The 72,089-nt window shown below is 38.6% G+C and overlaps 1 protein-coding gene across 1 annotated transcript; it reads left to right on the top strand.

The window, feature by feature from the left end:
• Window positions 1–28,395: 28,395 nt before the first annotated feature.
• LOC121319883 lies at window positions 28,396–64,634 on the top strand. The gene is made up of 3 exons (XM_041257846.1): window positions 28,396–29,425; window positions 31,523–32,895; window positions 64,422–64,634. Exons 1-3 carry the CDS (start codon window positions 28,396–28,398, stop codon window positions 64,632–64,634), a joined length of 2,616 nt encoding a protein of 871 aa, XP_041113780.1.
• The last annotated feature ends 7,455 nt before the right edge of the window (window positions 64,635–72,089 follow it).

Below are 72,089 nucleotides of genomic sequence, written 5' to 3'. Positions count from 1 at the left end.
AAATATTTGTTTTTATTGTGAAAAACACAAAAGCTTAATTTTTGTCACTTCAGGTTTGCAGTTTCTCCTGTGTTTTTGGGATTAAAGGCAGCAAAATAGTTTATAGGAATTACTCAGTCATTGCAATTGTAATTAACTGTATTAACATTTACTTTCTCTGCTTTGACTATCTCGCAGGACCCTGTAATTTGGGACAAGACCCCTCCTGATTCAGCACCAGAAAACCTTTCATGATTCCCCACCACTTCATATGATAATACATTTAGCTCCTGGTCTGCAAACTGTCCTCCTTGGACGCTGTCATTGTGACAAATTCAGAACAGTACTTACACCTTTTCTTTCAAGCGCTTTATATATATATATATATATATATATATATATATATATATATATATATATATATATATATATATATATATATATATATATATATACACACATATATATATATATATATATATATACACACACACACACACACACATGTATATATATATATATATATATATATATATATATATATATATATATATATAGTGAAAGATTGTCGCAACGCTCAAGGTTTGTTGCCCCTTTAAGAACAGACCCAGGACACAGAAATTGATTTTTGTAGCACTGACGTGCACTTTTAATGAACACAAACAAAAACAAACAAAACAAACAAACACCTAGCTCCTTCTTGGAGCACTAAATATACAGTCAGGTTTCCTCTAACACCTCAGTCAGCTAAGCTGTTTACTGGTAACCCAAAACACAAAACCACACAGTTTAACTCCGTACCTCACTCTGACTGCTCGGAACCAGAACACACTTTTTGTTCCTACCTCTCAGCAGCCCTGAACAGACTGGCTGCATTCTTTAAATACCCTGCACCTGGTTCTAATTTACAATTAACACCAGGTGCAGGGGATTACTAAACAATAAAACAATTAGCCCATTAACACCCAAATGTGCATTTTCACATGTTTTCTGCAGGGAAGGATTTTAACCCCCTCCCTGCCATCTTTTAATATATATATATATATATATATATATATATATATATATATATATATATATATATATATATATACACACACACACACACACATTGGCTTGCAAAAGTATTCAGACCCCTGACCAATTCTCTCATATTACCGAATTACAAATGGTACTTTGAAATTTCGTTCTGTTTGATATTTTATTTTTAAACAATTAAACTCAGAATCAGTTATTGTAAGGTGACATTGGTTTTATGTTGGGAAATATTTTTAAGAAAAATTAAAAACTGAAATATCTTGCTTGCATGAGTATTCAACCCCTGTGCTGTGGAAGCTCCCAATTTGCACCAATGAAAGAAATTGCCCAAATGAGGACACAATTACCTTACCACTGGCCTCCACCTGTGAACCATTAAAGTTGCTGTCACATTTTCTGGATAAAAACCCCACTGTTGAAGGATCATTGGTAAGGCTGTGAATCTGAAGGAAAATGAAGACCAAAGAGCATTCTACAGATGTTAGAGATAAAGTAATACAAATGCATAGATTAGGGAAAGGGTACAAAATAATATCCAAGTGTTTGGATATCCCAGTGAGCACAGTTTGATCAATAATCAGGAAGTGGAAGCTGCATCACACCACCCAGGCACTGCCAACAAAAGGCCGTCCCTCAAAACTCAGCGCTCAAACAAGAAGGAGACTTGTGAGAGAAGCCACAGAGAGGCCAACAATCACTTTGTAGGAGCTACAGAGTTCAGTGGCTGGGAGTGGAGTAATGGTGCACCAGTCAACCATATCAAGAGCTCTGTATAACATTGGTCGATATGGAAGGGTGGCAAGAAAGAAGCCGTTACTCAAAAAGTACCATCTGAAAGCACGTCTGGAGTTTGCCAGAAAGCATGAGAGTGACCCAGCTGCGATGTGGGAAAAGATTTTGTAGTCAGATGAGACCAAGATAGAGCTTTCTGGCCAAAACTCAAAGCGCTATGTGTGGCTCAAACCTAACACTGCCCATGCCTCAAGACACACCATCCCTACAGAGAAGTATGGCAGTGGCAGCATCCTGCTGTGGGGATGCTTCTCATCAGCAGGGACTGGACATCTTGTTACAATTGAAGGAAGAATGGATGGAGCAAAATACAGGAAAATACTGCAAGAGAATTTGCTTCAGTCCGCTAAAAAACTGAAGCTTGGGAGGAAATTCACCTTTCAGCAGGACAATGATCCCAAGCACAAGGCCAAAGCAACATTGGAGTGGCTCAAGAACAAAAAGGTGAATGTCCTACAGTGGCCCAAAAAAAAGTCCTGATCTCAATCCCATTGAGAATCTGTGGCACTATTTGAAACTTGCGGTCCACAAGCATCTCCAACCAACCTGAACAACCTGGAGCAAATCTGCCAAGAAGAATGAGCCAAAATCACTCCGACACCATGTGCAAAGCTTGTACATACCTACCTCAAAAGACTTAAAGCTGTTATTGCAGCGAAAGGCGGCTCTACCAAATATGAATGTGTGGGGGTAGAATGCTTATGCAAGCAAGATATTTCAGTTTTTTATTTTTCTTAAAAATATTTCCCAACATAAAACCAACGTCACCTTACAATAATTGATTTTGAGTTTCAGTGTTTTAAAATAAAATATCGAACAAAACGACATTTCAATGTACCATTTGTACTTCAGTAATATGAGAGAATTGGTCAGGGTTCTGAATACTTTTAGAAAGCCACTGTATATAAATATATATATATATATATGTGTGTGTGTGTGTGTGTGTGTGTGTGTGTGTGTGATTCATAAGACTAAAAAGCTCAATGTAATAGTATGTTCAAGTTTGTATTTGGGTATTATGCTCAATTAATTTTCAATTTCCACTTTTGATCATACTAATTTTATTCGAGCAAGAACAGCCGCTGGCCTTTTTATGGTTTAATTGTTCTTAAATTGTATTTATGTTATTAGAAACAGCTTACTTCTTTGACTGTTTTTCTTTTTACCCATGTTACAATTTGCAAAACATCAAGCAAGTTATTCCAAATGAGTGCAGTATCATCTTACTTGTTTTGTAGTTGTTAACTATTTTTTTTACAAACAACCACTGTATCCATGTACACAGCCTAATTTCACTTTCAATGAGGTGTTTGTTTTACCTTTCTACTCGGAAGAACTTTACAAAAAGCACACAGGTTCCTGAGGGTAACCAGTTTCCATGTATGTTTTGTTTAACGACCCATTACTGATTTACAAAAAACAAACAAAAAAAAAAAGTATTAGAATGTCAAAATGGTCTTTTAAATAGCCTATTTTAACCAAAACGAATGTACTATGTATACAAAATCTTCTTTATTTGGCCTGGTACAGCTTATGAAAACAAAAAATACATAAAAGAATTAAGCACACAATTCAATGTTTTTTTTCCTTCGTAACTACATTTCAGCCAGTCTAAAAGACATGGGGCCTGATATTCGAAAGGTTTGTGCACTGCACATAGGGGTATGCACATTGCAAATGGCCGTTGTGCCAAAATTGTGCCAAGTTGCCATATTCAAAAAGTCCTTTTGTGCGTCACAATCCATTCTGTGCTGTGCAGAAATAAAATATATGCATCGCACAATATGGGGGGAGTGGCCCACAATATTTGTGATCCTGGTATCTTCGAAGGTATGTGCCAAGCAGAAAACCAGGTTTGTGATGCGCAGAATAAGGATTGAAAAGGACTGCATTAACTCCGCGCACACTACCACTCCAGCGCTGACTACAAACAGGCAACAATGGGAAACGTGGGTAGCATGCAGCGTGTCCGTCGACATGTGGATGTGAATGATGCAAGGCACATCCAGCAACAGCAACCCCGACATAGGCGAAGATATGCTGAAAGGGTGTACCAGCCTCGGCACACATATGAGGAGCTCAGCAATGAGCAAATCGTGTCCAGGTATCGTCTCGACTCATCTATGCCACATGCTGCATGATGACCTGGCTAGAACAAACCTGCAGTTATACCTTGTCTGAGCAATTGTTAGTGTCTGTATGTATGTGTATCCTGGCCACCGGGACCTTCCAGAAGGTAACAGGTGATACAGTGGAGATCAACCAGTCAGCCGTGTCCCGCCACCTCGACCGGTTCATAACCGCGTTGCTGCGACGTGCTGAGGAACATATTAAATTCCCCAGTACCAGAGCAAACAGGGAGGAGATAATGCAGGTTTTTATGAGGTCGTGCGTGGTAGGTGCAATTGACTGCACCCATATTGCTATCCGCCTACCTGTTCCAGTTGTCCTGTTCTATCAGGATTACAGTTGTATTTGGAATAGAGGGAAATTTGAATAGCTATTCCATGCCATGTAAACAGGGTATTCTGAATGAATCCGTCCATATTCTGGATACCAGTATTCTGAAAACATGATACCAAATACCCACTTAGTATTAGGATACTATCAGAATACTAGCCCTTCTAGACACCTTATTCAGAAAACAAGTTTGTTCTTTCTAGGCACACAAGTCGTTGTTTTATAATCTATAATACATAAGACAATGGCTTGTGTGACCAACAAAGCTTTTGCAAAAACTGTGCACAAATATATTAGTACTTGTATGACCCCAAACTGGTTGCCGACTATGCTCTATTGTCCTGTTATTTTTTTGGTTTTTAGCAGATCAACAGTCAATAACAGGATATATATATATATATATATATATATATATATATATATATATATATATATATATATATATATATATATATATACACACACACAATTATTATTTATTAGCCTTGTATCCTATATATAATTATTTATTTTCCTTGTAGTCACATTGAGATTAAAACCTCTTTTTCGAGTGAGACCTAGCCAAGCAGGCAGCAGCAAGTCAATCGGACTACAAGAACAAGTACACAATAAAATACAATTAAGACACAGGCAAATCACATTTAAAACAATAATCAAAATACACAAAAGTAGGTAAATCAACTACTTAAAACAATTACAACTCTCAGTCACTAAATCATGCAGTTTACTCTTAATTTGCAATAAAGATATCTGCAGCTTTAGTTTGGGCTGGAACTCATTCCAGGACCATGGGGCATAATAAGCATAGGATCCTTTACCAGCCTCAGTACGCACATGTGGGATTTTAAAATGCAAAAAAGAATGAGATCTGAAGGTATGGTTACTATGGGAAGCTAAAAGGTATTCATTTAAATAAGTATATTCATATAATTTACATTGAATAACCTTCAAAATATACCAGTGCTTCAACCTGCGTAAAGCCAAAAGAAGTCCAGCCTACCAAATTGCATAATATACAATGATGAGTATTAAATCTTGTATTTGTATTGTACCTCAATGCTGCCAATTGTGTATTTGAATGGTCTGTATGTATGTGTGCATGATATATTGTATGGTCTCGTCTGTTGTCATATTGGTACATACTGTGGCAACAACAATGATAGCAGCTTGTCAGGGTAATGCCATTACTAATGGTGACTGTCCATCATTCTGCATTCTCGCTTGGCTGTTGTGTGCTATGTTGGTAGTGAATGCGCAGATGGTTTTGCGAGGCACAAAGAGATTTGCGAATTGCTCAAAAAACTTTTATATTCCAATGTCTCACAATTGCTTTGTGCCGTTTTGGAATATCTCTCATTTTGTGTCAAAGCACTATTTTTTTGTGAGGCACAAATTTAGCGAGGGGATTGTGCGAAGATCGAAGATCGGGCCCAAGATCTAGTACAAACATACACCAGAAAACCATAGTAGACAATATATAGGGTTCCTCTTAGATTTTTGTCTTTTAAAAAAAAAAAAAGTTTATTCTTTTATTTTACATATATTAAAATAGGGATTAATCAGTAAAAAGTTGTTTTTAATTGAAACATCGTTAAAAAATCAGGCGAGAAAAATCTCAGTATACTCACTTTACATGTGAAATAACATTTGTATCAGTTCTGGTTTCTGATTAAGTTTAATGTCCCTGGCATGTATGATGAAGCAGAATCTGTGCAAGTCAAAGTCACATTTTCCCAAGTTAGCTGGTACTTTGCGAACATTTGGGCAATTGCTGTGCTGTCGGAAATAGTATCTACAAAAGGTATGAGCATGACATCAACACAAAACAAGCCAGGTTTATTAGCCTTGATATCATAAAAAGAAAAGAAAACTGACAGAACTGGGTGGTGCAAGCCGTCGGGAGACGCGTCATCACACTGGACATTTCCATCAATGTATATACGTTTACCAACTAAAGCATCACCATTTTCTATCAAATATTTATGATTAAGATTGTCTGTGTTAGGTTGTGTTTTAGCTCTCACAGGAAGTCACCAATACATACTTCTCTGCAATAAACAGTGACTGTACAGCAAAGCACAGTGCTCTGACAAATGCCCTCTCTTTTAGTAAAACAAGTATAAAAGCCGCATAAATGTATTGCTTGTCTCTCAGTTCACTTTCTTGTTTTAATGTATCACTTATTTTTCAGTATGTTCTTTTATTGAACATGTACCTCAATGCAGCAGTATTTGCAGCATTATGCATCCTCTGCCTCATCTGATCCACTTCTAATATTTTTGCTTTTTGTATACTTCGAAACATTTGTTTTCTTGAATATTCATAAACCGATTTACATTTTCTCCCCAATATTATATTTTCGTGTAAGTATTTCAATTCAGTTTTTGATCAAGCTAATAGTTACTACACCCAGCAATTGTAACAATAATCACATTTTTGATTGGCCAACATAATCAGACGATAATGTGTTTGTGAAGTGACAGAGCACCACATTTGAACGTTATTTGATCCTCTGATGTCTAAATGTCTGGTGTATCCAAGGATACAGTGTAGGGCTGCTTATTACAATGTCAGAGACAAAATAAAACCGCATTTAATCAAAATAGTGTATATTTCCTAGAAAATAGTACTAGGAAAATATTGAATAGACAAAAATCGGTGAATAAATCAACAAAAACTGACACCCAGTTAAAAAATGTCCTGTAATTTTTTGGTAAAATAAGGAATAAACTGGAAAAGTGGAACACTAACAATATATGACTTGCAATTAAAAGTTAAGTATATGCTGAGAAACATTATGTAAACATGGCTGGAGGAAACAGTCAGTTGGGCTAATGCAAACATTGTTTCCTGGATCGAAAACCATTGCAAACATCCTGTTCAGTGCATTATACATTCAGAAAGATTAATGAGCAGAAGTCGCAGTAGCAGATTAACCTCCCCTTTACCAATTGACCTAATTAATAACAAATGCCTTCTGAAGACATAGTATTTGCGTGCAGAAGAGTTAATGGGGCTCTAGCTGTAACCAATGCTATTTTCTAAGGGGAAGAAAAGTACAAATCAATTTTTTCTGATTGATATTTCTTAAACAAGTTCACCGTACTCCGGTGCAACACACTGATCGATCTGGAATGGTTTTGGCAGCTTCCATGATGTCTACTTCAGTGTCGGCTGGAGTTTCTTATTGACAAGTGATAGGATACTTTGAAGTGTGAATTGATCTGTTAGTGTGTACTACTACAAGGCAATGTTGCAACAATAAAGATATGTTCCCAAGAGATCTTGTATACAAAATCAACCTGGAGATAAGCTGCTGAATTATGCAGTTGACCTAATAGATAAATTTAGATTTGTGAGGGGTTGGTGAGTGCTTCTTGGCTATAAAAAGGGGAAGGAAATCTCTCAGGTTTTCCTGTGGAAATGTAGACCAAGAACAAAAGATTGCAATTTAAAATAGAAACTGAGGAATCGCTTGAACATAATATTGAATTCCACTCGGGGGGATACAAATTTCAGGGTCCTTTCATGGATCTCCCATACCCACTTACTCAGTAGCAGCTCCTGACTTTAAGTGGGGAGGCTATATAATATATATATGGCAAGCAACTGAATATAAAAAAAATCACTGGGGACTTACTTGATTCATGAATCCTGAATGATGTCATTTGTAGAAAAAATATTTGGAAGATGAAGAGCCAGTCTGATAAACCAAACTGTGAATACCCAACCATTTCATTTTTTTGTACCATGAGCAATTAAAAAGGCAATTCTGTTTTGGTCCTCCCATGTTGAAGAAGGCCCAGTTTAGACTTTGGATGACCTTTATTGTTATGCTTTATTCTTATTTTTTACTCAAATTGAAAGCGAGGAAAATGGAGTATGAATTTAAAAAAAAAAATACTACAACGTACTGTATATGGAAATCAAAACTTAAGGGAGTAACCACATGTGACCCAAAAACCTGCCTGTCAACAGGCATGTTAAGAATAAGTCTAATAATGAGTGGTAGAGGCTAGCTGCTAGCTTGCATCATGTAGCCAATACAAATACAGGGTGATTGCATGTGGAAAATACACAGAATCCCACTCATGTTGAGGCTACATTAACCAATAGCAATACAGTAGACCATGGAAAGCATGATGTTAGGTAAGCTTTTTTTTAGCCTTTTTGCTCCCATTAAAGGTAGATTTGGAAGGTCCGTTCACACATTTTTGGCCTAGAGATAAAGTGAAAGGAACATGTGAATGCTTGGATAGCATTTTGGCCTAACTGACCTGGTAGTCAACCTGAACCTAATTAACCTCTGTGGATACAACTTCTCCAGTAGTGGAACTTTGGTGCCTGACACACCAAAGCATGTCACTGATGAAACACACTATTGACAAACATATTAGGACATGACCTGGAACAACCCCGACTGCTGACTCCCCTGTTTCTGGGTTTCTCTCTTCATTGCCTTGACAGGTGTAAATAAATCTCTTGAATGAACTTCTAGCACAGGTTTCATGAAGGATTATAGCACTCTATTCTTTATATTCAGGACTGCCTTGAAAAAAAAAATGAAGAGACTCACAGGGTGGCCTAAGGTAGGCTGTGCAGTAATGAAATCGGAAATGAAGACACAGGGACTACATTGCTATACAATACCAAGACCTTACTGTAGTAAACATTTTGATTTGAGTATACATTATTCTAAAAACAACAATTATTATAGTAGTAATTATAATAATAATAATATAATAATAATAATAATAATAATAATAATAATTATTATTATTAACCACGACGAAATTAGATACCACCCTAATTGGAATTAATATTAATATAACATACTGTCAGTATGATCCATGTAAACATACATTTTAAATGAACCAAAACCCAGCCACTGCCATCCATGAAATTTTTTTTTTTATGAATTGTTTTTTTTTTTTTTTTTTTAAGAATGCAAGAATGCGCAATATACATTTTTTAAGTAAGATGCAATTATTATTATTATTATTATTATTATTATTATTATTATTATTATTATTATTATTATTATACTGTATTTGTATAATTATATTTGTATTATGTATTTGTTTTATTACTTACTTAAACACCATTAATGTGCATGCATGTTTTGGCAATTAATTTCCAAATAACTGTTATTAGCTCCCTTAACCTACAAGGTCAGGCACTAAGCTGCAAGATGTTTAATACATTATGTGCAAAACAAATGGATTTTAAGGCCCACACAACAGGATAAATGACCAGATTGATATTCACAGCCTCACTGTCAAACCAATACACTGCCAGGGCTCATCAGTTGCTTAAAACACATGAAAGACAAATTAATTATTCTATTATAATGAGTAAGCAGGGTTGTTTACCAAAGGCACTGGTTTAGCTGTGGTAGTCTGTGTAGTGCTGTTGAATGCAAATGATAATACTTTTTGTCCTTGTCGGCCTATTTCATCGCACCTATCACTTATTGCTGCTGCAAAGTCCCCTGGGTACATTAGCAGTCAGTCCAGGAAGTGTGTTTAAGTAATGGACATAATGTTCACATTTGCTAGACCAGCCTTCTCCCTAATCATGAATTATTCTTCCCCAAGGAACATTACAATTGGAATTGGAACATTACTTTGGAAGCAGAAGATTTAATCCCTTTCAGCTAATTGGAGGGAATGATTGCAGTATTATTTTCTTGTATAGGCTGTCTTTACTGAAGGTGCCTTTTTCTGTCCCCAGCTTTAAGCAATCTTTATTTCCCTTGAGGGGAATGGCAATGCATTTGAAATGGGGTAATCTGCAGGAAGCGTAGGTGGTGAGCTGTAGATTGTTGTTGGTTGCTTAATTAGTTTAGTTCTCACTGTATTTCACTGCATCAATGAAACACCTTGCAATTCATAAACCATACAAATACAGTACTTTTCTTTTTTTTATTATTATTATTATTTTTTTTTTTTTAAAGGCACATGGCACATAATTTTTCAGTGCCTTCTGTATTATCAGTTTTCCAAACAGTCAAGAATATATTTTTTACCCTGGTATATCACTTAAAGTCATGTGCTTGTGATTATATAACTGAAATCATATATCAGGACAGCATAACAGTCATTGGGTAAATTATGAAAAGACCATCAAAATGATGTCAACACAAAGTTCCTATTTAAACAATAATTAAAGATAGAAATATTCCAGGCTTATTATATTAAGCATAATTGCCATAATAATTGGGTCAGCAATTTCTCTCTGGATCTATTTAAGCAGTTGCATTTTGGTCTGACTAGTTGGACAAGTTTTAAATTATTCTATGAAATAAGATTAACCACATGATAAATGTTATTTGTATATTTTTAATATACAAAACATGCTCTTCAGAACATGCTCAGCAGAGCACTTGCAGTATTTTCTGTAATTAAAAACCTTTACTTGTTGCCTCAAAGCTTCAGTGAATGCATTTCTAAGCTACTGTTTTCTGATAGTCTATTTGATGAAGCTGCTTGGAAGCAGTCCAGGACAATATCTGGCCAATATCTGACTCATAACATGTTTGTATGTAATGGGTTTTGACTTATGCTTGTTTTCTTCAACGCGGACATAAATAACATATGTCTAATTGGTGCCTTTAACATAAATGAGGTGATTCCCTTTTTAAACTAACACACAATGCTGCAAACTACTATTTGAGAAAATTCTGACTTTTTGTCTACTAAAAATCCATGGCTCCAGGAGTATCTACTGACAAACTGAACAGATCTATAAAGCACCATGCATAAACTGCATAGGAATGCTTCTGGAATATTCACCTATTAATATCTTCATTTTAAATAATTCCTTAACCTTTTTTTTTTCAACAAGAAATTCTAATTAAAAAGCTGAATGAACCATAGTAAATGCATGGCAAAATGTAATAAATCATAGGTAATCACTGTAATACCCAGAGATGTATGGCAAAGCATATTAAAAAGGAAACATGGTAAACCATGATAAATGCATCATATACCCATGGGAAAATTAAGTTTATTAAGTCATGCAAAATGGTAAACTTAAAGGTATAACAACAGGACAGTCTTACTCAACAAGGAAACAGCAACCTTAAGCTTAAAGGTGTGTGTCCTCTTAGATGTTAAGTTTATATTTAGATACTCCTGAACTCGCAGGTGTGCCTGGGGCCTTTTGCCAGTGGATGAATCGATAGCCAGCGTAGTTAAGAGCTCATGTCTTCTAGGTCCTTTGATCACAGTAGAACTGAGTTAGAGATAACGTGGAGTCTTCTAGTTAATTGAGGATTTACTTACCTTTCCTGTCTCAAAAGCTTGTCAGTTACCCGTGTCTTCAGACAACATTTTTCCACTGGTAGCTGACAGCATCAATCATTTACAAATTGGATACTGCAATGACACAGGTACAAGTGTTTTAAAATTCCCGTATATTGCTGTGTTTAAATGGACAGCTATTCTGGGCTGAATGGTAAATGTGCATTTCAGCATGAATACCAACAAGCCCAGCTTTGTGTTTACTCAGTGTAAACATTTATTATATGAAAACAAATCCCAATGTAAACTGTAATTTAAGGGAGCTAGAGAGTGGAAAATAAATTATCAATGGTTTTGGTATTTAGCACAGGAAAAGGGTATTAAAAAATTGGCCTTGTACCAAACTGAGAATTAGGGTGAAGCCGCTGTACAGCTTATTGAAGAATGGGAGTATTATCATAAGATAAATGCTGGGAATATGATGTTACAAAAGCTTGATAATTGACTTATTAAGTATTCACCACTGGTAAACATTATTTCCAGGCTGTGTACTAGACTTCCATCAAGTTTCCTGAAAGGCTCACATCACAGACAATTGACTGCAGGTAGGAAATTGCTTGGTCTGGGAGCCAACATTTTACAGGAAGTCTAGAGCAGGCATTATGAACTCCACACTTACGACCTGTGTGAAATGTTTTTACAAAACCTGTGTTTTCTTTGATTGCTGTGTCAGTGGGTAATTCCAATATTGCAGGTTGTGTTAACATAACACTACATGTATTTATTTCTTATTTATGACTTTATTTTAATTTAACAAACTAAAATACTTGCCATGCCATATCAATAAATAGCTCCACTGTTTGGTTTTAACCACACCCTCCCTTAACAACACACTGGAAAGTTAGCTCACCATAAGGAGTATTTATTTAAAGTTTATATTTTCACTGACAGACTGGAGCACACCTCTACCTACATTGCTTTATTTATACAGTTACTAGTATTTATTTTCTTGATAAGCTAGGACACCTGGCCCTTATTTTCCACTCTGTATGTTTTTCCTTACACCTTGGGCAGTGTGACAGGGTACACCCCGCCCCTGTGTTTATTTGTATTATTATGATTTGAATCTGTTGTTTGGTGTTTAGAAACATGTTTGTTATTACTGATTTACAGCATGAATGGGGTTAAAATTCCCCATCCAGCTGAACGCATACATTACTTACTTTCAGCATGCTCAAAAAAGCTTCACAACTGGTTTTAAAATGAATAACTTCATAAAAAAACTGTATGTATTACATATAACTTTTAAAATTGTTTAAATTAAGTTTTCTTATCTTTCATCCTGAGCCTCTTCATACTGCCATGTGTGTGTTTTGGCTGGAACATTCAGTATGACGCGCATTATATTATAAATTTATAACCCGGCGTTTAAAAGAGACCCAACGTCTATTGATCATATTTCCTAGAAGCCCCACGGGTAATATATATATATATATATATATATAAATTATTGTGTAGCATTATAATGTAATAATGTTCAATAAAACATAAATATTGTATAAAATGCAAGAAAAAATTTAATTTTAACCAAACCCTAGATTCAACATTCCTATATTAATAGAGGAGACAAGTCTCCGTTATCAACTCCTATCTGCGATTAACAACAGTACGAGAAATAGCATATCACATGATCCGAGCGCTAGTTTTAATTGGAAGAACCCAGAGAATTTTTTCATCAGATGAGACAAGCCTCAGTTTTAAACTCCTATCTCTATACGCTACTTGCACGTTGTACGTAGTTGAGCTACACTGGTAGTAGTTGAGCTACACTGGTATAGCAGTCTCCGCTCAGTGCAAGTTCTGTGTTGTTTGTTGTTACTGCTGCTGGTATTTCAGTCATTTATTTTTTAACTTGAGAGTTCAGTTTTACAATGAACCTATTTTACACAGTGCTTTTAAGACCTACTGCTGTTAATAATAAATGCCTACACAGGATGGCAAAGTCATCGTGTAGCATCAACAAACAAGTTGGAGAAGGGGTTTAAGTTTTACACCTCCCACTACATGTGTGACTATGAAGGGGAGTTATTACATTTTAAGTTGAATTATTTAAATATCTTTTTAAAAACTTACTTTCAGCATTGCTCTATTAAACTGCTTCAGTTAGCATATACTGTTTGTGTGTCATTGTAAGTACATTAGTGTATAGTCACTATAAAAGTACTCTCCAGACAAATCCATTTTTTTTTTTTTCTGCTACGTGCTTGTAGTGTTAAATAAATAGTCGTTTAGGGATTACCGATACCATGCACTGTATCTTGATATTCGGTACTATCACGATATTTTGGATCTTATGTCCACTACATGTTAAATTGCTGCCAAATTCCTTTTTTTGCAAGTGTAAAGTGCATAAAAGACTAATACACAGTTAATACTGCTACAGCATGGTGGTGTGCTTGCTGTTTAACTATATATATATATATATATATATATATATATATATATATATATATATATATATATATATATATATATATTCTGCTGAAAACAAGTTCCAGTGTATTCAAAGATCATTGCCACCGACTATAAAATTCAAATAAAACACGTGAGAAAGCGCAAGACTTAGTGTAAAAGACAACATTTACTTTATTTCTTACATATAAAAAGAGAACTCTGGCATTTCAGCTAGCTTCAAATACTCCAATTAAAAGGAATCTCTTAATTCTTATATATAACAAAAATAAACAGAAATGCTTTCCTTGAAGCAAACTTTTTATAACCACGCCAGATGTTTTACATACAGGAGTATCTCAAAAGTGCCCTAAAAATGTGAGTAAGGAATGAATAAATGAAACACTGTTGTGGAAGTTGATTTACACGGTTACTTCAAGAAATGGCTTAATGAGGTTTTTCCTTGGATCAATAAACAACCAAATGAGCAAGATGGACCAAATGGACCTCCTCTTTTTTGTAACATCTCTTATGTTCTTAAGTCACATACAACATAACACCTCCATGAATCTATACTGTTCAAATCTTTTAGAAAGTAAAACAAGTAAACACAGAGTATAAAGCTAAACTAGATTAGCCTGATTGATTCATTTATTTATACATAACACTTTTTTTTTTAAAAAGAACACAGTAATGTATACAAATGTTGTATTCCTTGATTTTAAACACTATGCGTTCATTTTACAATTTTGTAATGTTAGATATTTTGAAAATCACCATTTCCAAATAATTTAATAAAATTAGTTCAGCGGCTAAAAAAACCCAAAAATAAATTAAAAAAAAAACCTTTTCTGGCAAAGAACTGCTAAAAACACTGCTAACATACACAATCCAATAGTGAAACATTCAAAGTTAAGCATTATATTTCATGCTACATTTCTAAAACAAAACGTGCCACTATTTTAGGTGCCTTCCTCTTACATGCTATTAGAACAGAATTCTATTTAAACGTATTCAAGCCAAATGTCTCATTCAAAACAATGCCCCAGCGCACCTTAAATAAGAACACAAGACATTTTGATAGTGAGAGGAGGCTATTCGGCCCATCATGCTTGTTTGATTGTTAAAAAGCTTGCAAAGAAAGTAAATTAGACAAAAGACAACCAATCTGGCTACTATAATTAACTGGAAGTACTTTTTATTGCTTTCATGCTGAACCTCTAGCCATCTGCATTGGCAAACTTTTGCAGTGTGACTCTGAGGCTTTATTAGTCCTGTGCTTTTCTCTGCAGGTGAAGCGTCACATTGATCCTGTTATCTGTAGAGAAACTGATATTCCAGCAATGAAGTCTGTATTCATTCTGGTCTTTCCACCGCTCATAAATGCAATTCAAAACATGGGATTTTCACAGCTATTACATTACATGCACATAAAATACAGATTAACACAAAATCAAAATAACATTTTTAACATGCAAATTATATTATATTCCTGTTTTATGTGTTATATTTGCAGTGACTTTTTATAAGTAATAAAGGCAGCGGTCAGACTGCTCTGGGCTGCTGAGTAGGAGGCAGAAGGTGTGCTCTGTTTCCGAGCAGTCAACAGAAAGGTACTGTGTGTACAAATATGTAAAACTTTGTGTTTTGTTTAAGTGTTGGGCAAACAGCTTAGCTGGGGTAGACAGGGCTGTTCCCGAATGTTTAGAGAGTGCTCTGAAAATATTGTATTATTAAACGTGCACTTAAGCACCTAAAACTCAATTTCTGTGTGGGCAGGGGCAACAAACTGCGGAGTGTATATATACAGCGCCTTGCAAAAGTATTCAGACCCCTGACCAATTCTCTCATATTACTGAATTACAAATGGTACATTGAAATGTCGTTTTGTTCGATATTTTATTTTAAAACACTTAAACTCAAAATCAATTATTGTAAGGTGACATTGGTTTTATGTTGGGAAATATTTTTAAGAAAAATAAAAAACTGAAATATCTTGCTTGCATAAGTATTCAACCCCCGTACATTAATATTTGGTAGAGCCACCTTTCGCTGCAATAACAGCTTTAAGTCTTTTGGGGTAAGTATGTACCAGCTTTGCACATGGTGTCAGAGTGATTTTGGCTCATTCTTCTTGGCAGATTTGCACCAGGTTGTTCAGGTTGGTTGGACGACGCTTGTGGACCGCAATTTTCAAATAGCGCCACAGATTCTCAATGGGATTGAGATCAGGACTTTTTTCCTGGGCCACTGTAGGACATTCACCTTTTTGTTCTTGAGCCACTCCAATGTTGCTTTGGCCTTGTGCTTGGGATCATTGTCCTGCTGAAAGGTGAATTTCCTCCCAAGCTTCAGTTTTTTAGCGGACTGAAGCAGATTCTCTTGCTGTATTTTCCTGTATTTTGCTCCATCCATTCTTCCTTCAATTGTAACAAGATGCCCAGTCCCTGCTGATGAGAAGCATCCCCACAGCATTGTAACAAACCCAATCCTTAAGCAACATCCAATTACTAGTATTTTTTGACGGAAATACAAATAAACTACCCTGAACAATATAAATCTCCAAAGCAGTAGGATTGTGCGACAGAACCAAGAAAAATTTCACAGGTAAGTCAGGATTGTTTACAACAAATAGAACATAGGAAGACAATTAAACCAGAAGGCCACACCAGAGTTCAAATAGCAGATGTTATTGAATATGCATGGAATATTATACTTGAGACAGATGTATCAAACACTTGGTGTACATGAGTTTTAATCAGACAGCATTTGACCCATTCAAAATGTTTACCACTGAGTCCATCAGGCAGTCCTTATAGAAAGAAAAAAAAAAATGTCCATTTAACAACCACAACCCCCAATACTTTAGAAGTCCCAAAATGTTATATCCAATCTGTATTGAGAATGCAGTTGAACCAGAAAAAAGTTTAAACACAAAACAAAATAAAAATGAAGCTTCTGTGCTGGGTGCTCGTTAATCCCAATAAATAAATAAAAATGATAATAATCCAAAACAGTCAGAACAGCCCAGACAATCCAGCATCAAAAAATAAGATTCCTCCCCATTAGGGGATTTCACCCAGTTCTTCCTTGGTCCTGTAGAGCTTGGAGTTTCCAACCAGGTAAGAAGACAAAAAGTGATGATGATAAATGGATTAGTCACTGTTGTTGTTCTTAGGATCCATATATACAATTTGAATAATGTGGATAGTTTCAGTTTGGCAGGAGATTAGATAACTGGTTAATTTAAACTGGAAAAATGGCAGATTAGAGAAAATACACTGTTTCTAACATCCAAAAGATTATTGAGTCCTGATTTCTCCTTTACAGTCCAGCAAACTCCCTCTTCAAACACTTTGCATCCACAAAAACCACACCCAAAAAAGAATCATCCAGCGAAAAAGGAACCACCCTCTCCCAGGAAGTAATAGTCCTATTTAAAGAGCCACCAATTAAGATACTTAGAATGAATGATAAATCAAGCCCAGTAAGACCTTTGCCAAGGTAATTAGCAAAACACCTGAATCTAAATAGAATGTCCATGTGGAAATTAAGGAAAAGATCATTCAGTTAAAACAAGAGAGAAAGTCCAGTGCAGAGATAAACCCCTTACCAAAATTTAACAGTAAATTGAAATAGCTTCACTTAATTTTGCCTTATGGAATCTGAAAGGCCCACTTTAAAAATGAGAACAAAATTACTTATTTAGCAATTGAACAGATAATTAAATTAACCTGGCCAGGTATTCTGATACTCAATTAAGAGCAGCAGGCAGCAAATTACTTATGCTGCATTCAGGTAGTTAGTGCTACAGCATGATGCTGCCACCACCATACTTCACTGTAGGGATGGTGTATCTTGAGGCATGGGCAGTGTTAGGTTTGCGACACACATAGCGCTTTGAGTTTTGGCCAAAAAGCTCTATCTGGTCTTATCTGACCACAAAACCTTTTCCCACATCGCAGCTGGGTCACTCTCATGCTTTCTGGCAAACTCCAGACGTGCTTTCAGATGGTACTTTTTGAGTAACGGCTTCTTTCTCTCCACCCTCCCTTACAGGCCATTGTTATGCAGAGCTCTTGATATGGTTGACTGGTGCACCATTACTCCACTCCCAGCCACTGAACATCGTAGCTCCTTCAAAGTGATTGTTGGACTCTGTGGCTTCTCTCACAAGTCTCCTTCTTGTTTGTGCGCTGTGTTTTGAGGGACAGCCTTTTCTTGGCAGTGCCTGGGTGGTGTGATGCAGCTTCCACTTCCTGATTATTGATCCAACTGTGCTCACTGGGATATCCAAACACTTGGATATTATTTTGTACCATTTCCCTAATCTATGCATTTGTACTACTTTATCTCTAACTTCTGTAGAATGCTCTTTGGACTTCATTTTCCTTCAGATTTACAGCCATACCAATGATCCTTCAACAGTGGGGTTTTTATCCAGAACATGTGACAGCAACTTTAACGGTTACAGGTGGAGGCCAATGGTAAGGTAATTGTGTCCTCGTTAGGGGAATTTCTTTCATCAGTGCAAACTGGGAGCTTCCACAGCACAGCGGTTGAATGCTTATGCAAGCAAGATATTTCAGTTTTATATTTTTCTTAAAAATATTTCCCAACATAAAACCAATGTCACCTTACAATAATTGATTTTGAGTTTAAGTGTTTTAAAAAAAAATATCGAACAGAACGAAATTTCAATGTACCATTTGTAATTCAGTAATATGAGAGAATTGGTCAGTGGTCTGAATACTTTTGCAAGGCACTGTATATATATATATATATATATATATATATATATATATATATATATATATATATATATATATATATATATATATATAAGTATAGTGACAGACTGGGGGGGAGGAAGAGAAACATATGTAGTTCAGGAGAGGCTAAAGAGCTACATCCCCCAGAATGCCACAGGAGAGAGCCAGGAAGAGAGTCACCTGGCTCCAATCATTAACACCTGTCTGTGATTAGCAGAGTTCAGAAATATTTGTGCTGGGCAGACTCCAGTCTGTGTGAAACGAGGCTGTCACTGTGAAGAAACTTGTGTGGTTTAAGGTACTGTGTGAAAACCTTTTACTTTGTGCTTAGATGTACTGTGTGTTTTGAAACTGGTAAACAGCTTAGCTGTCCAGTTTGTGTAGTGTAAGGTTCCTGAAAAGTTATTTAGTGCTCCTGTGTGGAGTTAAGCTTTTTGTTTCTGTTTTATTTTGCTTTTGTTGTTTTAAAAAACTTTAAATCTTGTGTCTGGGTGGTGGTTTTCAGGCGAAACCAACTTGAAGCCGCCCGCTCTTTTACTTGAACTCGGCATTCCGCTCTGTTACTATATAATATATATATATATATAATATATGAATAGATATATATATATATATATATATATATATATATATATAACCATACATAGTAATTGGACATTTTTATTACTGTAAATTTATCAATTTTTCTTGTCACTTCATGCATGGGAAATTAATGGAAACTTGCTGTTGAATTGTACCATGCTGAAGTTGAGCATAACGAGATACAACAGTGAGCACTGCAGTTTCCTTCTCATTGTTGAAATTTAAATGCTCTTCTTTTTTCTCTCCAAAATGAAATAAACAAGTAAAAAAAAAAACTATCTAAAAACCTTTCAATACAGCAAAGGAAAAGATGTAAAGAACAGGATTTCAAATAAACCACTCATTTGCAGGAAATTGAGATAGCGGTATTCTGAAATTTGACGTCACTTGGTGCAAGTAGCCTATAACCACAGTACTACAAATGACAGATGACATAGTCTGAGCCGTGGTTTTAACTGGAGGAGCAAATCATGCCCTCCTGCCTCCGCTGACGTACTGCTAATATGTGCTCGGTGAATAGTGTTGAATAATGTAAATTGCATATTCAAATTCTGAAGGAGATTTTTTTAAGTGACCAGAAAAAAAGAAATCCATCATAACAGGACACAGTTGTAGTTTTTCTGCTGATTGGAAACATCTTTCAGCTTGTACCACATAAACTACTATTCCCAGAAGACACCACACATATTCCAATTGCATTGTAACAACAGGAGCATCAGTAAAGTGATATATTTTCAAAGTTTTACATTATGATAACACTTCCTTTATCTGGCAACAAATCTAGTTGTTGATGTTTTTTCTGTGTTAGTGTTTGTTGGAAGTTGTATTTATATTATTTTAGTCCTTCATCAGCAGTGTTTGTTAATTTTCTCCAGTGTGGTAAACCCTTTCACTTTCTTTTCACCTGTAATATTTTGTTGGTTATTTATTGAAGTTTAGCAAATTAGGTCTATATAGGATGTGCTTGATTTTTGTATGCCTTTCTCCAGCCGTAACAACTTTTTTAGAAAGTATTTTATGAAAAGTATTGAAATATGAAAAGGTTTTTGTCATTCAGAAATGAGAATCCACGATTGATGTAGAATGATCATCTTTTCATTTAAAGGAAACATTCCCATATAGATATACAGTGTGAAACTTTTAGCCCATGGCTTAGTCCATAGGAGCTCATTAGTCTCCCCTGTGCTTGCAGAATATGTAATATCTAAAACTAAATTTTAAACTAACTAACTAAAGCCGGTAGACAGGACAAGTGGTTTTGGGCCACCATTCCCCAAAAAGAGAAGGCCACCTCTACCTCCCCCATCTCGCCGAATAAAACACATGGTGCTCAGGTAAGGAAAAAAAAAAAACTGGTCAAACGGTAGGGGGAAACCATAGGGAATCCATGGCCATGGGTAGCCCTTCCTCCAGGCTCCAAAAAAAGAAGCAGCAAAAAAACTCCTTAAGGCTAAAATGAATTAACCTCATCATGTTTTTTAAGCAGTAAACATGATTTAGAAGTGAGTAGTTTTTCAAGATTTACGATTATACTGTAAATACAGTATAATCGTAAATCTAGAAAAACTACTCACTTCTAAATCTTTTGTAGTCATTTTTGTATTACTTTAGTATAAATACATGTTCATTTGGATTCATATGTTGTTTTTTACTGACTTTATGTGAACGAAAAGACACACATTTGCCCATTTTCCCATTGGAAATAGTGATATTTTGAAATATCACTGTCCTGGTCACAAAAGCAAAGTTTGTGGGGAATAATAGCCATTTTCTATACTTTTGAGGCATAAGCAATTAGTAAATAACACTTACTACCCAGGAACAAAAAAAAAAAAAAAAAAATTGTTACATGGTGTAATCCAGCATAAAGCTTCAGAGAAAGAATTGAAAATGTGAGGGCTGCTCCGACATCCAAATGTAAGACATACTGCAAAATAAAAGTTATTGCCGTTGAACCCCAAATAGGTGCCACAGAGAGGGGTGAATGGGCATGACCTTAAAAGCATCTGTAATGTCAACCTTAGAAAGCCATGCCCCTTGGCCTGCAAGTTTAATGAATCCAATTGAATCCTCTATTCTAGCATAATAAAGTGAAAATTGATCTGGGGGGTTAAATCATTTATACTAGAAACTGAGCGAGAGTGAGGGGAAGATAAATCAATGATGAGCCTTTTCTTACCAGAATACTTGCGAGTGGCGACACCTGATCATAAACAAGCTGATCATAAAGCCTTTAGATCAGTGGTGCACAACTCCAGTGGTGCACAACTCCAAGAGAATTCCTCTTAGGGGCTGGAATTCATGCCACCAAAAATAATAAACCCTTTTTATTATCTCACTCTTTCACTTTCACAGCAGAATCTCCCCGGTCTCGTGTCTGTCTCCCCTCACAGACTCATGCACCCCCTTATATACCCTCTCCTCATTTCACGCTGCTGTCTGGCTCAAGCAAACAACTCCATGCTCTGCAGCCCCTCTTCTTCCCGCCACTAACTGGGAGAGATAAGCATGGGCTTAGCCAGTGCATCTCCAGACAGCAGTAGCACACATTCACACACTCATGCACTATCCCTTCTCATACTAACGGCATGACCCATTCCCCTTACAATGCATGTAATATAAAAGATAGACAAGACAAACAAACTGGACAAGTTCCGTAACGATGCAATTGTCAGGGTCATTACAGTATGTTAATGGTCTTCAAATCGTAATGGTATATCAATGGTGTTTTGTGACAAAGATCAAATGATTCTGTGAGGGCGCTATGTAAAAGGAACAGAGTACCCTGGACTAAATGGCATGACAATTTATTTCTTGGGTTAGGTGGCAGTCGGCCATCTAGAAAGGGGGCAGAGCTACAGTACCCGAACTTAATGACCTGGACGTGAAACGGCACGGCATCCGTGAATTGGAGGAGCAGACGCGCTCGTTAACTTAAGGGTCATGGGGGAGGGTATATAAGGGGTCGTAGTGCAAGTAATCTGTTACTTTGTAAACAGATATACAAATACAGTTAGATAGACTGAAAAGGAAACCCTTGTGATTCCAAAAACCGTGACTGTTTTGTTTGTGTTTGTCCGTGTTAGTAATTGTTTGTCTGTTGTTTATAGACTACAACTAACACCGTCCGGAGCTATAGCCTAAGCCAGCACGATCCCGGACATCAACACTTTCACCCTTCGTTAATGGAGGACTGTCTTGCACCACTAGCACTTATTCACTATCACAAAAAAGTGTAGGTGTGTAAGAACTGGATTTTGGTTACAGATCAAACCTGGGGATTTACAAATACCGAGTGATAGACGCTGCTGTATCACTCAAGCATTGTTATTTATAGATGTTGCCAATCAAAATCAATAAACAGCCTTGCACCTGAAAATCATTGTCTGTCTGCTTTGGGTCCACTCTGCACTGCACTCACCTGTTTTCGTTTACCACTCTGTCACATGTGTACAGTGCATTTTCAAACATACGTTGGCAGTGTGTAGCAGTTAAGTATATTAGACTAAATTATGATGGGCTACTGTTGTCTTTTCTTTGTTGGTTAGTGGAGAAAATGTGTTTAACAGCCAAACTGGAGCACACCTGTTTAGACTGCACTTGTAGATCTATTGATCTACTCCTCCTACTATGCACTGGACTTCCCTTTTATTTTGGCCCCCAACTGCCACTGAATGTAAAGCCTTTCACCTCTTGGACAACTGTTGACTTGGTAAAAAAAAAAAGTACTGTTCAAACGGAAATGTACATGTTTGTCAAATGTATTCTCAGACAATAATTTCCCATTATTGTCAGAAGAAACAGGTATGTGTGCAATGGCAGAATTATCAGTCCAAGCTACAGTAATACCATAATGAATATTCCCCAGACTTTCCAACTTTAAATCAAGGTATACTATTAATATATTGGTATTTGGCCTGACCCTATGTTACCACTTTATGTTTATATTGATCATATTAGTCAGAAATGCAGATATAAATTAAACTAAATTAAAAAAAAAAATGAAACAGATATTTTACCCACAAAGGTTTGTTTTCAGTTGTTGTTTTGTTGTCAGAAACTTTGTATGGATGTTCCTGACAGGACGACACTGTAAGTGAAAACTTCCATCTTAATTGAATTACTTCTGGGTAAATAAAAATGAAGTTCAAAATATTAGATGTTATTTTATTTACAGTTAGGCGCCTTTTACTTTAAAATTTTACTCCTTTTAGGTTAAAAAGCACATCCTACTGTTATAAATGTGACAAATTGTTTCACATGCACCAAAATCGTGGTTCATCTGATTTACATATTCAGTATATAATGTGTACATAATTAGTCTCTGCTGCCTGCAGCATTCTCACAATTAAATTGCCTAGTTGCATTGATGTCAGAGTAAAGGCTGGCTACAGTGAATGCCAGAATGTGCATTTACTAAAATAGCAGATCATGCTATGTATATATAAAATACTTCAATCTGATGATATCTCTCTTACTGTTTATTCAGGTAGACAAAAAGAAAGCTATCCTGAGAACCTTTATTTTAGACGCCTGTGACATCATCCTAGACAATATTGACCATATTGAAGTATTTTAATTATCTAAACAGTGTTGGATCAACATACTGCTGCACTGCAACTCTATATTAATCGATGGCATTTTCCTCTTGGGTTATTTATTGACCGACTTATTAGCCTCACTAAGTCAGTGTTGGTCACTGTAATAAAAAGTTTATGTTATTAAGATTTAGATAATTAAATTGACACCAGAGTTTGTCTGTGATTCTTCAAAAAACAGATACAGAATCTATTAGATATGAGTTTAGTTGAACTCATGTTCTGAAATCCCTCATTCTTAAAAACTATTGTAATTAAGGCTTAGCTATAAGAAATAACAGCTGCTTATCCCCAGTAAGGTGCCAGTATTTTATGGGCTGCTTTGCAGCATCTTAGAATTCATAACTGCAGTTTAATGTATGAAGTCTTTATTAGAGTGGCTTCAGAAGATAGAGAAACAAGGATTATATTAACTTTACTAGATACAAAACTTAATAAACAAACATTTTTTTTATATTAAAGGTGATGATGTGTATTTAAGCCTTTATCTCAGAGCTAACGGTTTACTCAAATAATGTAATTCATATATACACATGCGATCGAGAAATGAAGACTGTGGGCCTTATCAACCAAATTGTTCAGTAGTTTGCATGGATCACTTTGGATTGACGATAAATCCAGGATGAGACACTCACCAAGGAATTAGGGAAAGAAATTAGCAAAATCTTCATGGAGTGTATAATGAAATCCCATGCCACAGAATTAGGCAGTTCTGAGGTCTAAGGAATGAAGAGTTTTTTTTTTTTTTTTTTTTTTCATTGCATCTGGTTTAAAGCTTGTTTGCTGTTCATGTTCTGCCAGGTCACCACCCCCAGGTTAGAGATCATTGTAGGTCACAGCAACAGATCATGTACAGTAGTCCAAGGCACAGCTGCAGGGAAGCAGACAGCCTTACAGTAGTTGCCTACATTTTGTTTAAAAATGTGCCCCTCGTGTGAACTGTATGTGAAAAGGGAAAAGGTCATGTGATTTTATGCTTCAATGTAGATGAGAACATTTCTTTGTGGTTTATTAAGGGGCACATCATATTTATAAGTTAATCCATACAATTCTGGGTTATTCTGTAATAAATAGCAATGCCTGAGATAAGAAAGCTTATCACTTGAAATAATTAAAAATAATTACTGTTGGAACAGTATGTAGAGTGCAGTGCATGTAATGGATTATCAAGAGGGATTTCATAGATGAAACTCCTGTACTGTGACTGCCTTTTTGCATGTACAGTACCTAGAGGGGGCAGTTGATTGAGATACACGTTCTTGGGTATTCCATAAATGAGAATAGCTGAATAACTGTCAATTCCTGAAGGGGTTCGGGTGGGCTGTTTATGGCTATCCTAATGAGTGAAATAAACACAACCATCCCATTGCTGTGTTTGAATGAATGCAAGTTTCCAAAATGAAAAAAGTATTTACTATGAAGCGGTGCATATTAAAAAGTTAACTGACACTAGATCTTTTAACACTTGTTGTATAATGGATCATAGTCACTGGTTCATTGGGACTTATTTACTAAGCTTTTGTGCTGATCAAATACAAGTTAAGAAAATTTAAGTAAAAAGCTGTTAATCTTAAAATATACAGAAAACAATTTATGTTAAAAACTTGATATGGAGTAGCCAGTGTTGGGCACGTTACTGAAAAAAGTAAATTATTACTTGTTACATTTTTCTTCAGAAAAAAACGAATATAATGTGCTCACTTATTACTTAATAAAAAAGTAGTGTGTTATATTATTGGTACTTGTTATATTTATTTTTCCTGTCTGAATTAATCATACAAACATTAGAATTCAATAAAACCACGACTAGCAAATCAACTATATAAAAACTAACTATGTGCTAATAAAACAGTAAATGTAAAATGAATGGGATACTGCAAGAAATGTGGCCACCATTAAGCAAGCAGGTAAACAAACAAATAAATAAATAAATAAATAAATAAATAGAAGTGGTAAGTACAGTCAAGTAAGCCTCGTCTTGATCTTGTCTTATTAAACTTCAAAATACGTTTCCTGTGTACAATGCTTTTGAAGTGTATCATCAAAACTGGCATGTATGGATACAAATGTGCCTAGTCGTATTCAGTGACAAGGCTCAGAAAGACTGATTTGATTGCCCCATGACTTATTATTGCTGTGAGACACCGAAATGAGCACTAATGTGAGTGTACAACACAGAAAAGGTAACGAGAACTAATTTCTTTTTTGTGGGAAAGTAACTAATATTATTAGGTCAGGTTAAATCTTTTTTGCTCCTTATGTAGCATGGGTCATCCACTTTGATCTTCCATCTGGCTCTGTTTTGGGCTATTTTCTCCATTTCTTTCCAGGAATATCCAGTCTCCTTCAGTTTTGCCTCTGTAGACCTCCTCCAGCTGTTTCTTGGTCTTCCAGGTTTTCTTTTCCCTTGTGGTTTCCAAGTCAGTGATTGTCTGGTTATGTCTGTTGTTGGTTTTCTGCATGTGTGTCCAATCCAGCACCACTTTTTTCTTTTGATTTGTGTTTCTATGGTTTCTTGTGTTCTTTCACAGAGATCTTCGTTCCTGATGGTGTTTGGCCATACATTCCTAAGATGCTTCTGAGACATTTATTGATGAAAGCTTTGTTTTTATGCCTTTGTTGTCCTCCATGTCTCTGCTCCATACAACAGCACTGATTTTACATTAGTATTAAAAATTCAGAGCTTTGTTTTAGCTTAAATGTTTTTTTGAGTTCCAGATTGGCTTACACATGATAAATGCTTCTCTTGCTTTTCCTATTCTCATTTAGATGTCTAACTGCTCCGCTATCCTTTCCTATGACACGTCCCAAGTAGGTAAAGGAGCTTACCTCTTCTAGCATCTCCCCCTCCAGAAAGATACAGTCTTCTTTTGAATTATTGATTTGCATCACCTTAGTTTTGTCTTTGTTAATGGCGAGCCCCGTTTTGGTTGCTCTTCTTGCCAACTCAGTGACTTTGCGATGCATTTGTTAGTGTGTGTGTGTGATATTAGGGCAATATCATCTGCATAATCCAAGTCATCTAGATGTGGCCAGAGTGACCACTGTACCCCGGTTCTTTGGCCTTCTGTGGTTTGTCTCATTAACCATTGTCTATTTCAAGTCAAAAGAGTAGGGGGGATAATAGGCAGCCCTGCTTGACTCCAGTGTTGATTGTAAAGGGCTCTGTTAGATGACCATTGTGCACCACTCTGCATGAGGATTGTAGGTACAACTGCTGAATGATGGTGATGAATTTCTCTGGTATGCCACAGTGTCTCATGAGTTTCCACAGGATGTTTCAGTCTAGGATGTCGAATGGTTTTTGGAAGTCGATAAATGTGAGGCAGAGAGCGGAGTTCCATTCTAATGACTGTTCCACTATTACACGTAGAGTGGCTGTGTGGTCTGTACATGATCTGTCTTTCTTGAAACCTGACTGTTGTTCTCTTAGCTGCTTGTGAAATGCCACCTTTAATCACTCCAGGATTACTCTGCAGAGGATTTTTGTTTGTTTGGACTTAATGCCTCTGTAGTTGTTGCATGCTAACTAATATTATTACTCCAATTAAATTGATAAGGGTGGCATTTGACTATTTAGCACCAGTTTTTAAACGCTTTGCACCCCTGACTATAAATTAAGCTTGAAAAAGCAATTGGTAAGTTCATTAATTTAATATTTATTCAATATCGAAATTTACTTAAAATATTTATGCATTTTGTATAATAAATATATGTGACAGGACTGGAAGGAGTCCCTGTCGTAATTTGCCCTCCCGACCACCGGCAGCACTGTGTAGGGTTGACCGTGATTGGATCAGGAGGCTGAACTCTGACCATGCAGGAAGTTCCGGGTCAGGCAGCCATCTTGGCCCAAGGTAGAACCATGCGGCCGTCGGGCCCCATCATTGCAATCAGCTGTGCTGTTCTCGTTGATTGGCTGACGTGGGGCAGCGTGCTGATTGCAGGGGTGGGACTTGGCAGTATTTAAGCAGTATGGTTTTGCCATTCGCGCTGGCTGGGCTGAACTGAAAACACATGCTGTGCTTGCTTTGTTGCTTTCATTCACTGCTGTTATTCACAGAAGCTTGAAAATCTTGGACACTGTTGGATTACTGGAGTGAGGAACCGAGGACTGGCCATTAATCTGTGAAAGGGAGCTAAGAAGCAGTGAGAGGAAACCCACCGCAGTACCACAACGAAACCCAGTGCTTCCTTTGTTGTTATTTTGTAACCGTGACATTTTTGTTTACTCTTTTTATTTCAAACCTGAGTTTACCATTGCTGGTATTCCAGGTGGTTTTCTTGTTTATTTTTTGCAATACTGGACTGTTCTATTTTTATTGTTTTTGTAAAATAAAACCCTGCCCTGATACCATTGATGATACAGGGCTCTAAGGACTAATCTCCATTTCCGGCTCCTGTGTGCTGTCATTTCTGGTCCTTCCCAAAAGCTCCACCCACTACCCTCCCACAGGTGGTGTCAGAAGTGGGATGAGCATGGACCGGCACACCCTGCAAGCCGTTCTGGAGGATCAGGAGAGACACCGTGATGGTATAGAGCGGCGTCGGGAAGAACGGGATGCTCAGAGGGATGCTGAGCGTACAGCCCACATGACTGCGATGGCTGACAAGATGGCGGCCATGTGTCTGGCCATTCAGAACCTGGTAGTGGCCCAAGCCCAAGCTCAGGTCCCGGTCGCAGCAGCTGGACCAGTGCTGCCAGTGCCCAAAATCCGTCTGCAAAAGATGACCCCAGAAGATGACCCGGAGGCCTTCCTGACCACATTTGAGCGGATGGCTACAGTGTCAGGGTGGCCAGCCGGATGTTGGGCAGCCCAACTAGCCCCCTGTCTAACTGGTGAAGCGCAGGCAGCATACCAGGCTCTGAGCAACGTGGCGGCGGAAGATTACTCCCAGGTGAAGACAGCTATCCTCCGGCGCCTTAATATCACCCCGGAGACGCATTGCCGGCGTTTCCGGAGTTACAAGCGGCTGGAGGGAACCCGGCCTCGCATCATGGCCCAGCAACTCTGGGACCATCTGACCCGCTGGCTGCGTCCCACTGAACGGACCACCCAACAAATCATGGAGTCTGTGGCGGTCGACCAGTTCCTGGAGGTGTTGGAACCAGAGACTCGAGCCTGGGTCGCTCGCCACAGTCCCGAGACGATGGACACGGCCGTCGAGCTGGCGGAGGCCTTCGAGGACGCACTGCTTCGGGTGGACCCCAGTCCAGCTCCAGTGAGGCATCAGCCTTCGCCAGCGCACCCAAAGACTGCAACGAGGCCTTCAGTTTTCCTCGTCCCTTTGAGCGCCTCTCCTCCAAAGTGGAGACAGAGGTTAGCTCCCAGCTGGGCTAGAGAGAATCCTTGGACCTCCCCTAGTGGACCAAGGGACAAACAGCCGTCTCCCACAGCGCCGCCTTCCCCTACCTGCTTCCGGTGCCACGAGGTGGGGCACATCGCGAGATTCTGTCCCATCGCGATGGAGTGTGACGTGGCCTTGCGATGTCCGGCTGCAGAGGGTGGTGAGTACAGGGGAAGGGGTCGGGAGGGGCCTTGCATTATTAATGTAGATGTTGGTAATATGAGTACCCACGCATTAGTGGACTCAGGGTGTAGTCACACTATAATTCGGTCTGCTCTCTTGGAGGGTACGCCTTGGCGGCCACAGGGGTCTGTGACCATCTCGTGTATTCATGGAGAAACCAAGGCATATCCTACCACTAAAGTTAGAATGACTGTGGAAAGTCGGACGTGCCATGTAGTCGTGGCCGTCGCTAAAAAGGTGCCATACCCAGTGATTTTGGGTCGAGATTGGCCTTACTATTCAGAAGTTAAGGTCAATGCGGCTCGGCCACCCATTGTAGAAGGGGTGGTCGCAACGGGGGATCCAATTGGCCGGATCTTTCCCTTGCAGGCCGACATATTTACTTCCAGGTTCCGGCCCCGTAAAACTAAAAGAGAGCAGAGGGCTGAGAAACTTGAGGGGGCATTAATGAGACAAGGCTGGCGATTGGTGGGGAAATCTGCATTGCCTGTCAAACGAACACAGAAGGGTGTGGGTGTCCAGTGTGACCAGCGGGAGCGGGTTACTGAGATCCCTAGAGCAGAAGCTACTGAGGCCCCGCTCGGCATACCGCAATTCTGGGACCGGGGTGTGGACCTGGAGTGGGAGCAAAGTAACGACCCCACTCTGGTGCACATCCGGGGGCAGGTTCGGTCTGTCGAGGGGAAGGAAGTTGAAGGCTGCGGGCCGCTCACATTTCCTCACTTCATCGTGATGTGGCATTTGCTGTATAGGGTATCCCAAACCCCGGGCACAGTACAGCCTGTAACCCAGTTATTGGTTCCGGGGTCTTTCCGCCGGGAGGTCATGAGGTTGGCACATGATATTCCCTTTTCTGGCCACCTGGGGCGGGAAAAGACCTTGGAACGAATACTGGCCCGGTTTTATTGGATGGGACTCCACATGGATGTGAGGAAATATGTAGCGGAGTGTCCCGATTGTCAGAGAGTAGCGCCGGGACGGGTTCGCCCGGCCCCGCTGGTCCCACTGCCCCTGGTTTGTACTCCCTTCGATCGCATAGCAATGGACATAGTGGGCCCAGTGCAGCCCGCCAAATCTGGATATACGCACATTTTAGTAATGGTGGATTATGCTACTCGATATCCAGAGGCGGTGCCACTGCGCTCCACTAGTGCTGTCGCCATTGCTAAAGAACTAGTTAAGATTATTGCTAGAGTAGGGGTGCCCAAAGAGATTCTGACAGATCAAGGAACTAACTTCATGTCCGATACCCTCAAAGAAGTTTACAAAATTTTGAAAATCCATCCCATCAGGACCTCTGTGTACCATCCGCAGACAGATGGCCTGGTGGAAAGGTTTAATCAGACCCTGAAGCAGATGCTGAGGCGATTTGTGAACCAGGAACAAAAACATTGGGCAAAACTCCTTCCCTTCCTGATGTTCGCAGTGAGAGAGGTGCCACAGAGCTCAACTGGGTTCTCCCCGTTTGAGCTGCTGTATGGGAGACAACCCCGAGGCATTCTCGATCTCGTGCGAGAAGGGTGGGAGGACCAAACCTCTACGTCTAAAAATGTAGTCAAATATGTACTACTGCTATGAGATCGCTTGGAATTAGTCGGTCGTTTGGCTCAAGAGAACCTGTGCAATGCTCAGCATCAGCAGCAGCAGCAGTACAATCAAAAAGCACGAATTCGGACTTTTCGAACTGGGGATAAGGTACTGCTGCTTCTTCCCACAGCTGAGTCTAAGTTGTTTGCCAAGTGGCAAGGGCCTTATGAGGTGGTTCGAGCTATAGGGAGAGTCAATTATGAAATCAGGCAGCCGGACCATCGAAAACCACTTCAAATATATCATGTAAATTTGTTAAAACCTTGGAGAGACAGAGAGGCCCTGTTTATTGCTAATGATATCCCCAAGGAGGATTTTGGTCCTGAGGTGGGGCCACTTGGTCAAACAACTAAGATTTCAATGGGGAAACAGTTACTTCCCTGTCAGAAACAGGAGCTGGGCCAACTAATTGAGGAATTCAGTGATGTTTTTTCTGAGTTGCCCGGTAGAACTGACATTATTGAACATGCCATTATTACTCCGCCAGGTGTTCGAGTGCGTCAGAGGCCTTACCGGATCCCGGAAAGTCGGCGGGGTGTAATGCGCTGGGAAGTGGCCAGTATGCTCGAGCTGGGAGTAGTGCAACCTTCCCAGAGCGAGTGGTGTAGTCCTGTGGTAATGGTACCTAAGAAGGATGGCTCCACTCGTTTCTGTGTGGACTTTAGAAAGGTGAACGCTATCTCCAAGTTCGATGCGTACCCCATGCCCCGAGTGGATGAGCTCCTTGACAGACTGGGTAAGGCGAGGTTCTTGTCCACTCTGGACCTGACGAAGGGATACTGGCAGATCCCATTAACACCCAGCTCCAAGGAGAAAACCGCATTTGCTACCCCGGATGGCTTGTTTCATTTCAAGACCATGCCCTTTGGGTTGCATGGGGCCCCGGCTACCTTCCAGAGACTGATGGACAAGGTGTTATGTCCCCATCATCAGTATGCTGCAGCGTATATTGATGACGTGGTTATTTTTAGCTCTACCTGGAAGGAGCACCTTGATAGATTGGCGGCTGTCCTGCAGTCTCTGAGGGAGGCGGGGCTAACAGTCAACCTAGGTAAATGCGCGTTTGGCAAACAAGAGACCCAATATCTTGGATTTAGCATGGGTAATGGTCGGGTAAAACCAGTGGCTTCCAAGGTCCAGGCCTTGGTGGACACTCCGGTTCCACGAACCAAGGCTCAAGTGAGGTCACTTTTGGGGCTGGCAGGCTATTATCGCTGTTTTATCCCCGAGTTTTCCATCATTGTTAGCCCCTTGATTGACCTAACTAAGAAGAGCGCCCCAAACACTGTAAAATGGTCAGATGAGTGTCAGGAAGCATTTGACATGATAAAGCGGATACTTTGCCAAGCCCCTGCACTAGTGTCACCAGATTTCGACAGGGAATTCATCCTCCAGACAGATGCCTCGGATGTCGGTCTGGGGGCAGTCTTGTCCCAGGAGATCGATGGGGTAGAGCACCCCGTGCTATACATTAGCAGGAAAATGGCTCAGAGGGAGCGCAACTACTCAGTTATTGAGAAGGAGTGCCTGGCCATTAAATGGGCCATGAACTCTCTTCGATATTATCTCCTGGGGCGGTCCTTCACTCTTGTCACAGATCACGCTCCTCTTAAGTGGCTAAACACGATGAGGGACACGAACGCCCGGATTACTCGGTGGAGTCTGGCGCTGCAACCCTTTAACTTCACTGTTAAACATCGTTCGGGTAAGGAGCATCAAAATGCTGATTTTTTTTCAAGGGAGGGTGGTGATTTAGGGGAGTTAGGGTTGGCCGAGTGTGCCTATGGCTCCACTCTGAGGGGGGGGATGTGTGACAGGACTGGAAGGAGTCCCTGTCGTAATTTGCCCTCCCGACCACCGGCAGCGCTGTGTAGGGTTGACCGTGATTGGATCAGGAGGCTGAACTCTGACCATGCAGGAAGTTCCGGGTCAGGCAGCCATCTTGGCCCAAGGTAGAACCATGCGGCCGTCGGGCCCCATCATTGCAATCAGCTGTGCTGTTCTCGTTGATTGGCTGACGTGGGGCAGCGTGCTGATTGCAGGGGTGGGACTTGGCAGTATTTAAGCAGTATGGTTTTGCCATTCGCGCTGGCTGGGCTGAACTGAAAACACATGCTGTGCTTGCTTTGTTGCTTTCATTCACTGCTGTTATTCACAGAAGCTTGAAAATCTTGGACACTGTTGGATTACTGGAGTGAGGAACCGAGGACTGGCCATTAATCTGTGAAAGGGAGCTAAGAAGCAGTGAGAGGAAACCCACCGCAGTACCACAACGAAACCCAGTGCTTCCTTTGTTGTTATTTTGTAACCGTGACATTTTTGTTTACTCTTTTTATTTCAAACCTGAGTTTACCATTGCTGGTATTCCAGGTGGTTTTCTTGTTTATTTTTTGCAATACTGGACTGTTCTATTTTTATTGTTTTTGTAAAATAAAACCATGCCCTGATACCATTGATGATACAGGGCTCTAAGGACTAATCTCCATTTCCGGCTCCTGTGTGCTGTCATTTCTGGTCCTTCCCAAAAGCTCCACCCATTACCCTCCCACATATACCATACCAAACAAGCAAGACTGTAATGTAAAGTATACATTGATTTATAGATTTGTATGCTTCTTGGAAATCAAAACTAGTTTTTGACCCTTTAAAACTACATAGATTACCACAGCTATATATTTCTTTTTTTTTTTTTTTTCTTTTACACAGGAACAGAAGTTTACAAAATCATTTTGACCAAGTAGAAAAATCATAATCTCCTTGTGACTCAGTCATTCACAATTAAAGAAAAATAACATAACCCAAACATAAATTGCAGCATTTCAACAAGCTAGTAATTCATGTCTAAAGCCCCTTCCACACTGGCATGCAGTACCAGGGTCAGACCCTCCCCGGATCGGGACCCAGTGTTATGCGGTTTGGCTGTACTATTTCACACTGCTTTTGAATTAGCAGGGTCGACCTGGGTTACAAAAGCAAATACGCAACACACGTATCAATGCCCAGGAAGCAGCTTGTTACCAACGTTTCCATCCATTCTTCGCTGGATTGAACCGTCAGCCCAAATGTTGATTAGAGCAAATGCATGTTTCTTCATCCCTGATGCAATCTAGCCCATGGTGTGTCTCAATCAACACAAGAATGGCTAAACAGAAATGGCCTTCATGCATTTTGTTAGCTCAACCTGAGTCAAAGAATGTCACACATCCTGAGGTACGTAGTTTCACTACCCAATGACCCAGATAGCCAGGGCATTGCTAACAGAACTGCTTATTATCTAAACATTTAAATGCAGTAAACACAAATAATACATTATTAGGAAAAAAAAAAATGCATTGTTTTATTAAAAAAATATTTATACTGTTTTACAGGTTACAGCTTAAAAGGTAGTGACAAGAATCTGTACTACAGTAAAGCTTGTATGGTTTCCTTCTTCACACAGTTTTATTTTGATTTCTATGGTATATATTGTGAACTAGCAATACCCTTAGAGCTAAGGCTTATCAGGACTCTATGAATATATTGTGCAAACAAGACCAGGGGCTTGTTTCTATATTGCAAATGCGTAAGTGCAAATCACAAAAGGTCTTACGACAAGTTATCACCTCCAATTTCGAACGCTTAGTTCATTCGAATCAAATTTGTTTTTGAATTGGAATATGAAAGATAGGTTTATAAATGACTCGCTCATTCTATATGGGAAAATAAATAGAATAGGCAAAATGGAGAAAATGTACTGTGAAAGATATTGGAAATCGAATTGCTTAATTAGCAATTAAATACATTTAATTGCATGGGAAACTCCCTCTCTCACATATATAATTAAACACACACACACACACACACACATACATACATATATATATATATGGGACAAACACAGGATTTTCATGTTTGGATATCCGCTCACAATTTAAATATTCGTTCGGATATTCGTTTTTATTTTCAAAAAGTAATAAAAGCCATTATATTGCTCTGAACTCAGGTAGATGCAGCATAGCAGCAGGGGCAGGGGGTGTGTCCATGGCCCTTGTGTGTGGCCCTTATTTTCCCAAAATAAATAGTACATAAAGTTGCCACCACGTTTTATTTTTATTTTTTTTCATTTATTGTTATTGCTGTTTCTTCACAGTAAACAGTGGCCATAATAACATGAGGTTTACTTGTGTCTTTCTGTAGCTGAACACGCAAACGAAAACTGAAATTAAACATTTCAAATAAAGCAAACATGGAAATGGCGTTGTAAAGTGAAGGGGAAGAAACTCACTGTTTTGGTTCTCGTTTATTACATTCCACATAACAGAAAGTCGCAACAAAAAATACAATCTATATAAAAATCACTACACAACATTTTCAGTAAGTTGGATACTGTTTAAGCAACGCATTTCAGAATGGTGTGCTTGCTTTTTTTCTGATCCTTTGAGATTCTGACTCACACCTTTTAATATGGCTAGGAACATTTGTATCCCTACATGCCAATTTTGATGATACACTTCAAAAACATTGTACACAGGAAATCACCGCGTATTTGGAAGTTTGATAGAACAACACATTTTTGTACCAGATAGCTTTCCATAGAGATCACTAAAGTACCGTTTACATTATCACACCAGTACCGTAAGGGCTCCACAATCTCACAGTACAGGTGTATTTACACTAGCAAATACCCGAGCCGAGCCAGAACCAAGCTGTGAAACTCCAGCCCTGCAACATATCTGTGTCTGGCTCAGAGCTGAAGGGGGCCGTGGGCGGGGATTACAACCTATGTCATTACGTTTGTTTTCATCATCAGCCAGCGTTCGAAGAAGTGAAGAAAAAACATTACAAGGTGGACTGTAATGATTTTGACGGACTGAAAATGCAAGCCTGGGATGCCAATGAAGTACAGGCACTGGTAACTCTCTGGTGTGATAGAAGTGTCCAGGGAAAACTTGGGTCTAGCGTACAAAACAAAACAAAAATATGCCAAACTTGCGGTAGACCTGACGGAATTGGGATATAACCGGAGTCTTAAACAGTGCTGGGAGAAAATTAAGAAACTAAAACAAGAGTATAAAAAAATAAAAGGCATTACAGCAAAAGTGGAGCCGATTGGAAAAAAAAGCAAATATTACAACATTATGGACTCTGTATTAGGACATCGACCTGCAACACTTGTCGCTGGTGTTGTCAATTCTGTGTGAATTCTGTGTGTGTGTGCATAATCTGGTTTGTTTACTTTTTGCTGTCTAAAACTTTTAAATAGAGGCTCAAGAATGACTCTGTTGATCCTGTGTGTTTATATATATATATATATATATATATATATATATATATATATATATATATATATATAAATATCACACAGAGCTCTTTTTCATTTGCCATTTTTTTAAACTGTTGTGCAAATTCTGGTGAGATGGTAAAGTGCAAGGTATTTTTTTCATTTCGGGGGTGAACAAATTGTACTCAGATGGGCTACCAAAAGAGAAACTATGGTAGCCCACCACAGATTTTGGTAGTCCACATTGATAAATATTTCCATTTAATGTGCCATTAAAAATATGTAGATGGATACAATTGTAAGGTTGTAAATGGTTCAGAAAAAACAAAACAAAAAAAAAGACAAATACTCCAGGTACATAAAATAGCTTATGTAATTATGTTTTTTTTACTGTTTTTTTTTTTTTTGTTTGTTTGTTGTTTGTTTTTTGTTTTTTCAACATTAAACACTCGGTATCTGTAATTTAAACTTGACAATAATCATGTGAAACTGTTTTGCCCTATGGCTACACGAAAGTACACATGGTTGAAACATTAGAAATCAGTTTTTACTATTTGCAAAATAAATAAAATAAATAAAGTGTACCTTAAATTATAAATCAAGTGAAAATAAAATGTTAAGCCTGGATGCAAAGGCCTGTGTATAGCTTGGTCTCTTTCAGATCTGTCCATATCACAACTATATACAATTTATTTTAATTTTTTTTTTTCAAAAATACAAATTGTTCAACTTTCATGAAAAGTCTTTAAAAGGATTAGAGCATTGCTAAATGCTATTTTGTTTTTAAATGAAGTACAAAATAAAATTATTATCCCAAATTTTTGTAAGACAACCATAAAAAAACAGCATTTTTATTTTTTTGTACATATATTAGGAAAAAATGAAAATGAAATAAATAAACAGATTGTTTTGCAAGTTGAATTATAAAAATTTAAAAAAGGAAGGCATTGTCATAGATGTGCCTGGGTTAAAGTGTTCAGTATGGGCCCTCACAATAGATTTTAAGAAATCTACCCTATCTTCTGTCAAGCTGACTCTCAAACTTGTAACTATGAGGTGCAAGCCTGAAAAAGCCAATACGCATTCTGCTGTGCTTGGGCTAATAGTAAGAAGAATCTTAACTATAGTATACCAGACATGTTGTCAGGATTCTCTTGCAGCAGTCCACTGTAAATATCTATTGAGCAGGAGAAACTGTAATCTTTAGGTGCTTTTTCACGAGCTTCCACTCTCCTTGAAGTGAACTATCATTAACACCAACAAGCAAAACATCTTTAAAGAGATTAAACAAGCCTCTAATCTCATCATTTCCATACTGCCTCGGAGATTCTAAATCACATAACCACTTTTTGTAAGTACAACATTTGAAAATTTGAAACTGGAAGATTGTCAAAATATTCAAATCTTTCAGTGAGGTGTGTTATTGCACCTATCAGTTTCTGAAGATCACTGTTGAGAATCTCTGTGGAAAAAGCTCTTGGCAGTTTAGTGACAGGGTGCCCACCTCTTTTGTATATGTATTTTATGTATTATTATTATTATTATTATTATTATTATTATTATTATTATTATTATTATTGATGATGATTGTGTGGGGGCCGACGGGAATGCCGTCATTATTATTTATTATTTGAGCCCGCCAAAAAGCCGGTTTTAAGTGTAGCTGGCGTGGATGAGGTTAAATCCCTGACCCGATAAAGCTTGTGGGAATGGGGCTGGAGCCTTAATAAGGTCATTGTTTAATGGGTAATTAAGGGTCCAGCCACATAATGTATAAGACCGACTCCAGGCTCATGAAAAGGAAGTTGGGGTGAATTAAGGACAGAAAGAATGAATACTACCAGCCAGTGAACAAGGTACTTGTTGTTAAAAAAACATATCATTATTTGTTAGTGTTTATTTTGTGGGAACAATTCAATAATTGATCATTTAATATCTGGGTTGATTAGTTCTCTCAATAATAATGTTTAAATTGACGTGTTTCAAAGATCGAGGATTTACTATGAACACACATTCACGCGCAGAAACAAGGAATGGTTAATCAATAGTAGCATTTTATTAAGTACACAAATAATAAACAGAAATCAGAAAAGTCAGAAAGTAAATCTCTTAGTCTATAAGCACACAACACAATTCACAAGCCTCTCACTGCACTCATGTTTGACTAGAAGGCAGATGAAATATGACACCCCTTTTCCCCTAGAACATCAGCAGCAGGCAGCAAGCCTGTGACGTAGCTAGTCTCTCACACACACACACACACACACACACACACACACACACACACACACACACATCCAGTGCACAGTGTACATCTGTGATAATGCAAAAAATCTTAAGAATAGCTCACAATAATGTTATGTAGATTAAGTATAGGGCAAGCTTACTTTTAAAGAAATTCTTCATCTATCAATGTGAGGTAGATTACTTATAGTTACTTCATTAAGTTTCACTAAAAGTTATTTCGCACGCAAAGTGTGCAAACTAAATAATTAACAGTTCAATTCTATGTGAATGTGTTACAATTAATTAATTTAGTTCCATGAAAGGAAAATGCAACTGGAATTATACTCAACGGTTCCTTGAAGCTTAGACTTTTGGTCCGCTGGTTTGGAAACTCAGTCTGTTCAAGAGTCCAGTACAAACGCTCCTCTCAGCAACAAAGTCTTCAATCCCACTTTGGATCAAACTCAGATAGAATCAACACACAGCTGCAACAAAGTCTCCAGTCCTCAGTATAGGATCCACAACAGCGCCAGTCTGTTCTGTCCTCTTCGTTGAATCTTAAGCTAGCAGGTAGTAGGGCACAGTTTCTTTGGATACTGTGGGGTTTTAAGTGTACAGCAGACCCAGACTGGTTTGTCTGATAACAGTTGCTGTAGGTTTTATGGCAGTCTTCTTGCCGGTTACTTGTAGCTTGCTTCCTCATCTTGGGTCCGTTTATCTGGCAGAGTCCCGGAGTTGCAGCTTTCCTTAGCAGAGTGACAGCACCTTATTCAGCATTCGATGTGGAGCGCAAAATGTTCAATTTCGCTTCGATTTTTAGAGTCTTTTCACTCTGCTGAGTAGCTACTTTCATGAGGTCATTTGTGTATCTTACCACTAACTGACAGTCCTTTGATGTTTTAATGTCCTTTTCCACTGGGACATCGCTAGTTTAAGTCTTCCTTGTGTTAAAACGATTGTTGTTGCACGTGTGAATTATCTAGACATAATTCAACTGTCCGCTCAGCCAAATCCAGTTCAGGTGCCAGTCCTCTAATCAGTAGGTCATATAGTTCAGTGTGTCTGCAAACCAGAGGCCCCTTTCAAGACACGGGAGTACAAATACTCCATAGTCGAAAAGGAGTGTTTGGCCATTAAATGGGCTACCTACTCTTTACAATACTACCTGCTAGGACACTATTTTGATCTTGTCACAGACCATGCCCAACTCAAGTGGTTAAGCACAGTGAAGGACAGAAATGCCCGGATAGCCCTTCATGTATCATATGATTCACTGTGCAGGGAAAGACCACCAAAATGCAGATTATTTCTCCCGGAAGATGGAGTATTGGGAAAAGTAGATTTAGCCGAGTGTTTCTTCGGCTCCATTCTAGGCGGTGGGATATGTGACAGAGAAAGAATGAATCTTGTTTATAAATCTCCCTCCCGACCTGTGAGGGTGCTGTGTAAATGGAACAGAGTGCCGTGGACTGGATGGTCGGACAATTCATTCCAAGGGTTAGGCAGAAGTTGGCCATCTAGAAAGGGGGCAGAGCTATGGTACACGAAATCATTGATCTGGAAGGGAAATAATGTGGCAGCTGCAGATTGGAGGAGCGATTGCAATCGTTAAGCAAGGGGTCATGATTGATGGTGTATAAAGGGATGTAGCGAGCCCCTTGGTTAAATTGTGTAGTACGTGGCCTTGTGTACTACCATTCATTATTATTTACCATTGTCAAGGGACTTTGGATTATAAAATAAAACACCATTGCACCTGAATTATTGTTGTCTGTCTGTTGTTGATCACACGGCATCACTCCTGCACACTGCAAACCACTAATATAATTTTAAATCTGTATTTTTTAACATTCTCTGACGACATAAGCATAGGGTCTGATGAACAATATATTTTATTTAAAAAATATATTTTCATGATGGACAGCAACAAAGCGAGCAGTTCTGTACATTTAGTTGTTTATTTTTAGAAACAGGTTTTCCCCCTCTGCCCCTGTACTGTGTTTTGTGTTTGTGTATTTATATTTATATATTTATATATATGACGGTGTCGTCGTGCATTTTGTTTTGTTGTTTTGTATTGTTTTGTTTTGCAGTGTGGATGGGAAGCCGCATCCACATTAAAAACTCGTGCAGAAGGTGGCCATCTCCCGAATTAATTAAGTGATTAATTTGTTGCTAACCGGAGATGGTCACCTCCATAAATACTTGCAGCTCTTTACACTCCGGGTGGGTGTTCAGAGGAGGAACAAGAGGAGCGAGAGGAGATATTCAAAAACGAAATGAAGGCTACTGCCCAGCCAGACCGTAACTGTTATTATTGTGCTTGTGATTTGTTCTTGTTTGAATATTTATTTTCTGTGCTCTGTGAGCAGTGTTTATTTTTGTTTAAATATTATATTTTTGTATTCTTTAATAAATGGCACACACCGCGCCTGTAAACTTCAGAAACCTTTGTTGTTCTTCATCCTTCTTCTGGTCTGACGTCACCGCAATGCCATTTCCTGCCACACGTGGTGTAAGCAGTGGGATTGACCACAGCATCTGACTCAGGCCAGAGAGAGAAGAAAGGTACTGCAGTTTTTTGTTTTTTTATTATAATTTTTTTGGTGAAAGGATGGGAAGGAGACAGCTGCAGCAGCTGCAGCAACTGCAGCAGCAACAGCAGGCACAGGAGGAGATCAGCTAGGAAGCCCTCCTCCACAACATAAGTAAGACCTGCTGTTGCTACATCTGTGGGGAGTGGAGGCATTTCCCAGTTAATTGCCCCCTCCCCGAAGAAGAGTGGTCCTACTGCTGCTGGAGAGGGGAAAAGGACCTGGAGTGGGAAAAGTCGGTGCATCCACAGCCCAAGTGGGAGGAGCCTGAACGTCCAGCGCCTGAGTGGGAGGAGCCCAAATGTCCAGCGCCTGAGTGGGAGGAGCCTGAACATCCACAGCCCAAGAGGGAGGAGTCGGTGCATTCACAGCCCAAGAGGGGGGAGTCGGTGCATCCACAGCCCAAGAGGGGGAGTTGGTGTATTCACAGCCCAAGAGGGGGAAGTTGGTGTCCACAGCCCAAGAAGGACTCAGGTATATTCAGTTACCCTAGCATGTTCTACTACAGGGCAAGGGAAAAAATTGCAAAATAATTGAGTTTTTTTAACTATCTGTATCTGAAAAACCACACAAGCGACTGGAACGCTACTATTCACATCAAGAGATTTACTCCAGGGGATAGTGCATATATTTTTTCAGGCAAATCCATCAAACAAATCAAAAGTTATTACAGGCAAAAATTTGAGTTTAACATCTCATACATTAATCTTTGTACATTTTTAATAAAGGAAACGATCTTAAGCAAGGCCGGTGCAAGGATTTTTGCCGCGCTAGGCAAATGAAATTATGCCGCCCTCCCTTTTCACTCTTTTTTTTAAATTTATTTTATATATATATATATATATATATATATATATATATATATATATATATATATATATATATATATATAGTGAGAGCAGAAGGAAGCAAGTTTTCTTCCAGGACAACCTTGTACTTGGCTTGATTCATGCCAAAGCTGCCCGATTCCAGCCTTGCTGAAGCACCCCCAGATCATCACCGATCCTCCACCACATTTCACAGTGGGTGCGAGACATTGTGGCTTGTAGGCCTCTCCAGGTCTCCGTCTAACCATTAGACGACCAGGTGTTGGGCAAAGCTGAAAATTGGACTCATCTGGGGGTGCTTCAGCAAGGCTGGAATCGGGCAGATTTGTCTTTGTGAAGGGCGCATGAATCAAGCCAAGTACAAGGTTGTCCTGGAAGAAAACTTGCTTCCTTCTGCTCTGACAATGTTCCCCAACTCTGAGGATTGGTTTTTCCAGCAGGACAATGCTCCATGCCACACAGCCAGGTCAATCAAGGTGTGGATGGAGGACCACCAGATCAAGACCCTGTCATGGCCAGCCCAATCTCCAGACCTGAACCCCATTGAAAACCTCTGGAATGTGATCAAGAGGAAGATGGATGGTCACAAGCCATCAAACAAAGCCGAGCTGCTTGAATTTTTGTGCCAGGAGTGGCATAAAGTCACCCAACATCAATGTGAAAGACTGGTGGAGGGCATGCCAAGACACATGAAAGCTGTGCTTGAAAATCAGGGTTATTCCACCAAATATTGATTTCTGAACTCTTCCTAAGTTAAAACATTAGTATTGTGTTGTTTAAAAATGAATCTGAACTTATTTTCTTTGCATTATTCGAGGTCTGACAACACTGCATCTTTTTTTGTTATTTTGACCAGTTGTCATTTTCTGCAAATAAATGCTCTAAATGACAATATTTTTATTTGGAATTTGGGAGAAATGTTGTCAGTAGTTTATAGAATAAAACAAAAATGTTCATTTTACCCAAACACATACCTATAAATAGTAAAACCAGAGAAACTGATAATTTTGCAGTGGTCTCTTAATTTTTCCAGCTGTATATATATATATATATATATATATATATATATATATATATATATATCAATGTATAAACAAATTATTGTACACCAGATTATGTTTTTCTTTTTACATTGTCACAAAACTATATACAACTATATACAAGCATCACTCTTCTTACAAACGTAGTGACATCTACTGTCAGTTTTATAATGACAATATGTTGTGTGAAATTTAATTACTTTAAATTTAAAAGGAAGTTGATGTGGAAATAAATAAGACAATTACTTCACAGAGTAATTTTAAAAGGTCCTTTATTATTTCACACACACACGCAGTTACATACACAGATGCTATACTGCGAATAACGATATCCCTAACGGGACACAACCCAACAAGGTTACATACAAAGATTATATTAATCACAGATCAATACAATCCATGAGACGCAACTGAACTAATTCTTACCCTTCCAAGCGGATCGGGAGAGCCCTTCGACCCTGGTAAGAGAAAGCAGCTGTCTCCAAGAAATTACCGAGCAGGACTGCGCGCTAATCCTCACGGCTGACTCTCATCAGAGCAGGGGAGAACCCAGTCCTTTATAACTTACCAAGTCAGTCTTTTGCATGCGAGAGAGTAATTGGCCAGATCACTCCCTCGAGGCTCGGCCCTCTGAATAAACCATTCCTTTCCCTAGAACATTCTAACCAAAACAAGTTATATAAACGTGACAAAAACAAGTTATATAAGATACGGGGTTATTATAGGGCAAGGGCAAAGATGAACTCGAACGCATTTCTAGAACTTTCTAGAACACACTTTTTTTATTACACAATATTTAGGCTCATTGTAGATTCTACCACCATGCATGATCATGGATAACAATTTATACAGGATATGCAGGTTACTTCAAACACATCGTATTTTCATTGTACCTTATTTGTACAGCATCATATTGCACACCTAAACTACTATAAAACTGGTATCTAGCGTGTAGGTTAGTGATCATGTATAATCGTGCACAGCAAATCCTCCGGTACTTTTTTCTATAGGCAGATCCTTGACTTAAGAATTAACTTTAAAGAATTAAAGAATCTTTACCGATGTGTTATGAAAATGCTTTAATATCACACAACTGTTCTAATTTTAGTGCCTGGGCACAGATGAAGCTATCTCTTTTCCTTGTTATGTCAGGGCAATAATAACTAGCTACAAATCAAGCAATTTCCAGGACAGTCATCTGAGAATTTCAAAGATATTAAATCGGTAAAACATTTTGATTATCCTGTATTAACAACGTCCTTTTATAAGAATCATTGCCAGGGGCATTAAATTAAATCCAATAATGCCCAATTAAATCCAATAATACCCAATTTGAATATGCAAAGAACTTCAATGTGCCCTTTGCTTAGCAATAGGCAGACCAGATTTCACATGACACTGCACCAGCATGATCACCCCACCCCCCAGTGTTCCCGTACTTCCAGATTTAGGACTTCTAAAAAATCAGTAGAATCTATAATAAATAAATTAAATAAAAAAGATAAGCCCAATGAGACTTTGTTCTTTTTAAAAGCATGTTTTATTATTATTTTATTTTAGTAAATGTAACACATTTTCACAGAACTACCCTTCTTTTTGGCCACTGTCAGTCACATACCTGAAAACACAAGCCAGCAGAGCTGCATTTCCATCGTCTGTTATTTAACCTTTGAGTAGTGAGTTTTAAAATGTTTTGATGGGCCCAGTGGAGTGAGTTTTTTTTTTTTTTTTTTTTAATTTTCATAATTCATATTTACACTCCTCACATAGATACATTTGTTAGTAGGCCTGTTAGCAACTTATTACAACATATGTAAACAACTATGTTTAAAAAAAATGTAAACAACTATTTCCTATCGTAAATAAACAAAACAAATAAATATGAATCATTATTTTGTCATAGAGAAAGGTTTTGACAAAAATAGCAGGTAATCAATAAACAACGATCCAGATCAAGCACAACACGTCCCCCCAAAAAAAAGAACTTGAGAGCGAGAGAGAGAGATAGAAAGGTATACATCATATCCAGGTAAACACGTGGTGAGGGTGAAGTCAGTGAGGAAAATGAAGGTCAGTGATCCTTGTCATGTTGTCTGAGCTTGGGCGTCTCCTTGACTGGATGACTTCTGCCTTGTGTGATATTTTCTAGAAGTGCAGTGCCTGATCTTGCTGAAAGGGATCGTTTTTTTAGATTAATTTTTTCGGAGGATGAAGGCTATCAACATGGCCGTGTCAAGCAAGTGGAACAATAACTTTTTGTAACTTTGTTGCACAATCGACAAAACTAAGTCTTCGCTGGACACTTGTAAATTGATGTTGAATATAAATATTCTTCACTGACACCTGATTAAGTAGAAGAATTTAAATTGCAATCGGAATTTAATATAATTTTTAATACTTCTTTCCCACAGAGCATTTTTCGCCATTTTCCAGACATTGTTGGCGTTTTGTGACTGGGTTTTTTTACGTGTAATCCCATAAATATCTGGCAGATGGCGCAAGAGACCACTACAAGGTGTTGCTAGTGTTACAGTATCACAGCACAGTTTTGTTGACTTAGTAATTCAAGTTCAAAGCTCAGAATTTGCAAAACATACCAGTATGTTCGTACTCACCTGGCGACCATTAATTCAATGACGTACCGGTACGTTCGTACTACTCAAAGGATTAATCTACCATTACAGCTTGGTTCTTGGCTTCCTGTTCTGCTTTTATTCATCCTGAATCTTGTTACAGGTACCCGAGAATACTGTGGCTACTGACAAGCGATTGCTTAACATGCTGTCGTAGTCAGAATTTAGAAAGAGTCATTCCACATAATAACTTCTATTTGAGGAATTGGTGCCTTCATCATGCCCTCTGAATGCCAGTTCTTGCTTGCCAAGGTAAACAACAGAATCAGTCAAGTGTTTAAGAACCTCACAATTTTTTCTTACTTACTCATTATGATGTATTGTATCCCTACGCTTCTGCCCATCCAGTTGAACACCGATCCGGGTTTGTCCAAAGGAGTTATGGTGGCTTGCAAGTGACTTTGGGAACACTCATGTTTTTGTGCTGACTTCGATAGGCATCCTAGATTGCTGTAGCCTGTTCTGTTCCATATCACCTTCATTGTACTGAACAAAAGACATTTCCAGCAGTATATATTTTTTAATTGACAGATACATACTTCAAAGTTCTCAATATAATTCTCAATAACGGTCTCTATAATATTAGTAATATCAGACAAAATTCAGCTATTCTTATACCGCGCACCCTAGCATATTTATGTACTCACTAATGATTGGATAGCTGCATAACAACTGGCAGATCCTTGAGTTTCCCATTGGTTAAACCTACTCAAGACCTTCAAGTGTTTATGTAAATTGAAGATCTTCTTAGGTTGACTGTTCAACAGGTGTAATGGAAATTGTCCTATTGTTCATCACTCATCTCCTGTTGAGTTACAGCAGTCAGCAGTTAATTAGCGATCACGCCTAGCAGCATGCAGCTGCAGTGCTGACATAGTTAACACTAAAAGAACAGCCCGAGGGGGAACAGAAAAGGCTTCAATTAAAAGAGAGGAGTTTAGAATTAAAGGAAGAAGTAGCAGTTATCTAGAGGGAATCCTTGCAAATCTAAAAGGGAATGGCTGATACTGCTGCGAAACAGCTGCTGGCTACCCAGACCTCATCCATTTGAACCATTCTCTTCCCACATCTATGGGAGTTATTATTATTATTATTATTATTATTATTATTATTATTATTATTATTATTATTATTATTATTTTTTATTATTTTTTTTTTTTTTTTCTTCCCAAAACTTTAAACTGCTGCTGCTTTGAAGCTGTGTGACTGATCAGGTTCTGACTTGGCAGGTAGCAAGCTGGATACTTTGGCTGTCTGATGCTGAAAAATATTTGCTGCTGCGTCCTTGCAATTGGCGCCGTGACAAATTTTTCGATTAAAGCTTTCGAAATCTTCTTCTTGGGAACTGGGGAAGCGATTGATCTGAAACTTGATATATATCATCAGCATCCAAACCCGCATTAAGTTTGCTGTTTGAAAACCGTTTATCCAACAAACTCCAAACTTGGTAATCTTCCCAGTAACAATGGGATACAAATATGTGAAAATGGTGATGTTTTATAAAACAAGATGGCCGCCACTTATACGTTTACATTTGAAATTTAAACCTGCGTCAGTTGACAAATGATTTACTTGACTAACTCCAAACCTTTCAAAATCTTTTTCTTGGGAACCGGTGAAGCGATTGATCTGACCATTGGAATATATCATCAGCATCCAAACTCACATCAAGTTTGCGAAGCAGAAGTTTCTGTGATAAATTTCAATGTCAAAATGGCTGCCACAAATCTTATCGAAACGCGCCCTTAACAGCAAACTGCTGCAATTGAACACAGTTTCACCAACAAACTCCAAACATGGAAGTTATTGTCCCAGTAACAATGAAATACAAATATGTCAAAATGGTTGTTTTGTAAAACAAGATGGCTGCCAGGTGTATGTTTACGTCTGAAAATTAATAAGGCCTCAGTTGACAAACAGTTTACTTGACTAACTCAAAACTTCACAAGCATCATCCTTGACATGGTAGCAAACAACTGACTTTTAAGAAATTTGCGTTACAGGCTGCCTGACGCATTTTTGAAAAAAAAAACTTTCAAAATCTTTTGCGGAACAGTTGAAGTTGCTGATTTTAAACTTGGCACATTGAGAACTAAACACGCTTAGATGGGTACTGATACTGGGGCTTGGGAGCCGTAAAACTGCCTGGCAGTTCCATTATTATTATTATTATTATTATTATTATTATTATTATTATTATTATTTATTATTATTCCACCAAAAGTTTGTCGCAGAGTTCTGAAAAAGCATACGTAGGTAGATGCCTATGTGTGGCAACCAGACTGGCGTGCCCGAGTGGAAAAAGTTCACAGTTTGGCCACTAGGCTAGATCCTGTGAAATTATTGAGCAATTTTCAAAACTCTTGTCGACAAAAACGACTTAAGATCTGACAATGTCAGCAGATAGCGCACGAATATCCTATAAAAACAAAACGTTGAAACAAAATCAATTGGACAGTTGGTTTGCTCGCCGTGTTGGATTTGCACAAAATATTCAAAGATCTTCTTGTCTGAAACCGCAATGTTTATCACCAACAAAATTGTCACTTTTGCTCAGGACATGGTCCTTTCTATGTTTTGTAAAATCCCCTCTTTTTCGTTTAAAAACATAGATGCAGCAAGCAAAATAACAATTTCACGAGTGCTATATTTACATATATTAAAGTATAAATCCATGCTGCAATAGACTACAGACAGGAAACTCTTCAATGTTGGTACAGTTGTGCGGCCCATAATAAAGTAATAAACACTAAAAACGAAAGCAGATCGGTCACAGTTTGGCAGCCATATTAGAATTTACGTTTAAATTTTATCTCCTAGGCCGTGCCGATATGGTCAAACTTATAATGGAACACGCATAGGAAGTCATATGTGCTCTATGAAAAAATGTCATCACCCATGACCTTTGACCTCTCTAAAAGGTCAAACTAAAACTGTCGATTTTAAAATGGCATATTTTGGTCACATGGTTTGGCGGCTATATTGATAACACTGTATAACAATTTTTTTTTTTTTTTTTTTTTTTTTTTGGTTCCTGGGTAGTAAGTGTGGTATCCTAATTGCTTATGCCTCAAAAGTATAGAAAATGGCTATTATTCCCCACAAACTTTGCTTTTGTGACCAGGACAGTGATATTTTGAAAATTACCTATTTTCCAGAACATTCCAGATAGATTCAGTGCTGAGTAAACTTGGAGTAACTTCTAGAACTTTCTAGAACTTTCCAGTAATATAAATAGTAGTATAAATACAGGGGCCTCAAGCCCACCAGTTCAGTTTAGTTCCAGCTGCCTAAGTGGATACATATCTGCATTTTTCTGAGATGGCATCAAGAGGCTGCAAGCATCCGGCAGACGCATTTTGCTATGTCTGCGGCCAATTTATCAAGACAAGAGCGAAAAAGTACTGCGTGGAAGCATCTGCTAAGATGTGTGAGGTCTACAAGGCATATTTCGGCATGCCTGTCGGGGATCAAGACAAACCCTGGGCACCTCATTTCACCTGCGAGCACTGCAAAAAAACTCTGGAAGGTAAGATGGACAATTGTTGCTCGGAATTTTATGTTATAAAATGTGTTAAAATTTTTAAATTGTAAAAGTTATTAATTTTAAAATGTTTTACAATGTTTAATGTTATTGAAAAAATATATCATATATGAAAAATGCTGCGAGAATCTCTCACACATTAGTCATGGGTGAAATAAATGTATTTTTGTAGGATGGTACAGAGGGGAAAAGAGATCCATGAAGTTTGCTATCCCAAGAATTTGGTGGGAACCCACTGACCACTCAAGCAACTACTACTTCTGCATGGCGGACCCTTCCAAACGTGGGACTGGCAAGAATGCACCTGCTATCACGTATCCAGACCTTCTTTCATCCATCGCCCCAGTGCCACACTGCATTGAGCTCCCTGTACCCACTCCTCCAGAGAGAGAGCAGCCGTCTTTAGAAGAGAGCAGCAAGTCAGAGAGCGAGGAAGATGTTGTAGATCCAGACGACAATTTCAGAGGTGGAGCTGAGGAGAGAAACCCATAATACCCCAACCAAAAAGACCTCAACGACTTGATTAGAGATCTTGGTCTCACCAAGTCCAATGCCAAGTTTTTGACGTCTAGGCTCAAGCAATGGAACTTGTTGGATGAAAGTGTGCAAGTCGCAGATCAGAGGAAGCGTCACCAACCTTTTTCAAGCTTCTTCACCCGTCAAGATGGGCTCTGCTTTTGCCACAATGTGACCAGTCTGTTCGAGGCAATCGGAGGCAAACCAGAATGAGTGGCGCCTCTTCATTGACAGCTCATCCAGGAGCCTCAAAGCCGTGCTGCTCCATAATGGTAACAAGTACCTGTCTTTTCCCCTGGCTCACTCGGTGCACCTCAAAGAGGATTACAACAGCATCAAGACCTTGCTGGACGCCTTGAAGTATGATCAGTACGGCTGGGAGGTCATAGGAGACTTCAAAATGGTAGCATTGCTGATGGGTCTCCAAGGCGGTTTTATCAAGTTTCCCTGCTATCTTTGCCTTTGGGACAGCAGGGACACCAAGGCGCACTACCACAGGCAGGACTGGCCACAGCGGACCGAGTTCTCTGTGGGGAGGAACAACATCAAGTGGGAGCCACTGGTGGACCCCCAGAAGGTGCTGACGCCACCACTGCACATCAAATTGGGCCTTATGAAACAATTTGTCAGAGCTCTAGATAAGGAGTCGGCAGCCTTCAAGTACCTTCAAGACTTCTTCCCTAAACTGTCTGAGGCAAAGTTCAAAGCCGGTGTCTTCGTCGGACCACAGATAAAGAAGATCCTGGAGTGCAATGAATTCCCCAAGAAGCTCACTAGTAAGGAGAAAGTGGTTTGGAACAGCTTTGTCGCAGTGGTTCGGGGCTTCCTGGGCAATCACAAGGCCGAAAACTATGTGGAGCTGGTTGAGACTCTGGTGAAGAACTATGGCACAATGGGCTGTAGGATGTCCCTCAAAGTCCCTATCCTTGATGCTCATCTTGATAAATTCAAGGAGAACATGGGAGCGCATTCGGAGGAGCAAGGCGAGCGCTTGCACCAGGAGATACTGGACTTTGAATGCCGCTACCAAGGACAGTATAACGAGAACATGATGGGAGACTACATTTGGGGGCTGATTCGTGAAAGTGATTTATAGTATAATCATAAATCTCGAAAAACCACTCACTTCTAAATCTTTTGTAGTCATTTTTGTATTACTTTAGTATAAATACATGTTAATTTGGATTCATATGTTGTTTTTTTCTGACTTTATGTGAACGAAAAGACACAAATTCGCCCTTTTTCTCATTGGAAATAGGTAAATTTGAAAATATCACTGTCCTGGTCACAAAAGCAAAGTTGTCTATACTTTTGAGGCATAAGCAATTAGGAAATAACACTTACTACCCAGGAACAAAAATTGTGTTGCATAGTGTAATTGAAAAATGACTTTTATGACCCATAACAAGAACAATGTTGCACGTATGCTCTTCAATGTTGGCACAGTTGTGCGGCCCATAATAAAGTAATAACCACTAAAATTGAAAGCAGATTGGTCACATGGTTTGACAGCCATATTTAATTAATGTTAAAATTTGATCTCCTAGGACATGTCGATGGGGTCATAATTATAATGGAAGACATATGTGCTCTATAATAAAAAATGTCATCACCCGCGTCCTTTGACCTCTCCAAAAGGTCAAGCTAAAAACTGTCTCCTTGCGCCTCAGGGATCACAGATAGAGTCATGGTTCATATGGAACACATATAGGAAGTCATACATGTTCTATATTAAATGTCATTACCTTTGACTATAGCTCTTCAGCTGTATCTAACTGAGATCAGTGCACTTAAACTTCAGCGTAAGATTATGCTCTGTACACGATACAACTTAAGTAGCCCATTAAGTAATTATAGGAAAATGTAACGAGCAGTATTAGCTATTATTGTGATGATTGAACCATGTTTTCTTGGAAGCCTTTATTATTATTATTATTATTATTATTATTATTATATTATTATTATTATTATTATTATTATTATTTATTTTGCCCACATTGGTATTACAATCATGGGGTTTCCAAGTGGGTCAGTTTACCTGTGAAATGGCAATGCGCGTGCATGTTTGGGAGAATTACTCGGGTAAATCAGGTTTGTGGCCGAAAAAACGGCCAAAGAGAGTGATAGGGTAAATCTCATTTACTGGTGTAAAAGACAAACACACAGGAAAATCCACGCCCAGTTCCGCATGGAAACCCACATTTCACAAGTAAATGTTAATGAGTGTGTTTATCCTTAAGTCTTTGCAGACCATTTATTCAGCACTTGTCAGGTGCGTCAGGTCCAATTTATGTGCTTTTTATTTTACACGTGCTGTTTAAAATCACCAGATCTCAATCCAATTGAACATCTGTGTGATGAGATGGAACGAACTATTCGGAGTAGAGATCCACTACCAGCCAACCTGACACAACCGTGGAAAACACTGGAGTAAACATGGGCCAGCATCCCTGTGGAACGCTTTTGACACCTTGTAGAGTCTATGCCCCGTCGCAATGAGGCTGTTCTGTGGACAAAAGGGGGTGTACCTCAATATTAGGAAGGTGTTCCTAATGTTTTGTACACTTACTGTATACACACTTTACATGTGGAATATGATGAGTAGCAGTTCTGGTATCTGATTAAGTTTAATATTTACGATTAAGATTGTTGGTGTTAGGCAGTGTTTTAGCTGATGGACAGTACTGTCACACGAAGTCACTAATACACACCCCTTTGCAAGAAACAGTGGCTGTCCAGCAAAACACAGAGCTCTGACAACTCATAAACACATTCATTCTGCGCTCTCTTTTATTAAAGCACATGCAAAAGTCACAGAAATTGATTGCTTGTGTCTCAGTTCACTTTCTTATTTTATTTTAATATGTAGTTAACTTTCAATATATTCTTTCATTCTTTCAACCATTGGCCAACAGAATGAGATGATAATGTGTTTGTGACGCAACAGAAAAGCAATCTCGTGTGACATTTGAACATTATTTGATCCTCTGTCTAAATATACATGCTGTATCCTAGGATACAGTGTAGAGGTGCTTATTACAATGTCGCAGTCAAAATAAAACAGCATTTTAAACAAAATATTGTGTATTTCCTAATAAATAGAAAATACACAGAGAAAATACTGAATAGTAGACTAGTAATCGGTTATAAATCACTGAGGTTCAGTTAATTTTTCGGTAAAATTTTGAATAAACCAGAACCCTAAGTATACAGTACACCCTCACTATAACAAACCTGTTTGGGTCCAAGCCTTTTGTTCGTTGTATCGAGGGGTTTGTTATAGAGAAAGGACAATCAAAATGAACGATAAACTGTTGGAGAAAGTTAAAGAGATGAGATTGTGAATAAAAATAGAATTACATGCACCTGTTTGTCTCATGTATGCAGTATTCTGCCTTTGCTTTATTCTGTTTGTCATGCATTTGTCTCCTCTCGACTCGACTACTGCAACCATCTATATGGTAGTGTCGCGGCACGCACCATAAACCGACTGCAGCTAGTTCAGAAGGTTGCTGCCAGGATCCTTACCAGATGTAAAAAACTTGATCACATCAACCCTCGTCTTGCCCAGCTGCACAGGCTACCTTTAAAGTTCAGGATTATTTTCAAAACTCTCCTGCTCACCTACAATGCCCTTCATCACACAGGTCCCGAGTACCTCCTCAACCTGCTGACTCGCTATGTCCCTGCCCTTAAGCTAAGGTCCTCCGACTCTGGCTTGCTTGTTATCTCCAAGCAAAAGTGCACCACACACACCTGTTTAGCTTCATGGCTCCGACTCTTTGGAACTCTGTCCCAGCTTTGGTGCGTGATACTCCCACCGTCGCTTGCTTTAAATCAACCCTCAATACCCACCTTTTTTCTCTTGCTTCTGTGCTCTTTAAGCCTGATATCTGCTATTAGCTGCTGTGTTGCTATTACTATTTCATGTATTATGCACTTTCCACTGTATTTAATGTACTATTTCATGCATTATGCTACTATCACATATTATGCACTTTACACTATTTAATGTACTATGTTTTGTTTTTTGTTTTTTTACTGTATAGCGTGTATTATGCATTTCTCTATATTTAAAGTATTATGGATTTTCTTGTTGTTTCTGCATCTTGTAAAGTGCTTTGTGACGATAGTCCACTATGAAAGGTGCTATATAAAATAAAGATGGATTGATTCGTTAAAGAATTAAAACACAATACAAAAAGCAAAAATCCTTAATTGAACTTTTATTCAAAATCAATCTGACACGAATCGTTTCAAAGTGCACCAAATGTTAATCCCAAACTGAGCTTTTATTCAAAATCAACCCGGCATGAAAAGTTCATCAGATCCACAAGTTTTGTTGTTGTTGTTTTTTCGTTAATCAATTTTGCATTGCCACATGGTTGCTGAACAAGCCACAGAAGTGCCTTTTGACAACCTATATTCATGACAGACATATGCTTGCGTTACTGTTTTTCAGATGATCAATATAGTTGAGGCACAATTACACAGCACGTATTTATTAAGATAAAGAGTTGACGTCACTGCAGAGGTGGCATCCCGTGTGTACAGACTGTGTTTTTATATGATTTTTTAAAATATTTTTTATATTTGGGGTCCATGGGCCAGGTTCGTTATGGCCGAAGGTTCGTTATAATGAAAGGCGTTATAGCGAGGGTGTACTGTACCATATTTGGGGTGTACACTTAGGCATATTTTGTCTGAATTAATGTATCCCATACTTTGCATCCTGCAGCAGTGCCAAGCAGTTGTTCTTCTCCTTCATGATGCACATTTTCTTCAGGGTTTTCCTGATGTTCATCTGCAATTGGTGTACAGCCACGCTGTGCAATATTATGGAGTATGCATGCAGGTGTGATGATCTTCACACAATTTTGTGGCACAGATTTGTGTAGCACTTTAAAGTGAATTTTTAGCATGCTAATGCACCACTCTATTACCTGCCTCGTTCTTCCGTAGTCAGCATTGTATTTCTCCTCTGCCCTTGATGATGAGGTGGGTACATTGTTAAGAGAAAAGTGGAAATGGGATATCCACTGTCCCCCAACAGCCATCCATCACAGAATCTACCTTCCTCTCCAATGTCTTAGCAGCACAGTTTGTCCAGATGAATGCATTGTGCGCAGAGCCCGGCCATTTCGCAATAACATTTCTTATTATGAGATTATTGTCGTATATAATCTGCACATTCATTGAGTGGTACCCTTTTCAACACACATAATGATATTCGTCAACATTCTGTGCTTTTATTTGAATATGTGTGCCATCCACAGCTCCAATCACATTGGGAAAACCACAGATGGAATGAGAACCTTCCCTTGCTGACTGTATTTCCCATACTGGGCCATGTAATGTATTCAGAAGTGTGGTTTGTAAGGGCAGTATAGTTACATTCTCAATGGAGTACAATACTGAAGCCTTGCTCATTGCCAGCGTATCACCCAATACATTTTGGAAGAAACAGCTGGCAAGGAAATGTAACGTGACAAACACTTGAGCTTCTGTAGACAGGGCATGATGTCTCTTTGTTTGTCTGCTCACATATGGCTGTAGTGAGGTGAAGAGCTGGTGGATGTCCTCCCTCTTTAAATGGTACTTGGCTATTATTTCCTCATTAGACAGCTTGTGAAAGTTGTTACGCGCATGTTTCTTACTGTAATTTGTGTGAGCCGATGCCCTGTGTCATCATATTTCTCTGTGTGTGTGTGTAAGATACATATAATGTATCAGGGACACCAAGTTTGTTTCTCAACCAAGCAAGAAAACTAGATGAGATTCACATTTCGTATTTATACGATAAATTTGGTGCAGATAAAATACAAAAGGTTTTAGGAACAAGTGAGGTGCATTCGTATGTGTATATAGAAACTGGTGTTAGTACAACCATTCAATGTGTTCGCCAGCAGCATAACAGTCTGCAATCTGCTAATTAACATTGTGGAAATGCTGCATTAGTGTCCATAGGGTGACCATATGGCTGACCATTCACATTGAGGCAATTTCCATGGAAAATGAAAAATAAGTCTCACTTTTTTTCTCACTCTGTTTTAGTAGTACCTTCGAGTTGTGTGTGTTTCCATGTAGTTTTCTTTTAGCTAGAGAAATTCTCGTTCTAAATGCAAATAACCTCATTAATATTAAAATCCGGGAGGGTATATTTAAATTTTTATGTCCGAGTTCCAATTTGGTCTTGCACAGCTGTTCATATCATACAGATTTCTTAAACTGGGTTTCCACTAAGTTTTTAGGTTGTCTTAAAGCACTGACAGTGCAGCCTTGGCTCACTTGACCACCAAAAAAAAAGGTAGAAAAAAATGACAACTTAGCTTTACACAAGTAACAATAAAAAATCAGCATTCCATAAGAAAGTGTTGTGTACTAGCCTTGTATTATTTGCTAAACAGTTTTGGACTGCATATATATATATATATATATATATATATATATATATATATATATATATATATATATATATATTGTAAGATAGCAGGGAGGGGGTTAAAATTTCTCCCTGCTAAAAACATGTGGGAATGCACTTTTGGGTGAATGGGCTAAGGGTTTGAATTGTTTAATTGTTTTATTGTTTAGATAATCCCCTGCACCTGGTGCTAATTGTAAATTGGAGCCAGGTGCAGGGTATTTAAGAGAGGCAGCCAGTCTGTTCTAGGCTACTGAGTTAAGAGCCCAACTGCGTGTGTGTCCAGTCGTATCAAAGAGAGTGCCGAGTGAAGCCCGTGTGAGTTTAGTGTTTGTGTCAGGTAAACGGCTTAGCCGTCCTGAGTGTTTAGTTAGGTTCCCGTTGGTGTTTAGTCAGAGCTCCAAAACGGAAAAATCAATTTTCTGAGTCCTGGGTCTACTTTTAAAGGGGCAACGAACGGTGTGAGTTGCAAGGATCCTTCACTAATATATATACTATATATATATATATATATATATATATATATATATATATATATATATATATATATATATATATATATATACAGTGCCTTGCAAAAGTATTCAGACCCCTGACCAAGTCTCTCATATTACTGAATTACAAATGGTACATTGAAATTTCGTTCTGTCTGATATTTTATTTTTAAACACTAAAACTCAGAATCAATTATTGTAAGGTGACATTGGTTTCATGTTGGGAAATATTTTTAAGAAAAATAAAAAAAACTGAAATATCTAGCTTGCATAAGTATTCAACCCCTGTGCTGTGGAAGCTCCCAGTTTGCACCGATGAAAGAAATTCCCCTAACGAGGACACAATTACCTTACCATTGGCCTCCACCTGTGAACCATTAAAGTTGCTCTCACATTTTCTGGATAAAAACCCCACTGTTGAAGGATCATTGGTAAGGCTGTGAATCTGAAGGAAAATGAAGACCAAAGAGCATTCTATAGATGTTAGAGATAAAGTAATACAATTGCATAGATTAGGGAAAGGGTACAAAATAATATCCAAGTGTTTGGATATCCCAGTGAGCACAGTTGAATCAATAATCAGTGGAAGCTGTTATCAAGGATTTTCAAGAATAAATAAAAATTTTATTTTTAGCTAACATAAAATACACTTTTATTTCGACCAAACATCTCAACTGTAAAATAAATAACCCAATACAAAATGAAACCATAGCATAATATTAGACACACAGAGGCAAAAGTGTTTAAATCAACAACAAGACTGTCATTTGTGTCACTTGTGTATTTCTGCTTCAAAATGGTCGTTCTGTGTGAATTAAGATTTCATTTTGCCATCAGAAATGGAGCGAAGCATAGAAAACTTGCTGTGACAGAGAACGAATCCAAGTCAACAATCTCCCTCCTGACCTCCCGATGAGCTACAGAGAGGAAAAAAAAAAACTCTTTTAACTGCACAAACAAGAGAGGCAAAGTAGAGAGACCTTCTGTAAGATACCTTTTTTTTATTATTTTGCTGTCCTGTGTGCATTGCACTTAAGCAAAAAACTAACAAACAAAAAACGTCCACAAATAATATTTACAAAAAAAATTATCTAAAGCAGTTAACATTCTTGTTTAGTATTGAAATGAGAACACAGTTTTAATCACCCTATCAGTATGTTTTTACTGCTTTTCTGTGACCTGTACTGTGTAGTAGATGGTATGATCGATCGCTATTTAGCTTCAAAATCACACATTAAACAAAAGGCTACTACAGAGGCTGCTGAACAGAATGTAAAATAAACAGCTTCCAGAAACCAAACTGGAAAGTCAGCCCAGACAAAAAGTATTCCTGTCTGCAAGTTAAATCAGTACTAAAACGATCTAGCACAGCAACCTCGCTTCAACCTGCTGCTTACTTTTTCGCAATTGGAATTTTAGACCCGAATAGCCACGTTTTCTTTGTTTTGACTCAGTACTAATAAAATAAATTATTGAATGAGACAAATAACACGACAAAGAATGTGCCGCATACATTATTTTTATTAAAGTATGCCAGATGCCCTTCGATAACCGAGTTTTGGGACTGTTTCTAATCAATTTCCTCATCTGTATAACTTGGCAAAGCTTTGCCTTACACTTCCAACCAATTCAGTGGATGCAGAGCATGCAGTCTCAATGTATGGGCAAGTCAATTGCAGGGGGATGCTGCATGCTTGCCTTTAACAAATGACAGCACTCTGTTTTAGTAAGGAAGCCAATACAGGCAGTCCTCCCACTTATGACACAATTGGTTCCTGAAAGTCGCGTTGTAAGTAGAAGCGTCGTAAGTCAAAGCACATTTTCCCCATAGGAACAATGTTATAAATTGGGGTTACGTTCCTGACTCTTCAGCCAGATAATATAGTTTTACAAAAATCACCCGTTATATTGTACTCATGCAAATATTTATTTAAATCTTTACACTCAGCCCAGTGATTATGCGCATATTATTCAGAAACGTACCTGGCTTGTTTAAAAGTACAGACTCAAGGCTTTAAGATTATCATTTAAGATACACGTTTTACTGTCTGAAGAATGTGTGCCTTACCTTTTGCAGACAACAGGATGCAGTTCTGGGAGCTGGAAGTACTTGCAAACAAACGGAGTTCACCAATGACTGTGGTAATAATCATCATAACATTGTCCAAGGATTGTGGTAAATTGAGAAACAATGTGGAACATGAAAAATTGACACATTTTTAAAAGTTTAACACTTTATACACAACTCTATACACATACAAACAAGCACCTGGACATTTAGTAACATGACTTGAGGTCTGTCTTCATATTACATCATTTAGTGTTAAGGATTAAGGAGTAAAAGTACTAAAGTGTTGTGCCTGTCACAATAGTCGCAAACCAGTTGCAAACAAGTCTAAAGTCTAGGGTGAAATGTACTAAACAAGGGTAATGCTGTTAGCGACTTTTTAGGGAATGCTTTGCGGCAGCAGTTTTTCTTTGAGGTTATGGGCATTTCTGCATAAATTTGCAGAAAGGGGGTGAAGATAGTGCAAATGAGGGTTCTCAGCTATTATAATGAGATGTATTAAAACTGCCGACAATTGTGACACTTACAGTTGCATCAAATTGTTCAGAACTTTTGAAAACATGTTTTAAACAGTCGCAATTGTTGCTGGAATTTCACAGTTGGCTTTTTCTTGTGCGCTGCCAGTTGTGCTCAGTGCATTTTTTAAGCTAACACCCAAGTACCTAATATTCACTAAAGTCAGGGTGTACTTACAAGCCTAGAAAACACATTTCTATGACATTTCTAGTTTCCCCAAAGCGTTATGAACACATGTGCCACTAACCTGTCCAGCTCATTTTGAGCATCTTATAGGCCTGTGATCTATTTTGTGTTAATTGTCTAGGCTACTAAGTAGGCAAAGTTAAATAATAATAATAATAATAATAATAATAATAATAATAATAATAATAATAATAATAATAATAATAACACTACAATCATTTAGTTTCAATTTAAAATAATATTTTATTCGCATTGTACGATGTGTACAATGCAGAAGCATGGTTTATTTTGTGTTACGGGTAGGCTAAAGACATAAACACATAAAACATAGAACATGCAATCACCATTTTCTAATTTGAGTCACTTATGACAAAATCTGCTTTTGATATTAATAGATGCAAGCCGAGCTGTGAGAATATTGTACTGACAAAATACCTGTTTGACTGATTGCAGTTTATAAGTTTAACTGAATTCCACTTTTTTAAGGATCTCTCCTCCCATGCAATATAATAATTCTCTGTTGAAAAGAGATATGGATTAAAAAATGGATTGCCAGTCATCTTTAAAGACTTTGAAAAAGTGATTAGCTTCTTATCTGAAATGAAGCTAGACAAGCAGACTGCATTCCGACTCCCTTGACAGCGTGTTTGAGTTTAGGAGCCATTAATAACTACATAATTCCCAATGGCAAGCTTGATTAGTTTAATTATACATGCACATTTTCTAACTAAGAAAAAAGATGAACATTATGTAGATTAATGAAAATGTTGAATGAACCTCTCTGTCTCTCTTTTTTGTTGCTATTGTTGTGTGATGAGAATGATGACTGTCTCTTTGATATCTGAAAGGGGGGACCTGGCAGTTTATTATAATTGTCAATGGTCCATTGTGTGAGCACTGGAACAGGCACAAAACACAAAAGATTCCTCTTCTGGCTGAGGAAGGCAAATTAAACAATTGTGTTTTTATTTGACAATTTGTTGCCCTGTTCCTAATCACTAGCTGACTGATCAAGAAAGGCAGTTGGGATTTGAGGGGCAGCTGGTGTGTAAATAAACAGATGAACAGAGATGGGACAAATGAATCAAAAATTAAGGGGAAGAAAAGGACAGATGGTGGCACCAAAAGGCCCTGAAACCTACAGCACAGCAAAGACAATTTTAGATAGACAGAGAAGCATAAGTAAATATCTCTGTTAATTGCCAGTATTAAAATTTATTTATTGTTCTGTTAACTGATTTACTGAAAATATATGGTTTCATACTTGAGGACACACATCTTTCAGTGATGCTTGATAATGGCTGTGGAATATTATTGTGATCAGCTCCTACGCTGTGTCAATATAGTCATGTATTCTTAATTTCATGGTGAATCCCAGCATGCTGTCTTTGCAGAAACATATACTGTATAATATAATATTTACTGTACTTTGTTTTAGACATACAATAATTCTACTTACATGTAAATTTACTGTGATTTCAAAAAGTACGAGTAAAGTTAGGAATATGAGAATATGCTTTATGTTTTTTTTTTTTTTTTTTTTAAATGAGATAAGGGTTGTAAAGCCTTGGTTAACACTGCTTAAAGTATTTGTAGCTCACAAAATATTTTGCAATGTTTTGCACTTCCATTAGCTAAATTGGTCTCAATATGCAGTTTTCCAAGAAGTGTGTCAGTTTTCATTCACATTTCTGGATATTGCACCATACCACTGCAGTAGAAGTGCAGCAATGCAGTTCAAGGGGTCCGACGTGAGTCATTTTTCCTCTCTGAGAATATACCCTTCAGATGATTCCTGGCATTTCCTGGCTCTGCTTTGTTGGAGTACTGACCATAGCTGCTGTTAACCAGTTCTCCGCATCCTTGCTTTTGATGCAACCTCTAACCAAAAAGGCAAGCTTTTTCTACAAAATTCAAATCTCAAAATTTCACTAAAAAAAACTGATTAACAAAAAAGAAATCATTTATCCTGGACCTAATAGTTTTTTTTTTTTGGTCATCGATGTTTCAAATGTATACTGTAATTTTCACATATCGTAACACACTCCCCATGTTTGACATTTGTGTGTACACAAACAAACTATATATATATATATATATAATATATATATATATATATATATATATATATACATTTTTTTCTCTATAATGTAATCTTTTGAGGACAGGTGCAATAAAAAGAAATGAGTATTCATGTAGATTGTGACTTATGATACACATGTAAACTGCTCTCAAATATACAACACAACACATATAAAAATGTGCATCCTTTGTGTACCACACTGCAATTGTGTATAGCCATTGTTTCACGGGATGCAATATGGGTTACGAGCAAAAGGATTGTACAGAACTTCACATGCAGGTAAAATGTAATAATATGTGAGCACAGGGAATTGTACTTATTAATTCATGTGCAGTTGTACAGCTGCATAAAAAAATATGTTCTGTAATATTTCAGATGTCCTGTAATATACATATGCGGGGATTAAAGCTCCCTGGGGTATTAAAAAAAGTTTAGATTTTTGTTGCCTGTGATGTGTACGAATTTATCCATTTTAAAATATCTATAAATCGTTTCATATAATTGATATATATGTCAAAATAAATGCATTCCCCAGTATATTTTCATGTTGCCAAAATAACTTCATTATCATTAAACTTGTATGTCCTGTATGGATATATGCATGGCCAAAAGTGCCTGAGGTCTTGTGGCAAAGTGCCCGCCCCTGTGTGTATTTTCTGTTATATGTTGTGTGTTAATGTTGGTGTATAGTCATCGATTCACTGGATATAAACAGGTCTGTATAACACAAGTGTTTAAAATGTATATTTGTATTTAGGTACGAGGATTGCACAGCACTTCTCGTGCAAGTAAAACGTAATAATATGTGAGCACGGGGAATTGCACTTTATTAATTCACACGCAGTTGTACCGAGACTACAACTGAATGATTGATTAGCAATCGAGTCTCGGTACAGCTGTATAAAAGCTGCATGTTTTCACTCGCTCTGGGTTGTGTGTTCGGTGAGTGGAGAACGGGTGTGAAGAGGAGAAAGTAAAAATGTAAAGTAAATTAATTTAACTCACCGTGTTTGTCTGTTTGTCCACTCGTCTGTTTAGTGTTAGTACGTTTTGTTTGTATATTTATTTTGGCTAAAGTGCCGTGTCCTGTTATTTGTTTGTCTTGCAACCGTTTATTTTCTGCCTCTGTTTAATTATTAAATGCTGAGCGCAAGCAAGTGCTCAGCTTCAACAAAACTCCACGCTTCTGTGTTGGTGCCTGTTTCTGGTCTGATGTCACCCACAGCAGCCATCTTTGTGACAGCGTGTCATTCAGATGAAAATTTAGTTTGTGACACACTGTGTCAAGTGATACAAAGGTAGCCAATTTCTTTTTAGGACACTCAAGCTAGTTGCTGCAGAAAATTCTAAAGAATGTCTGGCAAAGATAGATGTGACCTTTGGGACAACTGGTTTGATTAATGCCTCAGATCTAAACTGACATACTAAAGAGGCAACACAAACCAGGTTTTGGAGGTAGTGTTGAAAAATACTTTGAATTTTGTACAGAGACAACAAGGACTTGAAAGTAAGGATAACTTTATGCTGTGTTGATGTAGGGGCCTGTGGAGGGCAGGCCTACACACTAGCAACAATCAAATATGAACCGGGACTTGGTATCACCATGCAATCACAACCCTCATTTAAAGAGGCATACCCTGAAAATGCTCATCTTCTTTTCCATGCATGTGATTGCCAGTTTTAGTTACCATAAACTTTGCTTTGTGATACATTGCTCTCTCACGATTCTGTTTCATCACTCACTTTTACTGCAAAGGTGAAAAGTGAATTACTTTGGATTCACTAATATCATGATTCTGTATGACGTGTGTGTGTGTGTGTGTGTGTGTGTGTGTGTGTGTGTGTGTATATATATATATATATATATATATATATATATATATATATATATATATATATATATGTATAATGTGTGTGTGTGTGATGGGCTGCTGTGGAAAAAACTGTATTCAGAGTTATGTCTGCGCAAGTAATGGTCAGTGCTGCTCAGAATGCTTCAGTGAGAAGTTCAAAGTCATTTCCATTTTGTTTTTTTCTGATTAGATGAAATTCAAAAGGTATTGTCCAGGTCTTTTTCAGGTATAATTCTCTAGTTTCTCCCACTGAATTCAAATATGACTTTATGAGGTTTATTTCAGTGCTTTTCTTGTATTTTCATTTTCTTGCTCTTTTAAAACCATTTGTTTAAATTCTTCTGAACCTCGTTTTTTCCAATTGTCCATATATTTGTTTTGAATGTAACCTATTATTCTCCACTTTACAGTGCTTGTTGTAATTAATGATAAATATGGCGGTGTGGCATAGTGAGAGCCTTGCCAATAAGTAAAGTGTGGGTGTTTATATGTGTTTTGGTGGTTGGTCAGGGAGAGGGTTAATTCCTGTCCCTGTCAAATGTATGTTAGAATGTGGCTGCTCCCAAATGGGAAAATTGGTGCTTTGGGAAAAGGCACATGCTATAAAAAGAGAACCTGAAGCTCCATCAGGGAAAGACTGCCAGTGTTTGAAACTTCAATACTTGAAATGTTGTTTTTTTGTGAATGGTAAACAGCTTAGCTGTCCGGTATAGTTTAGAACTGAAAAGTTTAAGTTAGCATTCCTGGAAGGAGTTATGTTTTGGTTTTGTTTATTCTGTTTGTGTTTGAGACTATTTTGTTTAAATAAAACAGCACACCGGAGCTTTCAACCTCGCAAGTACCTGTGTCTCTGTCAGTTTTCTGGTCTGGGATGTTATCACTGAGCACACATAGTCACACATAGTCTTGTCTAGTGTGGGATTCTAGCACCTCCATGGACCCAGGCCAGAGCAAGTACTGAGGGTACACTTTTTTTGTGAAAAATGGAAAAGAAAGGAAGGCAGCAAGAAAATAAAGTGAAACAAGGGCTGGACATCTGCATAACCTGCCTAAAAGGGGAGGAGTGGTGCTTTGCTGTTGGCGACATCGTGCATGTGTCGCCCTGACTACCACCCCCCACGTCAGGAAGAGGAATATCTGCCAGTCCTGAGGAGAAAGAAGGGGAGGAGTGGCCGTCCCCAGAAGCAGCCAGTACTAGCTGCAGCAGCAAAAAGGGAGAGCAGTTGGGATGCCTTCCTCAGCATAGTAGAGGCCACCTGTTTGTGCCCTATCTGCTGGGAACGGGGGTATTTCCCACTCAGCTGCCCCCTCCTGGAAGAGGAGTGTCCAAAGCCATAGTGCTCCTTCTGCCTGTGCTATGGGCATAAGGAGGACAGCTACCTGGCGGCCGACTGGAACACGGACCTGAAGTTGGAGGAGCCCGAGCAATAAACGCCCAAGTGGGAGGAGCCTGAACACCCAGCGCCAAAGTGGGAGGAGCCCATGCATCCAGTTTAGGGTAATGGTGTAGGAAAGAGTCATGTTCTGACATATGAACGTTAATAATATCAGGATGTATTTTTTCCAGTTTAGGGGTCTGTTTCCATGGTTTTATATAGCCTACATCAGTAGTGGCTGGTGGACAAAAAAAACAGGGAGGCAGAAAAAAAGGCAGACAACTTGGGGGTCCCCTTAAGCCCAGCAGTAGTAGAATCGTATTATTGTATTCTGACTGACAATATGTCACAGTGAGTCTTGGTGGTAAATCTCCCTCCCGACCTGTGAGGGCACTAAATAATGGGAACCAAGTACTCTGGACTCTTGAAGCTCTTGTACAGCCGACAGCCTCGCGGCATCCTCGATTTGTTGAGAGAGGGGTGGGAGGCGCACAAAGGCTTGTCCAAAAATGTAGTGAAGCGTGTGCTCCTACTAAGAGATCATCTGGATTTGGTCAGTCGTTTGGCCCAGGACAATCTCAAATCGGCAACAGTAGCATTACAATAAAAATGCATTCATTTGAACCTTTCAACCAGGAAACAAGATAATGCTGTTGCTTCTCTCCTCAGAATCGAAATTATGTGCTAAATGGCAGGGGCCATATGAAGTGATTTGGGCTATAGAAAAGGTGAATTATGAAATTAACAGCCCGATTACCATAATGAACGTGAAATTTATCATGTAACTTTATCAATCCTTTGTGGTCCTATGTCGGATCAGGTCCAACATTACAATTTTTCCTTTCCTGTCCAATATCGGACCTTGTGAGACATCATCAAAAAGACGTAAAGCACAGGTCTCTAATCATTTTTTTCTCCGGAAAAAGCCAAAAAAACCTTTCAATGGCTGAGTGAGACCGAAAAAATAAATAAATAAAAGGACATTTCTCATAGCCCCATGCATTACAACGATAACATGGACATAACAAAGGAGGTAGCTGCTTCTGCATCCAGGGCTCAAAGAATATCACAGACATTTGCAGAGCATTTTGAGATGTTATAGTATTAATGACTTGGATCGGATTATTGAGGAGTTTGGTGAAAAACAAATGATCAGGAGAGGATTTATCAGTATGCACGTCTATAAAGAGGTATGTGAAAAATATAGCGAACAAGGAATGTGCTTAAACTATGTAACCATTTTGATGCCTGAGAGAATGATGGAACACTTAAAACAATATAACGAATTGAAGTATTTGACTGAAAAAAGAACTGTAACTAAGGACAACACTAACAGCACTAGTTTTAGAGGACTGTGATCACATTTGTTATAGTTTTAAAGTAAACTGCTGACTAGAAATGTACAATATATGAGAACTGAAACAAAATTGTGTTTTAAATAAACGTATGATTATTTTGAATCCCTGGCATTTGTATTGTGTGTTCTCCTTTGGCCCAAATAAAAGAACCTCGTACTAACCCTCCCTATATTATATATATATATATATATATATATATATATATATATATATATATTAATTTATTTCTGGGGTGCAATTCCCAGTGGCGTAGTCAGTCTACAATGTTCTATAAATTATTCTCCCATTTTTGTAACTGAGTATTTGTTACAACTTCTTTAATTTCCCTGTGTCGTGCAGAATTTTGTACCCTGCCGAATTCTGCATTATTTTGAGATATGCGCATGTGTCAGTGTTTCGTGTTATTTTTTGTCTGATTACTTGGCTATTAATTTATTAGTTGCCATGATTTCAGTGTGAACTTTATTAGCATTATTTAGTGAGCATTATTAATGTACTTTTTAGACATCAACAGATTATAAAAACACCAAAATACAAAACAGATAAAGTGAAAATCAAATTAATACAGTAGTTATTACTTTCTGTTCTGCCTACTTTTTATTCAAATCAAATCAAAGTTTATTTATATAGCACCTTTCATTCAGGTGTATCTCAAAACCAAACAGATAGAACAATAAAACTAAAACTGAATATATATAATTAGGGGTGTTCCTACTAATTTGTATTTGGATATGCACGAATAATGGTCTTCTTCGTAATATTAGTAATGTCTAAATAATATCTTTCATTTTTACTAATATTAGGCAATATTCAATGAAAACAAGCGTTTGAAATCAATGAGAATTGGTCTCTCATTTGAACCACGCCTAGCTCTGCATTCTATGACACTGGCAGCTAATTGGATTGGGGAGGAAGGGTACAGAATCAGTGCTTCAGTTCATTTAATTCGAGAGGGCTGTATAGGGAAAACTAAAGTGGAATTGTGCTTAAATTTGTTTCACTGTCTCAAGAAAAAAGACTTTTGTTGACATAATTTAAATAAAATGTCCAGCGGCTCCATTCCGATGTTCTTGTTGTTTGAGGGCAGGAGTGGGAGGATGCCATTTTCAGCCACTGCTGGTGCAGGCTGAAGCTCCTTGTGGCGTTGGGCCCCTTGAAATGCTGCATTGTCCTTGGCGATGCTGGCGCATTATGGGGCTGAACCAGTGCGTAGCACCCGAGGGAAGGCTGATATCCCTCGGTGGCAGACAGGGGATTGCAGTGGCATCGGTTGAAGATCCCCTAGTGCATGATGGGGCTGGTGGCCTGGGTTGTGGTGGAGTCTGGGGGAGGGCTAAGGGTCTCGTTGTAGCGGGTCATTGTGCCCACGGCAAAGCCTGAAGCTGTCGAGCAGAGGGATCCCGACTTCTACAATGATCCCAGTGGGAAAGCTGGCCCCCTCGGGTTGGCTAAAGCCAAAGCTGGGCCCCTTGTATGTGCAATATCCTGGTCTTGAGGTCTAGTTGCCTGCCTGTGTAGCACAGGAAGTCCAGGCCCAGAATTCAGGGGTCCTGTACAGCTGTTACCCAGATGGAGTGGAGTACTGTCCGTCCAGTCAACTTCAATAGCAAGGTTGCCCTTCCCTTGCATTGACTATAGCTCTCAGTTACAGTGCACAACGTCAGGGTGGACAAGAGTCACAGTTGAGCCAGTGTCTACTGGAGCAGCGCACGGGACCCCCTCATTCCAGACAGGGATGCAACAGAAGTCCTGGTGGCAAGTGCTGAAAGGGACTGTGTTGGGGGCCAGCGTTGTCCCATCTACATGGGCCCCTTGGAGTTTCCCTGCTGTTGCTGTGTCAGGTGTTGCGGTAGCTGGGCAGTGGCGCCGTAGATGGCCGGGCTGTCTGCAGCCCCAGCACAGTGGTGGGTGGGTCGATAATGCTGTCCAGGGCTTCCGCTTCTTTTGCTTGGGCCATGCAGACTCTGGGTGGTGTGGGGTCAGACTGCCTCTTCTGCTGCCTCCACTTGCTCTCAGAGGCCCGGTCATGTTCCCCTTCCTCGAGCACAGCCTCAGCTCATTCTACGTGAGTCACGGCGAGCTCTAGAGAGGTTGGGGCAACACTGGTAGTGGAACCAGAGCCGGTGGCAGAAGAGGTGCTACCACAGATAGCAAAGCGGGAAGAGCTGGCCCAGGACCTGATGACACCATAGCCCCAAACGCTAGCTCTACAAACCAGTCCAGCGCTGATGGGTGCGGTCCCTGGACTTCCTGCCACTAGACCTGGAGCCCAAGAGTCTACCCCATTGGCCACAGTTCTTCAACTTGTTCCCTACTCCACTCATTCAGATCACCAAGACGACGCTGTGTTGCTCGCAGGCATCGCTGGTGCTCCCCCTGGTCGCTGCTTGGCTCCCACTGGGTGATCAGACATCGTTCCGCCAGTCCCCATTTGCAGACTTCTGTCCACTGTTGTATCCTCATGTTCTCCGGTCATCGCTCCAGTCACCCTTGTCATCCCGTTTGGGTCCCTGGTTTCCGGTGCACGGTGCGGACATGTGAGCGCCGGACGAAGAAACAACCCACCCTCAAGCCCATCCACAGAAAAGGGTGAAAATTTACATTTTGGGGCTTGAGGGCAGCATTATCCCCTGCACCTGGCTATCATTGTAAATTAGATTCAGGTGCAGGGTATTTAAAGACAGCAGCCAGTATGTTCTAGGCTGCTGTAATGTGAAGAGCACAACTCTGTGTCGTTAAAGGAAAGAAAAAGGAACTCTGTAAATCCTTTTTGTGCATTATGCATTTGTGAATGGAAAGTGTGGTTTTGTTTTAATCAGTAAGTAGAGTAGCTGTCCGATTTGACAGGTTATGGTTCCGGTGAAAGAGTTCAGTTTAGTACTCCATACGGAATTAGGTTTTGTTTTTGTTTGTTTTATTTTTCTGTAAAAATAAAAATAGCACAACCGTGCTTTGAAAAATCAAGTATTGTGTGTGGCTGGGTCATTAAAGTGCTGCAAAAGAACCTGAAGGACTAAAATCCTTCACCATATATTCACCATATATATATATATATATATATATATATATATATATATACAGTGGCTTGCAAAAGTATTCAGACCCCTGACCAATTCTCTCATATTACTGAATTACAAATGGTACATTGAAATTTCGTTCTGTTTGACATTTTATTTTTAAACACTGAAACTCAGAATCAATTATTGTAAGGTGACGTTGGTTTTATGTTGGGAAATATTAAAAAAAAAAAAAAAAAAAAACTGAAATATCTTGCTTGTATTCAACCCCCACACATTAATATTTAGTAGAGCCACCTTTCGCTGCAATAACAGCTTTAAGTCTTTTGGGGTAAGCATGTACCAGCTAAGCACGCAGTGTCAGAGTGATTTTGACCCATTCTTCTTGGCAGATTTGCTCCAGGTTGTTCAGGTTGGTTGGACGACGCTTGTGGACCACAATTTTCAAATCGTGCCACAGATTCTCAATGGGATTGAGATCAAGACTTTGACTGGGCCACTGTGGGACATTCACCTTTTTGTTCTTGAGCCATTCCAGTGTTGCTTTGGCCTTGTGCTTGGGATCATTGTCCTGCTGAATGGTGAATTTCCTGCCAAGCTTCAGTTTTTTAGTGGACTAAAGCAGATTCTCTTGCGGCATTTTCCTGTATTTTGCTCCATCCATTCTCCTTCAATTGTATCAAGATGCCCAGACCCTGCTGATGAGAAGCATCCCAACAGCATGATGCTGCCACCACCATACCTCACTGTAGGGATGGTGTGTCTTAAGGCCCCTGTATTTATACTACTATTTATATTACTGGAAAGTTCTAGAAAGTTCTAGAAGTTACTCCAAGTTTACTCAGCAATGAATCTATCTGGAATGTTCTGGAAAATAGGTACATTTCAAAATATCACTGTCCTGGTCACAAAAACAAAGTTTGTGGGGAATAATAGCCATTTTCTATAATTTTGAGGCATAAGCAATTAGGAAATAACACTTACTACCCAGGAACCAAAAAAAAAAAAAATTGTTACACGGTGTTATTATTATTATTATTATTATTATTATTATTATTATTATTATTTATAATAATAATAATAATAATAATAATAATAATAATAATAATAATAATAATAATAAATAAAACAGACATATATTATTAAAGTACAAATTTGTATTAGTTGCATAGAGTAGGGGTTGGAGGCTGATCTTTGCTGATGTTTAAAAACTAAAGTCTTTAAAACATCAGAGGAATAAAGCATATATTGACTGATTGAGACCTCATATACTGGCTTAGAATCCCTATAGAAGTATAGTAAGTGGGGCAGTCAATTCCACTGCTGTATAAATCCAAACAGACGTCAAAGATCAGACCATAGCAATGGGTGTAACCCAGTGTTTGTCTACTGTGCACTGAAATGTCACCCATAATAGCTTGTGTTACTGTGTGTTACTGTGGTCTCCAAGGAACTAAATATCTAACTCTCCTACCTGAAGAATGGCCAATGATATCATTCTCTGCCTTCTGACAGTCTGTCGCTTATTTGCTGAAGGTGTTGTTACTCCAGAAATGTTGCCGTGAGAATGGCACATGTGGTCACCAGCTGTAGCTGGCAGCAAGATTTTATAGCATGACAGAGATCTGGGATAATCAACCTTGCGCAACCTTTTTGTGTAAACACATGGTCATTTCCATGTAAGACGAACAGCATTGTTTGTATTGAGTATATATATATATATATATATATATATATATATACAGTACAGTACCTTTCAAAAGTATTCAGACCCCTGACCAATTCTCTCATATTACTGAATTATAAATGATACACTGAAATTTCATTCTGTTCGATATTTTATTTTAAAACACTTAAACTCAAAATCATTTATTGTAAGGTGACATTGGTTTTATGTTGGGAAATATTTTTAAGAAAAATAAAAAACGGAAATATCTTGCTTGCATAAGTATTCAACCCCCACACATTAATATTTGGTACAGCCACCTTTCGCTGCAATAACAGCTTTAAGTCTTTTGGGGTAAGTATGTACCAGCTTTTCACACAGTGTCTGAGTGATTTTGACCCATTCTTCTTGGCAGATTTGCTCCAGGTTGTTCAGGTTGGTTGGACGACGCTTGTGGACTGCAATTTTCTAATAGTGCTACAGATTCTCAATGGGATTGCGATCAGGACTTTGACGGGGCCACTGTAGAACATTCACCATTCAGTTTTTTAGTGGACTGAAGCAGATTCTCTTGCAGTATTTTCCCGTATTTTGCTCCATCCATTCTTCCTTCAATTGTAACAAGATGCCCAGTCCCTGCTGATGAGAAGCATCCCCACAGCATGATGCTGCCACCACCATACCTCACTGTAGGGATGGTGTGTCTTGAGGCATGGGCAGTGTTAGGTTTGCACCACACATAGCGCTTTGAGTTTTGGCCAAAAAGCTCTATCTTGGTCTCATCTGACCACAAAACCTTTTCCCACATTGCAGCTGGGTCACTCTCATGCTTTCTGGCAAACTCCAGACGTGCTTTCAGATGGTACTTTGAGTAACGGCTTCTTTCTTGTCACCCTCCCATACAGACCAGTGTTATGCAGAGCTCTTTATATGGTTGACTGGTGCACCATTACTCCACTCCCAGCCACTGAACTCTGTAGCTCCTTCAAAGTGATTGTTGGCCTCTCTGTGGCTTCTCTCACAAGTCTCCTTCTTGTTTGAGCATTGAGTTTTGAGGGACAGCCTTTTCTTGGCAGTACCTGGGTGGTGTGATGCAGCTTCCACTTCCTGATTATTGATCCAACTGTGCCCACTGGGATATCCAAACACTTGGATATTATTTTGTACCCTTTCCCTAATCTATGCATTTGTATTACTTTATCTCTAACTTCTGTAGAATGCTCTTTGGTCTTCATTTTCCTTCAGATTCACAGCCTTACCAATGATCCTTCAACAGTGTGGTTTTTATCCAGAAAATGTGACAGCAACTTTAATGGTTCACAGGTGGAGGCCAATGGTAAGGTAATTGTGTCCTCGTTTGGGCAATTTCTTTCATC

Source organism: Polyodon spathula, chromosome 1, assembly GCF_017654505.1.
Source record: "Polyodon spathula isolate WHYD16114869_AA chromosome 1, ASM1765450v1, whole genome shotgun sequence".
NCBI classification, from domain to species: Eukaryota; Metazoa; Chordata; class Actinopteri; order Acipenseriformes; family Polyodontidae; genus Polyodon; species Polyodon spathula.
This window is presented reverse-complemented; position numbering and strand designations above follow the sequence as displayed.

Excerpts from the sequence above, each read along its gene's own strand:
- LOC121319883 (XM_041257846.1), top strand. The coding sequence starts at position 28,396 with ATGGACCGGCACACCCTGCAAGCCGTTCTGGAGGATCAGGAGAGACAC. Across the intron at positions 29,426-31,522 it reads ATGTCCGGCTGCAGAGGGTG|GTGTTCGAGTGCGTCAGAGG; the intron begins GTGAGTACAGGG and ends TTACTCCGCCAG. Across the intron at positions 32,896-64,421 it reads ATTTGCCCTCCCGACCACCG|GAAGAGGAATATCTGCCAGT; the intron begins GCAGCGCTGTGT and ends CCCCCACGTCAG.